The 60,948-nt window shown below is 40.5% G+C and overlaps 2 protein-coding genes across 2 annotated transcripts; both read left to right on the plus strand.

The window, feature by feature from the left end:
• The first annotated feature begins 2,221 nt into the window (after positions 1–2,221).
• Positions 2,222–10,628, plus strand: CNEP1R1 (CTD nuclear envelope phosphatase 1 regulatory subunit 1). Its single transcript, XM_065416459.1, has 6 exons — positions 2,222–2,342; positions 4,868–4,939; positions 6,994–7,067; positions 8,730–8,839; positions 8,945–8,999; positions 9,577–10,628. The coding sequence occupies exons 1-6, from the start codon at positions 2,318–2,320 to the stop codon at positions 9,616–9,618; spliced, it is 378 nt and encodes a 125-aa protein (XP_065272531.1). The 5' UTR covers positions 2,222–2,317; the 3' UTR covers positions 9,619–10,628.
• Positions 10,629–14,907: 4,279 nt separating this feature from the next.
• Positions 14,908–45,942, plus strand: HEATR3 (HEAT repeat containing 3). The gene is made up of 15 exons (XM_065416735.1): positions 14,908–15,042; positions 20,106–20,278; positions 21,476–21,563; positions 25,103–25,215; positions 27,681–27,790; positions 28,513–28,653; positions 30,118–30,401; positions 31,798–31,888; positions 35,361–35,518; positions 40,313–40,395; positions 40,728–40,864; positions 43,383–43,471; positions 44,342–44,485; positions 44,586–44,762; positions 45,768–45,942. Exons 1-15 carry the CDS (start codon positions 14,908–14,910, stop codon positions 45,888–45,890), a joined length of 2,046 nt encoding a protein of 681 aa, XP_065272807.1. The 3' UTR covers positions 45,891–45,942.
• The last annotated feature ends 15,006 nt before the right edge of the window (positions 45,943–60,948 follow it).

Genomic DNA, 60,948 nt, shown 5'->3' on the forward strand with positions numbered 1-60,948 from the left:
AAGAGACTCCCAGAACCTAGGAAAATATAAACTGTAAACATTGCTGTTGGCCACTGTCTTTTCTAAGCAGAAATCAACAAGCCATTTTCTGAGTGTAACGTTTAAAGAGCAACACAAGTAATCCAGATTAAACTCAGGCATCTTTCATGATAGTGTATAGGTAGCAGCCAAGCATTTTTATAATTTCTCCACTCTTCAGATGCTTGTCCTCTCTCTCAAGTATATGGCAGCATCTGCAGAGCATCATTCTATAGATCAGGGGTCGGCAACCTTTCAGAAGTGGTGTGCCGAGTCTTCATTTATTCATTCTAATTTAAGGTTTTGCGTGCCAGTAATACATTTTAACGTTTTTAGAAGGTCTTTTTCTATAAGTCTATAATATATATATATAACTAAACTATTGTTGTATGTAAAGTAAATAAGGTTTTTAAAATGTTTAAGAAGCTTCATTTAAAATTAAATTAAAATGCAGAGCCCCCCCAGACTGGTGGCCAGGACCCAGGCAGTGTGAGTGCCACTGAAAATCAGCTCATGTGCCGCCTTCGGCACGCGTGCCATAGGTTGCCTACCCCTGCTATAGATGCAGTTGTACATCCATAAACCATTTCAAGGCCTCCTCTGTGGTATCATCCAATTCACCTTTGAATCCACATTTGGGGCACTGCATTATGATTGGATGGGATGGATGTTCTCATCACAATTGCATGAAAGGGAGTCTTTGATTTTCCACTTGTGGGTCAAGTAGCTTCATCTTCCATGGTTTATTTGGATGCAGTTCAATGTGGTCCAAAGTCTGCCTGGCAGGTCAAAACCATGAGGTTGGCTTTTTGGGTCCGTAGTAGCATGTTTCTTTGGAATGGTAGATGTGGGTCCAGACACTTTGCTTGTCCTGACAATGATTAATATCTTTCACAAGCAGATGGAGACAGAAAAGGAATACATCTGTGTGAATTTACACCTTGTTGGCTTTGAAAAAATCAAATCCATTCATAAAAAACACAGGGAGTTTGGTTTTTGTTTTGTATTCCCTAGTCATTGCACGGGCCACTACTTTACATGGTTGTACAGACACATGTAAGTTGCTCTGATCCCTGCTGTGTGTTTGAAAGTGTCTTCTTTGTAAACTAAACATAATTTCTAATGATCCTGAAAACTAGGCTCTCACTGTGGAGTTTTGGCATTACTCAAAGGGGGCATTTCAACTTTGTTATTTTTACTACATATATTGAAGGCTGACATCAACTCATTAATCCTCGTGACTGATCAAACCTACTTGCAACACTAAAACAAGAATGAGGTTTGATGGTATAATAAAGTTACCAAAATAAGTCATATCGCTTTTTGGACTACATTTTTAAAGTGGAACCTATTAAACATACAAACAGTCAGTGTGCCAATATAACAGGTATTCACAGAATAATAGGGTTAGAAGGGACCACAAGGATTGTCTAGTCTAACCCCCAGTTTTAGTGACTGTGACTTGTCGTGTGGACCAAATTGCAGGACTGGAGCCAGTGTATGTCCCCACTGACAGAAAAGAGAGTAATAAAATACTCTAACGAAGAACTATGGGAGAATTTCTCACATTTATTGTCAACTGCAACCTCCAAACCAAGCAGTTATTTTTGCTGGCCTTTTATATTCCACATCTGAGAATTGTTTATACAGATTTAATTTTTTTGATTAACATATAATAAATATTATTTGGTTTAATATTTCTTTGCCCCCCCTGACACCTACACAACCCAATGCAGGAATTTAGAGTACTTAACATTAAGGAGATACATTTATTGAAATGGAAAATTACCCTGCACACATTTTTAGGGGAATAGTCTGAAAGAATTGCAGAACTATCCCTAGGACTATAAGTGGAAGAGACCAAGGACTCTTTTCATTGATTCCAAATGGGCTTTGGATCAGGCCGCTCCGCCTCGCTCTAGTTTTGCACGTGCAGACCGATGCCCTCGGGGCTGTGACACATACAAAGGAAAAGCAGCAGCAGCCGCAGTTTGCTCCGCCGGGCTCCCTCCCGCAGCTCTATAGCGCACCGCCCCGAGCCGAGCTCTCCCGCCTCTGCCCTTTGCCGGAATCTTTTCTCCTGCAGCCACGCCCCTTCCCTTCCCAGCCAATGGGGATGGGGTTTGCTAGGGAGGGGTGCGGCGTGGAAGGGATGCCCAATGGAGTGCGGCGTTGTTGTGGGGGGCGGGGGACTGCGGAAGGTGGGACTAGGAGCCGGCTCTCTGGGCTGCGATGCGACCGGGTTCGAGGCGCTGAGGAGGGGGCGGCCGTGCGTTCTGACCGCCCTCCCCCACCCGCCATGAACTCGCTGGAGCAGGCAGAAGGTAACTGGGGTCCCCGCCCCGCCCAGCCCAGTGACCCTTTCCCGGAGGCAGGCCGCGGGGGGAGTCTATCTGTGCGGTTCCCGCGCCCCAGAGCGGTCTCCTGTCTCTGCCCCACGACCTGGGAGCTCTGACCCCGGCCCCGTCAGCTGGAGGCGTCAAAGGGCGCTGCCCGGGAGCGCGGAGCTGGCCAATAGCAGCTGGGGGGCTGCGAGGCCACCCCCCCTGTCCCAGAGTGGGGAGGGACGTTCTCCGCGGTGTGGCCCAGTGACAGCGGGAGCCAGCGAAGGGTGTGCGGGGCGGGGAACGGGAGTGAGGGGCGCCCCTCACCTGGGGGTCACGGTTTTCTGTAGGGGCAGAGGTGCGCTGTGCAAACCTGCCACAGGACAAGGTCCCTGGCGCCCACAGCCTCACGCACTGGGGGGATGGCTCAAAGGCGAGGAGCCGTGAGTCGAGCAGTCCGGGGGGGTGGTTTAATGTTTTGTTTGCTCGCTTATTGATGGAGGAGGGGCATGTTGCTGCTCTGCAAGCGGCGCTTGGTATAACGATATAGAAAGTGGATTCGGTTGTAAAAGGGCAAAGTTCTACCTTTTAACTGAGCCAAGTTATTTGAACGAGAGTGCGTGCATCGGCTTTCTCCACCGGGGACAGACTAAAAGCTCTCCAGTAGTTTGCAAAACTTCCTTTTTGTCATCTTTCTTTGGTTGGGTTGTTTCGTGACGGAGCCTGGCTTTTACAGTGTGGTCTATTAAGTCTGTTATTTCTGCGTTGGTAAGAGATTTGTTGTACAAGTTGGAAACTTGTCATAGAATATTCACTAATTCCTTTTCTTTTTTAATGTAAGCTCTATAGTCAACACAGCTGTAATTCTTTAATTGCAAATTCTATATCTCAAATACATTGAGATGTATTAATCTAACCAAGGAATTCTTTTCTTCAGGAAACATACAGCTCACTGAGCTTCACATTCTTATTTGCTAAAACAGATCCTTGTTTTAGGTTTTGGTGCAGATTTGTAGTAAAGGATATTAAAAAGGAACTTAAAGCTGCTTTCTTTCTGCAAAAAAATCAATACAGGAGAATATTTTAATAATGCACCAGTACTTCAAGATTAGATTAGTAAATGTCATATATAGAACAAACAAGATGTAGATACATTAGCAGAAATATTAGAAATTGTAGGAATACTGAAGTGACTGTCAACGCTTATTGTAACACTGTAAATATCAGAATTATCTCTTTGGTTAGAACTGGTAAACACAAATGTTTAAAACACCAAACCCATCCTTTTTTTGAAAGAGGTCCTTAACAATTTGGGCTTCCAAGACTTATAAAATGTAGTTCAAGCCTTTATTTTTTTATATACACTTTATTTAAAACACTGAAAATCATATTTAATTTACAAATGTTTTCTATTGGTTAACAAAGTACTGGTAGTTATATTTTTTTCCAGTTGATAAACATTGAAATAATCTCTGCATATATCTTAGAGTAAGTACACACTTCAGTAACAGGCATACATTTTAATGAAGGTATTTTTGTTGTAGTTTTTGCATTGTTACCTTTATTAGAACTCTAATATAACATGAAATTCTTTCAAAGAACAGTTGTTGTTACTTGAAGCCAGTTTGCCTTTAAAGTATATACCTTTATTAATAAAAAATATCAAACTTCAAATGATAAATTAGTGGGACAGTTTTAGGCCCAAAACTTCTCTGGTTGAAAAGGAAATCTTCACAGACGTTAAAATGAATAGTTGACTTTTTTTTTTAATCTGAAAATATTTATAAAGTACTCTTCTCTTCATGTTAAATAGTTCCCCTGTAATGTTGCAAAGCCAAACAGTCTATTTCATGAGTCAGATTCTAAAGTTGGCTAAAACTTAAATAATTTATGACTGTATTTTCATTGTCCAAGATGAGTGGCATGTAAAAAAAATAAATTATTGAAACTGAAAGGACTGTAAAAATCTCAAATAATGCCAACTGAGGTAAGAATTTTTGTAGTGAGTTATGGTGATAGTATTCTAATCATAAACAAAATACCAAACTCTACCTATCATTAGCACAGACCATAGAGTATAACAAGGTTTTCCTGACACATTTTACATCTCAAAATATACCTTGTTTTAGAGTATTTTAATCTATTAATATTAATGGCTTGCAATTAGACTTACAAAGAGATACCATGTCAAGGTATTCTAATCTCTTCAGTATATATTTCTCTATATGGAAATGCCTGTCACTTAATTATTACTTTTTAGTGAGGGGCTTAACCAAGAAGTGGTGGTAAATTCTAAAGCTAATGTGCTGAGATGTAGTGCTAAGCATCTTTCCAATAACTATTGATTAATCTGAGATGCAAGCGATTTTTGATAATTACATCATCAATCCATTACAGCTTTCCTCTGCAAGTTATGAGTCTGAGCTGCACAGGGCATAAGTAACAGAACAGAATCTGAGGCATTAACTATTAAAGTTCAACTAATAGACCAAGACTTATTAGATCTCTGCCTGTCTTTTCCTCAGATCTCAAGGCTTTTGAAAGAAGACTTACCGAATATATTGCATGTTTGCAACCAGCTACAGGACGTTGGAGAAGTAAGCTTAATATTTTAAAGGAGAAGTTGGATTGACTCTTTAATACTTCAGTTGGCATTTACCCATGTATATTCCTATGGATTGTGTTTACAAAAACAAATCTATGCTTTAAAAATCTTATTGTATGTACTTTGTATGTGAGCCTAAAAATCTTTTAAATATGTGAAGATACCACACATACACAAATTTAACAAAAAACAGCAAAAGTAAAATAATGGATTTATGTTATTGCATCTATACCATGTGCACAAAATGCTTATAGCATTTGCACAATTGCTATTCAAAAGTAGATATTGGCAAGAACAACAAAGCTAGAAGTATAATCAGTATAATGATGATCTTATAGGCAGCCTCAGCAAAGAGGGCCAGGACTGAATTAGTCTTTTTAAAAGGAATTCTTCAGGACAAGTTTGAGGCATATTGAGGCTTTGTGATGAAGGTCATGTCTACACTACCACTTACATCAGCAAAACGTATGTTGCTCAGGAGTGCCCCCCCCCCCCGGTGAGTGACATAAGTGTCGCTGGCTTAAGTGGTAGTATGCATGTGCTATGTCAGCAGGAGAGCTCCCACCAACATAGCTGCCGCTTCTCATTGGAGGTGGTTTAATTATGTTCAGGAGGACTCTCTTCCGTCAGCATAGAGTGGCTACGTGAGAGATCTTATAGGAGCGCAGCTGCATAGGTACAGCTCTGCCACTGTAAGCTCTCTAGTGTAGGCATAGTCTAAGTCTGCACTACCTTTTTTCAGTCGTGTATGTATTTTGTGGCTGTATAAAGGGGTTTGGTTTCCAAATTGGGCTATTTTTCACCATGATAACTTAAAACAATTTGTTTTGATGGCTTTCTCCTATTCCTTAGTATATTTTCCAAGGTTTCCCCGCAAAATCAATGTATTAAGTTTACTGGTTCTATAGTTTATTTTTTTAATGAGTGTGTTCACTTTCCAATTGTTGGCAATCTCTTCCAAACTTGTTCAAATATCTAAATGCAGGCTAAAGTTTTACTGACTTAAAGCGCACTCATGAAGAAGTTTTAAATAAAAATTGGATGTGGCATCTAGTGACTTCATAGTTCTGTTATCTGCATAATAACTACTTTATTCCTGGAAACTGGTATTGATATAGGTAGATCTTTACTATCTTTCTGTGTGAAATTGGAGTAATAACTTTCATTTTATATGGCATATAAACTTATTTCATTCCCCTTCGAATGTGTCAATTCCAGCCCCTAACTGGTCCATTTTTATTTTATCAGTATTATCAGCACCCAAAATCAAGACATCACGAATCTGCTTTACAAGCAATGAGGTTTGAACCTTTAGAATGTGCACTGTTCACATCTTTGTGGCTTTTATCCACAACTATGAGTGGAGGGTTAGAAATAAAACTTTTTTAATAAAAGCTGAGATTCTCACATAATCACTTGCCTCCCAGAGCTGGAGCTTTAAGAAAAATACCTGATATTGCTACACTTGCAATGAAATTGAAAGAGTTGGCAAGGCTGCCTGCCTCCTTGCAGAGCAGCTTGCAGGACTGCCACCTTAGTGTTATTGGCTCTTGGAAGTTACATGCAGAATACTGTGTGGGTTTTTAGCATATTGCTCAAGAAAGTTATTCTGTACTACTTTCCCTCAATTTTCTGACTAATGTTTCTAAATCCGTGTCTCTAGTAGAAACTTCTCATACCCTCCACCCCCCAAACTACAGCATGTCTTTACTTATCAAAACACTATCTGGTACTACCTTTTTGTCCTCTAGGAGGCCGATAGAATCTTCGAAGGGTTGCATTGTTTTAAATGGTAAAACATTTTTTTACCTCCTTCCACTTTGACTGCATAAATAGAAAGGTGGGAGTCCAGATGAGAAACAAACATGATATGCAGGTAGACATCTTCAAATAAATCTTGCTCTTCTTTGGACATTCTTAATAATCAAGAATGAAGAGGGGAAATAAAATAGAATGTAATCTCTTTCAAAGCTTTTCATGAGAAATTAAATACTTTCTAATGAATATGAACCAGATGTGTTGCTTATGACTCTTATTTTTCATCAGTGATTCTTATAGTGGTATCAGTCTGCACAGCAACTGGTGCTTGGAACTGGTTAATAGATCCTGAGACACAGAAGGTAAGTTATACTCTAATGTTGAAATATTAAATGTCTCAATGTTTGTAATCTAGATAATAAAAACCAAGTGTATGTAGTGAGGAGTTGTGGACTGCCTTGAAGAGTGAAAAGCTAATAGCAGGGTTATTTTCCTGACTGACTCAAGACATTAGTGACTAAGAGCAAATTCAGTGGATTATTTACATCATAGGAATCACACTTTGATTTGTAGGGGGAACTAAGAATATTTGAGGCATTCTATAGCTGTGCTGAATAGGAGTGATTTCTATTCAGAAGAATAACTTTGTTCTATCTATAGTGCATAGTTTGCTGAGGCCACCTTCAACTAGACTGATCCATGATCAAGAAAATTGAACTTGTGAGAACACTAGCAAGTTAACTAGTCCTAAAAGTTTTTTCTTATGTACCTCTGCACTTTGGAAATATCTCCCCCTTTCTCCTTGAAATAACTTTTTGTAGCAGTGGGACAATTTAAAATTTGTTACCCTAGATATGCATACACCAGCTATGCATTTGTTTTTGTTTAATGTGAATATCTAAGCTGATCAAAGTGATTTTTTTCCTAAATTGTGTGGGTGGAGTAGCTTGAGGCTTGGTATTCTAAATTTCAGACTTAGGGTGACCAGATGTCCAGATTTTATAGGACATTCTGTGAAACTGAATCTGAAAGTATAGTTGTTCAATGAACTTTATATGGTGCAAGAGAACTTCTGAGTTTTGAGTGGAATATCGGAGATTCATTTTACCACCAAACTGAAGAAAACTGATAAAGGATTCTTAACTTATTTTCATTTTTACACCTTAGCAATAAACTGAGGTAGAGCTATTATATTCTATTCAGAAGTGGAAGGAAAAATATGAGATGAGTGATGAACAATTGATTATTTTTGTGTCACTAATAGGAAAGTACTTTTTTAATTTTAGACTGTTCCCATGGAACTTTAAAACAAAAACTTAGCTTAATTACAGAGACTCAAGCAGCACTACTACAATGAGAAATGTCGTTTTCAAATCAGAAGCTGAAGATTAAATATCCTTGGATCTCACAGTTTTAAAAACTCTCTTCAGATGTTAGCACTCTATTTTGTCCCCATTTTACAGGGGATAAGGTCATGGATAGCAGATCTAAAATTTTACTTAGGTTTTTTTTCTTAAACAGCATATATCACTTAATAGGGCAGCTGCTCTAATTGGGACTTCTCCCAGGAAAATCAGAGACTGTTTTCTCTGTTACCTTCCAAAATATCTGAAAGCAGAAGGGATATTCATTGGGAAGATGTTTGGCAGAAGCACTTTTTGTGAAGAGTAGCAGGGTTACAAAGGAGGAGTAAGTTCTGAGTAACAAGGGAATTTTTAAGAGATCTATTCCTTGGTAAGACAACTCCCACCTGTTCATGCTCTCTGTATGTGTATGTGTATATATATCTCCTCAATATATGTTTCACTCTATATGCATCCGAAGAAGTGGGTTGTAGCCCACGAAAGCTTATGCTCTAATAAATTTGTTAGTCTCTAAGGTGCCACAAGTACTCCTGTTCTTTTAGCTTAGATTAGTGGCCTAAACATCAGGTTTGAAATACTTAGTCTCCAACCTGATGATGTCCCTTCAATCATGGAATCTTTTAATAATTTTTCTTCAAGATAATTTTATTTCTCTCCTAGGTGTCCTTTTTCACATCACTGTGGAATCATCCATTCTTCACAATTAGCTGTATTACTCTAATAGGCTTGTTCTTTGCTGGCATACACAAAAGAGTGGTGGCACCATCAATGTATCCTTTGATAGTTTGTCAAGTGAAAATTGAGGTAATTCTTACTGTAACTGCAGCCCACATAAAATCTTTGTTTAGTACTTTTCTTTGACGAAATCCACACAGCATAGCAGCCCGATGTCGAACAGTCTTGGCAGAGTATAATATGTCCTGCGATGATGTAAGTGACTCTAGTCTCACTGACTACATGTACATGTTTAAAGGAGGAATAAATGCAAAAAAGATGAAATTACTCTCTCTTTCTGAATAGACATTGCATTCCCAGATGGCACAGGTATAAATAGCAATGTAGATGGTGGGACAAGGCTTAGGTGTATAGACTGGCTTACTTGCATGAACCGCCCGAGCAGTGCCTCCCACATAGCAGCATAGTATCCCGATATTGGAGCTTTCTCTGCTGCAGGGAAAGGCCCTAGCGGGGAGGAGCAGTAGTGAAAAGCTCTGGCAGTTCCCTGTTGCCAGAGCCTTTCACTGCAGCGTGTAGCTACACGTGTAGTGCCTGTACTCTACATGCTGTTAAAGGGTAGACAGCCTAAGAGTGCATATTTACATTTTTACAAATAATGTATGGTTAAAATGTGAACTACAAGTTACTTAATGGTTCCATGGATGCAAACCCTTAGTTCTCACCCCTGTTGTTGCAGACTAAAGAGAAATTAACACCGATAACATTCACCTTTGTAGTAAGGCTATGTTAAATTTCAGGGTTTGTTTGAACTTTAATTTTTCTTTTGCAGACTGGAAAATTAATTTTGAAACCTAGGCCCCATGTTCAATAATCGCGATCTTCCTTCAACTCTGTCCACTGCCATGGAAATCAAAAATGACCTTTTCTGAAGGTAGTGTGGCACAAAAAAGCCAAACAGGACTGGTTTTCAGTTGCCTAGGAGTGAGTCTTATTTACAGTTGACAGTGAAAGTGTGCAATATTACCGTCTGGCATATTTGTCTAAATTCTCTTTTGACTATCCTCATGTTATCAGTGCTTTTGCTACCTTTGATTACCTCTTTTTCAGTATTAGTGTCACTTTTGTTCTTCAAGTAGAGCAAAACATGCAGGTGAAGTATGTTAATTGGTTACTAAGTTAAACTTGGAAACCAAACCTCGTTTGTTTTTTATAATGTGTTTTTTGCAAACTACTGTAAATAGCAAATCAATGCCAATGTTAAGCAAAGAGTAATACATGCTGTGTGAATTCTTGTTCTCATGAACCAGTATTTAAAGGGATGCTTATTTGCCATTCCCAGAGCTTTTTATTAATTACAGTTGTCTTTTTCATTCCTGGTTACAATATTTTTGGAATCAGCAAACAAAAGAGACTTAAAAGAGAAATCTATGGTATGGGGAAAAAGGTCTTATTATGTTTAAGAATATTGCAAGTATGTTAAAGTATCACTTGTCTAACTACATGCAGTACTTCGGCCACTTTCACTGTGGTTATCCTTAGTTCAGTGCTTTCATCTAATTCACAGTACAACCTGTTTTTAATGATTTTAACTTTTTAAAAACTCTTAAATATACTTACGTCTTTCAGATTATAAAAGTTCTGTACTGTATCTGAATTCCATAATCACACTGTTTTAAGAGTGGATTTTATGCTGTGATAATCTGGCCATGAAACTAGTATTGCAAATATTTAACTTTGGATTCAAATAATTTGATAACGGAAATATATGATCAGTGCCACAAACAAATTAATAAAACTCTCTAAAGTGTTAAGAGAAACTAAGTGTGGCTGTTATGTATACACAGTACAATAGTTCTTGAAATATTTACAATAATCATAACAGTTTAATTTTAAGTGTTCAAGGTGCCTTTTTACCTGTTTCAGATTTTTTTAAATTTAATTGAGCATAAGTCAGCATAAAACACAAAGCTGTTCCCGGCACAGTAACCTCTCACTACAGACAAGACTAGCAAGGCTGCCTCTTAAAGTGAGCATAGTTTGACTTTCATGTATGTTAAATTTTCACTCAATTGAGGCAATAAAATCCTTTGCTCCTAAAGTCTCTTCCAGAGGTTTTGTACTTCTGTCCTTCCATTGTTTTTAACTGATGTAAATTTTATAGGTAAATATGTGCATTAAATAAATACTTTATATATAATAGTATGTTTGGGGTTTTTTTGTATTGTAAATTGACAAATGTGCAGATATAGGATGGGAAGTGACAAAAGCTAAACAGTTATGTACTTTAGTTATGAACAGCTGAAGACTCGTCACGGAAGTATGGCTTTTGTTTTTTTGTGTGAAATGTCATGTTTGTTGTTCTGGATATTGATGTCACCAAAATAGGGACAGCATGGAAAGCAGCAGCCCACAGTCCCTCTACAATAATCCACCAGTCTACCTCAACCCTGTTCCAGGCACCTTCTCATGCCTAGAACAGGTATTGTCTCTGTCTCCCTTCAGGGCTTGTCTACACTGGCAATTAACAGCGCTGCAACTTTCTTGGTCAGGGGTGTGAAAAAACAGCCCTCGGAGCACAGCAAGTTGCAGCTCTGTAAAGCGTCAGTGTAGACAGTGCCCCAGCGCTGGGAGCTGCGCCCCTCGTTGAGATGGTTTTTTTTTTTTAGCGCCGCTACCACACAAGCAACATTAAAGCGCTGCTGCTTTAGATGGAAACTGTGTTTAGTCCCTTCCAAACTGGTCTGGATTTGAACTAATGATCTACAGGTCATCCAGCTTCCTTGGAATGCCTAAATCAGTGGCTCTCAACCTTTTCAGAATGTTGTACCCCTTCAGGAGTCTGATTTGTCTTGTATACCCACAAGTTTCACCTCACTTAAAAACTACTTGCTTACCAAATCAGACGTAAAAATACAAAAGTGTCACAGCACACTATTACTGAAAAATTCTTTTTCTCATTTTTACCATATAATTATAAAATAAATCTGTTGGAATATAAATAGTGTACTTACATTTCAGTGTATAATATGTAGCGCAGTATAAACAAGTCATTGAGCGACATAAGTTATACTGATCTAAGCGCTATGTCGGCGGGAGAGCTTAGAGTGTCTCCTGCGCCACTGTAAGTGCTGTAGTGTAGACCATAGCCAAGCTTACACAGAGCTCTTCAGGTCTGGGAAATGTCACAGCTAAATACAGGTGGAACAGATTGTTTAGCATAAATAGCACATTTCAAGGGCCATTCAAGGTGAAGTGGCTTGTTAACACCGGTCCAGTCATGGGGAGGGAGTGCAGAAAGGTAGGGGGGAGCCAGTTTTGGGGGTTGTTAGTGTTGGGTTACAGATTGTTGTAAGAAGCCATAAATCCAGTGTCTCGGTTCAGTCCATGATTTTTAGCATCCAGCAAAGTTATGAATTTAGCTCCCAGGCTCATCTCTTGAAAGTGTTGTGAAGGTTTCCATTGAGGATGAGGACTTATGGGTCAGTTACAGAGTGATGGCTTTGTGAAGTGTTCATCCACAGGTGATTAAAGCTTTGTTTACACTACAGCTTATGTCTGTATAATTTATATCAGTTGGGGGGTGTATGAATAAATCACCCACCTTGAATGACTAAGGCTATGTCTACCCTGGCAATTGAATGACAAAACTTTTCTCTTTCAGAGGTGTTAACTCCCCCCTTCTCCCCCAAAGACAAAAGTTTTGCCACGACAAGCGCCAGTGTGAACAGTGCGTTGTCAGCAGGAGAGCAAACACAAATGCCGCTCTTTGCGGGTGGAAGTTTTTTGTTGGCAGAAGCTGTGTAGTGTAGACAAAGCTCTGAGTTACACTGACATAAGCAACGGTGTGGACAGCACTATGTTGGTGGGAGAGCTTCTCCCGCTGACATAGCTACAGCTGCTCGTGGGGACTACAGTAGTTAAGTCGATGGGAGGGCACTCGCCCATTGGCTTAGAGCAGCTACATCAGTGCAGCTGTAAAGTGCCCAAGGTGTTTTTTGGTCGTTTATCACTTTCCTGTGTGAGTTCATTCAAGAGTTTACTGATTGGTTTTGATGAGATACACCACTATGGGCCACTTCGCCTGGAATGGCCCTTGAAATGTGTTAACTACTTATGTTAAACAATCTGTTCCACCTTGTATTTAGTGGTGACACAGAAGGCACATCTACATTTAAAACTTTGTTGGCGCAGCTGCACCACTGTAGCGCTTTAATGGAGATACTCTAGGTTGATGGGAGAGAACTCTCTTGTTGGCATAGTTAATCCACCTCCCGGAGCAGCAGTAGCTATGTTGGCAGGAGACGCTCTCTTGTTGACAAAGCATTGTCTGTATGGGGGGTTAGTTATACCAAGCTATGTCGCTCAGGGGTGTGGATTTTTCACATGCCTGAGTCACAGTTATACCAATATAGGTCGGTAGTGTAAACCAGACCTGAGGAGGAGCTTTGTGTAAATTCGACAGCTTGTCTCTCACCAATAGAAGTTGTTCCAATAAAAGATGTTACCTCCCCCACCTTTTGTCTCTAATATCCTGGGACCAACCTGGCTACACCAACACTGCATATAACTATGACAGATAACTTTCAAAAGGCTGCAAAAAATAAAACCAGTGTGCCATATGTAAAAGGCAAGGATAATAGTTCTGGATAATTTAGGAAGAATCTGCCTAGGCTGTGTCAGAATCTGGATATTTTTATTTCCTATTGGGTGCTGCTCCACTCTGTGGTTCCAGTGTTGGATATAACACAAGGACAGTAATTCAAAAGTATTTATTAGATTATTAAAGTAATCTGCCTTTGCTGCTGTTGTACAGAATTTAAAAGAAAACCTGTACCCTCCTTTAAGTCCTGCCCTGGTCTCCATTACTCTATAACAGCCTGTAGTAAATATGCAGCTAAGTGTTAGGGACAGATTAAAAAAAGCATCCAAATAATTTGTATCTGATGTTGCAGCGGTTTATGTGCATATTTTGTAGCTGTATTATGTAGCAAACTGTCCATTGAATAAAATATCACATCTGTGCAGAAGTGTCCATCTACATTAATCACTTGTGCTATCCAGCTGTGAACAAATGAGATGCAGTTTACTCCAGTTGATAGGGTATAGTAGTAGACTCAGAAGATGTTTTATTATTTATTTGTATTTAGTGGAGAGCTTAGGAGCCTCTAGTCATTGAGTAGAACTTCATTGGGTTTGTAGGAACCTAGACCAAAGACTATTCCTATAGCTACGTCTACACTACCGCAGTAAGTTGATCTAAGTTACGCATCTCCAGCTACGTGAACAATGTATCTGGAGTCGACGTAGCTTATGTTGACTTACGGCGTCTACACTGCACTGGGTCCATGGGAGATGCTCTCCTGTCTACTTACCTTACTCCTCCCGTTCCCAATGGAGTACTGGAGTTGATTGGAGAGCGCTCTGAAGACCTGCTAAATCGACCCCTGGTGCATTGATCACCAGAGTGTCCATCCCGTGGTAGTGTACATGCAGCCTAAGGGTATTTGAGGCAGACAAAAGCTATGTCTACACTAGCACTTTTGTCAGTATAATTTATGTCACGTGGGGGTGAAATAAACACCCCTTTAAGTAACATAAATTACACCAACAGAAGCACTGGGGTGGACAGCGCTGTCCATCAGAGAAAAACCCTAGAAGCTGTGACTCCAGGAGTGGGAGCGTTAAGAAAAACACCCAGTATTGTGCACTTTGGGATCAAACTGAGTTGATACCACTGCTCGGCTCTTCTCACCTGTGAAAAATGTAGCCGGGGCAGCCGCGGAAGGAAGGAGTGGACGGCTTAGGTTCTTTCCATCCTGGTAAAGGAGCAGGCTGGGCTGGGCCTGGTCCGTCACAAAGCGATGTGCGCTGCCCGTGCAGCGGGGTATCCTGCTACCGGCCCGTGCAGGCTGCCAGCCGGGCTGGGGCGCCGAGAGAGCCTGCAGTTGCGCAGAGCCCAGGGCGCTATTGTACGCCGCGGCGTACGCTGCCGGGCCGGCGCCGCTCCCCCTAGCGGATCGGGAACCAGCCGCTCCTTCCTCTCCACGGCGCCTGCGCAGGGGTCAGGGCCGGCCGGATTGCGGCCGCACACGTGGGGGCTCTGCGCTCTCCTCCGGCCCGGCGGGGCAGCGTCGCCGCTCCTCATCCGCGGGCAGACACCATGGGCAAGAGCAAGGCCAAGAGGTTTCGGAGCGCCCCGTTCTCCCCAGCCGGCCCGCAGCGGGCGGCTGGCGGGGAGGGGCCGGCCGGGGAAGACGGCGATGGAGGCTCCTCTGCCGCTGAGCTCCTGGAGAAAGTAAGCGAAAGCAGCTCCTCCCCTTCCTCCCCGCAAGTCGGTGTGTGGGGGGCTGGAGCCCTGCTGCCCCCCCCCCACACTCGGCTAGTGCTCTACAAGCAGCTCTCCCAGCAAGGGGGGGGGGTCTCTCCTTTTGTGGGCCGGGACCCCCCGCCCACCTGTGTCAGGGAGGAGGAGAAGGCCTGTGTGTGTCTTCAGTAGCGTGCTTTGAGCCGTGCAGGCTCGGGCAGATTGATGGGTAGGTGGTTTTTGAGCCTAGTTTACCCTCCACTGAATCTGGGAGGGGAGCTGTGGTGTCTGTGCCGGAAGAGGCTGCACCTTGCACCTGGCTAAGGCTTGATCTGTGGTGGGCAGTAGGTAGCCTTGGTTCTAAAGCCTTGGCTGGCCAGTTTCCCACCTGGGATGTGTATGCTAGCACCATACAGGGAGATGGACTCTTCCCCCCCCCAGCATCTCTTCAGAGGGGAGGGGGCTACAATGTGGGCAGTAGCTTCTGTGAGAGAGAAATGCACAGATTGCTGTCAGACACCAAGTGGTGGGTTGTCATCTGTTTAGTAGAGAATCATACAAGTGTAGGGCTGGAAGGGCCCTTGAGAAGTCAAGTCCAGTCTGAGGCAGAACCAAGTAAATCTAGACCATCCCTGACCAGGTGTTTATTTAGCCTTTTCTTTAAAATCTTCGATGATGGTGATTCCACAACCTCCCTTGGAAGCCTATTCCAGAGTTTAACTACCTTTATAGTTCAAAAGTTTTTTCATAATATCTAACCTAAATGTCCCTTGCCGCAGATTTTAAGCCCATTATTTCTTGTCCTGCCTTTAGTGAACACAGAGAACAATTGATCACTGTTGTCTTTATAAAAGCCCTTAACATATTGGAAGACTGTTATTGGTCCACTCTGTCTTCTTTTCTCAAGACTAAACATGGCTATTTTTTTTAACCTTTCCTCATAGATCAGGTTTTCTAAATCTTTTATCATTTTTGGTGCTCTCCTCTGGAGTCTGTCCAGCCTGTCTGCGTCTTTTCTAAAGTGTGGCGCTCAGAATTGGACACACTACTCCAGCTGAGGCCTCATCTCTGCCAAGTAGAGCAAGTACCTTCTGTACCTTACATATGACGCTGCTGTGAATACACCCAAGAATATTATCCTTTTTCGAAACTGCATCATATTGTCAACTCATATTAACCTCCACATCCTTTTCAGCAGTACTATGACCTAGCCCAGTGGTGCACAAACTTTTATAGTCACCATCCCTCCTTAGCATTAATGGAATCTGTTCTCACCCCTCCCTCCATTACTGCACAGCCAAGGCTTCCTCAGCCATGGAGCTTGGTCTGAAGGTGGAACTGGGGAGAGGAAGGAGTTGGGGCTAGAGGTGGAACTGGTCTGGGAGGCAGAGAAGGAATGAGGGCAGAGCTGGGCAGGAGGTGGAACGGGGTGGAGTGGGACTGGGGGCAGATCTGGCCTGTTAATATTAATTGTGTTGCATATTTGGTCACTATTAACCTTTTTAGTGATGATTGAAGCAAAACCTTAGCTGCCTGGATGTCATCCGTTATTATTAGCTCTCCTTCCCCACTAAGTAGAGGACCTACATTTTGCTTCATCTTTCTCTTGCTCCTAATGTATTTAAAGAACCTCTTATAATGTTTTAAATCCCTTGCTAGGTGTAACTCATTTTGTGCTTTAGCCTTTCTGATTTTGTCCCTATGTGCTTGTGGTATTCTTTTTTTACTCCTCCTTAGCAATTTGTTCATGTTTCCACTCTTTGTAGAATTTCTTTTTAATTTTCAGGTCATTAAAGAGCTTGTGATACAGTCATATTGGCCTTTTACTAGTCTTCCTGTCTTTCCTTTGCAATGGGATAGTTTGCAGCTGTGCCTTTAATATTGTCTCCTGAATATTGTCAGCTCTCCTCAACTCCTTTTTCCCTTAGATTTTCTTCTCAGGGGACCTTACCTACTAGTTCTCTGAGTCTTTTTGAAATCCATTGTCCTTATTCTGCTACTTTCACTCCTTCCTTTTCTTAGAATCATGAAATCTGTCATTTCATGGTCACTTTCACCCGAATTGTTTTCCACCTTCAGTTTCATTACCAGTTCCTCCCTGTTGGTCAGAATCCATCAAAAATGGCAGTCCTGGTTACTTCCTCCACTTTCTGAAACAAAAAGTTGTCCCCAGTATATTCTAAGAACTTAATGGAAATTTTGTGTTTTGCCGAATTACTTTTCCAACAGATGTCTAGCTAATTAAAATAATTCATTATTACCAGGTTTTGTGTATTGGATATTTCTGTTGTTTATTGTAGAAATGCTTCATTCAACTCCTCCTCTTGATTTGGTGGTCTGGAGTAGCCGCTCCCATGACATCACCCCAATTTTTTATCCATTTTCTCTTTCCCCAGATACTTTCCACTGGTCTGTCTCTCACCCCCTGGAACTCAAGACAAGTCTATATATTCTTGATGTATAATGCAACACCTCCTCCTTCTTTACCCTGCTTGTCCTTCCTGAACAAGCTATATCCTTCTATACCAGTATTCCAATCATGAGATTTATCCCTCTAAGTCTCAGTGATGCCAACTAAGGCATAGTTTAGCTTGTGTACTCATAGATTAATATGAGAACGGAACAGTGGATAAGGAACTGGTTAAAGGGAAGACTACAGTGGGTCATACTGAAAGGTGAATTGTCAGGCTGGAGAGAGATTACTAGTGGAGTTCTTCAGGGATCAGTTTTAGGACCTATCTTATTTAACATTTTTATTAATAACCTTGCTACAAAAAGAGGGAGCGTGTTAATAAAATTTGCAGATGACACAAAGTTGGGAGGTATTGCCAGTACGGAGGAGGATTGGGATATCATACAAGAAGATCTTGACGTTGAAAGCTGGAGTAATAGAAATGAGATGAAATTTAATAGTGCAAAGGGACTAACAACAAGAATTTTTGCTATAAGCTGGGGCCTTATCAGTTGGAAGCGACAGAGGAGGAGAAAAACCTGGGTGTATTGGTTGATTATAGGATGACTATGAGCCGCCAGTGTGATGCAGCTGTGAAAAAGGCTAATGCAGTCCTAAGATGCATCAAGCATGGTTTTTCCAGTAGAGACAGAGAAGTGTTAGTACCATTATACAAGGCACTGGGGAGACCTCATCTGGAATACTGTGTGCAATTTGGGTCTTCCATTTTTAAGAAAGATTAATTCAAACTGGAACAGGTGCAGAGAAGGGCTACTAAGATGATTGGAGGAATGGAAAACCTACCTTATGATAGGAGACTCAAAGAGCTTGGCTTGTGTAGCTTAATCATAAGAAGGATGATAGCAGATATGATCGTGCTCTATAAATACACCAGAGGGATAAATACCACGGAGTGGGAGGAGTTATTTAGTGCTGATGTTGAGACAAGAACAAATGGATACAAACTGGCCATCAACAAGTTTAGGCTTGGAATTAGAGGAAGGTTTCTAACCATCAGAGGAGTGAGTTTTGGAACGGCCTCCCAAGGGGTAGTAGTGGGGGCAAAAAACATATAAAGCCTGAGCATGGTAAGTTTATGGAGGTGATTGTATGATAAGATTGCTGTCAATGGCATGTAGCTGATTTGTGACTGCTAGTAGCAGATGTCTCCAATGGCTGGTGATGGGGAGGGCTCTGAGTTACTACAATGAATTCTTGCCCAGGTGTCTGGCTGGCTGGTCTTGCTGATATGCTCAGGGTCTAACTGATCACCATATTTGGGGTTGGAAAGGAATTTTCCCACAGGTCAGATTCCAGAGACCCTGGGTTTTTTTCCGCTTTCCTCTGCAGCATGAAGCACAGGTCACTTGCAGATTGAAACAAGTGTAAAGGGTGGATTCTCTGTAACTTGAAATCTTTAAACCATGATTTGTGGACTTCAGTAACTCAGCCAGAGTTTATGGGTCTATTACAGGAGTGAGCAGGTGAGGTTCTGTGACCTGCAATGTTCAGGAGGTCAGATTGGATGATTATGATGGTCCGTTCTGGCCTTAAAGTTTGACACACAACCATACCTCCCTGCCTTCCACCACTGGCAAGCTTTCAGGTGCCTCCATCTCACCAGCCATCTGTTTTGCCACATATACCTCAGCTCTTCCCTTGAGTCTTGGTACCATTCTTGAGGAGGGAAAGAGGAGGCAACTGGACATCTGAAGTTTGACTCACTCTTTTTTCTCCCTGACTATTGCCTTTCGTAAAAAGGAAGGTCACGCAGAGTAAATGGCCAAACTTGCTCTCCTTTTGAAAGAAAAATAGTGTAGTTTAGTCTTTGACACGTAAGGCCCCCTGACCAACCCACTTCTCTGTGTTCTTCCTGTTTGCCACCAGAAGCCCTGTCCTGGGGAACTAGTATGTCACTGGAGAAGGCAGGGGCAGCAGTGGTGGCCTTTCTTTGGTGGGTGGCACAGCTGTGCTTCTTCTGCCTCTTTCCACTTGTCTGCTGCTCCTGCTCTTTGAAACAGCTGTTGTTGGCCCAGTGGGCCGTAAACCCTGTGAAAAAATGAGTCTACCTGAGCAGAGCTTTCGCCTGCAGACAGGGAGAGGAGATTGTCAAGGACTCGGCAATATTAAGAGAACATACATAACCCCCCCACCCCCCAAATAGATGTAGCCACTCACCCATCATAACCCTTCATTTTTCACTAGTGTCATTGAAGAGGTTTGCACTTAAAACTCACGTAGACATGTTATATGAGTGTGAGAAATCAAATCTGTTTTTCAATAATCAGACTTTTGGTAGTCCGTGATTACTTGAACTGATTGAACAAATCATTGCTTCTCTTGTATGCTCATTTTTCTTTTGATATGATTTTTGCCTTTCAGAGTTTAAAACTAGGTGAAGATCTTCTGATTTTTAAAAGTCTCTTATTTCTTTTAAAAATTGTTAAAAGTCTTCTTCCTTTACAGAAATAAGAAAACATGATAACGAGGGGGAAGACAATGCAGGGTGGTGGTGGTGGGGGGAATGACAAGATTGGTCTCTTGCTACAATGTAACCTTCTGGTGAACTTGCTTTCTAATCTCCCTTGTCCTATCTTCTCAGCTGCAGCATCCAAGTGCTGATGTAAGAGAGTTTGCCTGTGCCAGCATTTCCAAAATGTTGCAGCAGAAGCATGCAATCCCAGCCTTTCTGCAGAGAGATGTTGTCCGGTGTTTGGGTCCCATGTTGCTTGATCAAAGTTTAGCTGTTCGTGAGACAGCTGCGGGAGCTCTCCGGTAAGTGATTAATAATGTATTATAGAAGAAGGAGTTACTATTGGTACAGTAGAGAAGAGGAATTTCTGATAGAAGGAAACAAACTTAAATATTGTCATCTTTGGGGGTTTTTACTTTAACCCTATTATATATGTTATTGTAATCAGAAAAGTCTTGATGTACGAATGACTATGATCCTGATCTCACAATGAGATTCATATGGACAGATGCTCATTAACTTCAGTAAAGCACAACAAGGGTCTCATTGCAAGATCACAGCTTACCTTAGTAGTTGTTGCTACTCTGGTTCCTGCTTCTTGTGGCATGTTGTTTTCCATCTCTGTAATAGAAAGAAATACTAAGGGATAAAATTTTAAATGCTTGAAAATATGTTTCATGTGGAAATCTTTGTTTTGATAATGGTTTGGGAGCAGCGGGTTAGTGAGAAAATTCAAAATAGCTAGCTTTTATATTTGACAAAATTGTATGGGACTAACTGTACTGCACCCAGACCTACTGTTGGCTTTTTTTATTTGCACAAAAGCATAATGTTAGTGTTTCCTTTAGAAATGTGTTTAGTAATAGTTTCCTGTACATGTTTTGCACACACATGCTTTAAAGATTAGCTTCCAGGATATCAGAAGGAAGGGCCTGGGGATATGTTTCCCAAATGAAATCTTGCCATATTTTAGTAGGAATAAAATAGGCTCAGGGTATATCTATGCTGCGGGGGAAGACTCATGGCAAAGGCTGAAAGCCCAGGTCATCTGACTTGGGTTTGTGCTACAGGACTAAAAATAGCAGTGTAGACGTTTGGGCCTGGGCTCTGAGACCCTCTCTCTTCACCAGGTCACAGAGCCCAGGCTGCAGCCTGAGCCTGAACATCTACACTGCTATTATTAGCCCCATAGCGCAAGCCTGAGTCAGTTGACCTGGGCTCTGAGACTTGCTGCCGTGGCTTTGGCTCATTGCGATGCTATCTACATAGGTCTGGTTTTTTAAAACTGAGTTTAATATATTTTTAGATTAAGAAACGTAATAGACTAAAAGCAGGTGATTCATGCAGTATCACCTTAGTAATTAAACGTTACTTTAAAGAAAAAAGTGAAACCTGTCATAACCTCTAAATCTGTTACTGTAGAAATATTTAAATATATTTGAAATATTCAAGGCAGATAACTTTATAATATATGATCCAAGGCATTTAACTTGTTCCAGAAATCTCAGTGCTTGTGGAGGATTTGAAGTTTGTGATGACATGGTGACTAAAGATATCATGACACCCCTTGTAGCGCTTTTGAAAGAGGTATGTTAGTTGTTGTGTTTTTTTTTTTTTTTTAACTTCTATACAATTTTTAAATTTTCCAGGTCTTTCTCTTTTCAAAACTACTGTGAAGTGTTTGTAAAATTGTTCTGAAGGAGTCACTTGATATTTAAGCAGAAATTCTGGCAAGATTAACGTATCTCATAGTGTTAGAATTGTAAATGTTTTTTTTTTTCTATTTGTAGTAGATACAATCAAGCAGAATTAGGATATTAGCTGAAAATAAATTGCACGTGTGACAATCAGCAACCAGACACTCCAAGGGGAGAACAGGGGGTTTGAACTCTAAAGAATAAGCATTTGAATCAACTGATTGTATATAATGATGTTATACTAGACAAACATGCCAAATAAGGTCTTTTGTGAAAGGTTGTAAAGTTCTAAACTTAAAAATCATTATGAGGTATGTATACAGACTATGGTTATGAAATTATGTATTTGTGTATATGGAGAACTCATATGCTCATAAACTTCAACTCCACCTCCCAGCAGGACACTGAGCAATCAGACAGGGAGAGGCACCTCCCGAGCCAGGTGTTCACACAAAATCAGACTCAAGTAACCATTGCACAACCCAGGAAAAGACAATGATGGGCCATTAAAGTTAATGAAAGTCATTGAGACAAGTGGGTATTTTCCCACTTTGAATATCTGTAGTGATTGAAGAAAAAGAAAACCCTGCAAAGCCTTTTAAAATGGAAGTGTTTGGAAGTGAAAGGCAACTGAGGGACAGTCTCTAGATGGGAAGCAGTCTGTGGATGCTAATGCCCCCCAATATCTAGGGCGTATGCTGAACTGTTCAAAGGCAATAGGTAACTTGTATTAGAAAAGGGATTTTATTGAAGATGGAAGTGTAAAGCCCGAGGGCAGTTCTGCGCTACAAATTTACATTGGCACAGCTGCAGCGAGTCTGGTGAAGATGCTCTAAACTGATGGGAGAGAGCTCTCCTGTCAGCTTAATAACGCCACCTCCATGGGAGGCGATAGCTTTGTCAGTGGGAGAAGCTCTCCCACAGACATAGCACTGTCTACACAGGAGGATAAGGTCGGTATACCTACGTCGCTTGGGGTGTAGATTTTTCACACCCCTGAGTGACATAGTTGTACTGAAGGAAGTGTGTGGTGTAGACCAAGGGTGAGGCTGCATCTTTGTTTGTTTGCTGGGTAACTTGTGTATGTTTGCTTTCCTTTACTATTTCATACTTGAATCTGGGGTTTTTCTATTAAATCCACTTCTTTTGTATTTGTTTTTTACCCCCAAGCAGATCTGTTGTGCAAACTGTATGGAGTGTGTGCGCCAAAGTAAACTGATAACTAGGGGGCCTGTTTCATGCCTTCATGGGAATGGTCCAGGTGACTGGTATTTATGAACTCGGGGAGGATGGATTTGGGGAGACTCAGGACTCCAAGGGCTGTTGGAGTCACCCCTCAAGGAGTGACTAAGCTGGTGGAGGCCAGGGTGAGACTTTGTGCTTGTGGGCTAGCTACTGATATCAGGGTTCTGAGCCATGCAGCGTTTAAGGCACCCCAAGGTACAGGGAAGGTGGTTACAGAGCTCCTTACTCATCTGGATGATCTCCGACATGTCACAGTAGCATAGTTGGTACAGGAGTTGCACTTCAGTATCAGTGAACTAAGGTTCACACTCCAAACACTTGCTGAACAAACCCTAGTGGATTGAAAAGTGACGAAACAAAGTACAAGCTCACAGGTTATTTTCTTTTGTTTATTTCGGGTCAAGAGGAATAATGAAGGAAAGGGGAGAATGAGAAAATCAGAGTCCTTGTATGCAATGGATAAAAAGCAGCTTGGGAGCTTATGTTTGAAATCAGAGCCAAAGCAGCAGAGCATTAAGGCACCCCAAGGTCAGAGGGCAGGCAGTGACTGAGCCCCTTACTGGTTGGGTTGATCCCCAAAATGTCACAGCTCCCTAAGGAATTGCTACTAATCCCTTTTCACATAAATTATTATACAAATGGAACACTTTATTTCTATGAGAGTTTATCAAAATTATATGCAAATCTAGAGAGAGATCCCAAGCAAGGACCTGATTCTGCACTCTGATCTGCTAGCACAGACCCCTGTGCCCACACAGAGGTCCATTGAAGTTAATGGGACCCCACACAGGTATAGGGAGGGCGATTCATGCAAGCAAATCTGATTGCAGGATCTTTACAATTTTACATTACATGCTATGTCTACTGAGGTTCACAGTGAGTGCTGTAATCCAAATAAATGATTGAATTTACAGTTGGCAACGTTGTTATTGTACCAGTCACAGTAAGATAAAGTGTTTCTAATACCGCTAATTGTACTATATAGTCTCCATTTGGTCCAGTGGATAAGGCCCAAGACTGGGAGTCAAGACCTGTGTTCTATCTATCTGCTGACTTTACTGTGTTTTGGACAAGCTACTTAACCTCTGTGCCTAACTTTGCCCATTTATAAAATGTGGATAACTGTCAATCCCTGTGTAGGCTGCCCTTCTGAGACCCTTTTCCAGTCTATTGAGTGCATCCCTTTTAAGTGGAAGGTCTCCACTTCCCTTTGGGATGGGATTCCACGAACCTCCACTCTCCCATTGGGTCTCTGATTTATACCTGCTAGCTGTCAACCATATTACGTAGTAAGCCCATGGACTTGGCACCTGCAAGAGTTTTCCTCTGGGGGTTTGTGGACAGGAATAGTATGCAGTGACACAGGAACAGATTCTTGAAAACAAAGAATATTTGTTTTGCCAAAGGGTACTCAGCTCTTAGAGAAATGGATTTAAATTAACAGAGATCTACACGTACATTGTCTTACCTACACTTGGCATTCCCCTTGAGGCCCTGGGTAGACCTGACTTAGCTCTGGTGCCCCTCTCTTCTCTTTGGGCACCAAGTTACAGCATGGTTGCTGCAGACCCCTAATTTCCAGTAAGTCTCTGTGTCAGCCTGACAGCTTCCCTCAGCATAGGGGCAATCATTTAACAGAACAGTGTTTCTCCTAAATTCTGAGTCTTTCCAGTCTGGTTTCTTTAACAATCCTTTTTGGTCTAAATATGCATTCAGACAGGGTGATTACACAGAGGGGCATACGACATTTATAAAAAAACAACATATTTCCCAGTTCTCCACATTAGCCATGTTTGTAAAGTGCTGTGAGATATGCAGATGATATTCTGTAAAAGTGTTTAATTATTAGCGTTAATGGACATTCCAGTGTTTCTGAGAAGCATCTGGCATTGTTTTTTCTTGTGGCAGTCAGACAAAAGTTTAACAAGTTTATTTGTCTATAAGAAAATGCTTTTGAAAACGAGGGTATGTGTGACAAGACATCGTACAAGGTGATTTTGTAAAGGTGTGTAATTTCTTTTCTGTAGAAAGGAATAGTTGAATTCGTATATGACCCTGTTTGCCATGAAGAATTGCAGATGAACTGTAATTTCTGTCATTAAGTAGCTGTCCTGAGATCTCTGCTTTTAATTTTTTTCTATTGTCCAGTTCTTTTCCAATTCCTTTTTGCCTATTTGATTACAGTGCAGTGCTGGACTAGAGACCAACGAGGTCTCCCCCACGAAATGCAAAGAAACAAAGAAAAATTGTGTTGAAGACATAGCCAATGAGGCTGTTAATGTGCTGTGGAATGTATGGTAAGCTCCATTTTAATATTAACACAGATGCTTTTCTTATATATCTAGTTCTTTTGAAAAATGGTTTGACCTGATATGCCCCAGTGAAGATAAAAGCAATAATATCTGATCACTTCATTCCTGAAAGTAGTTTATATATTAACATGGTTATTCCTTTTCAGACTTGAAAAATTTATTTATATACCTTTCCCCCATAAATGGCAAATAACAAAAAACATATTTTGTAAGTGAAAGATCTTGAAGATCCACAAAGTTATTATTTTAAAATTATTATTAATCAAACAGGTAGGACTATGCTGAAATCTGACTTCCAAGAGCTACTCAGCCTAAATCGTGATTTTGGCTTTTGTGCAACTACTATATCATAGTCACTCTGAAGGTGAAGACTTTCTGCAGTTCATGGGAGACTGAAGACTACACCTTCCAAATTTCCTGTAGGACCATTCTGTAATGGAGAAGTAGGGGAACATTATATTCCAGCCAGGAGACTCCAGTGCTGTCCCAGCCTCAATGGGGAATGTAGGCCCCACTTGAGTCCCTGCTGCTGGAGCCTAATGTTTTGCTACAATTAAACTACTCTCTGTGGGCCTGATCACGCGCTCAGTGAAGCCAATAGGAATTTTATAATTGATTTTGTTGGGTTCAGGCCTCTTGAGTTCTGGAATGCTCCAAATCATGGATTATATAAATGGGAGTCCCCTAAAATTCATAGCAAAGCCACAGAATGGAAACCTAGGGTGCCCCATATACTGCTGGGCTCTGCATTCTCCACTGAAGGGGCAGAGTGGAGTTTCCTGTGCCCATTCTACCAGCACCTGCAGATCACTATGTGAAAGTGTAAAGAGTGCTGAATCTAGAGGGAGAGGACATTAAGGAGAATGCAGAATGTCTAGATAGGTATATGGAGTATTGAAATAGGGAAAGAATTAAGACCTATGGAACATAGAGGTTAGTAAACCTTTAGGGTGTCTGTAATGGAGAGAATGCTGCAGAAGAGTAACAGAATAGTGAAGAGAGTGCTGAGGTAGGAGCCTTAAAGTGACCTATGCAGATCTGTAGCATAAAGAAAGGGGACACTGACTAGGAACTAAGTTCAGCAAAATGTTAAAATCACAGGCAACTGAAGCAATGCACAACCTGATAACACAGATTTGTCCACCGTGTGCTTTCCCCAGGTACTGCAATCCCGAGGGGAAGATTAAAATGACGGATCATGCCACCCTTGCTAGAAATAGCTTACCCCTCTCTCCTGCTTTCTGACATTGTAAAGAGAAATGCCACTTGTTTCAGGCAGTCATCTCCTCTGTTGGGCCAAATCCTGACACCTCCTGTGTGGGGATGGGTGACCTTGTAGCAATGGAACACATCCAGTTATGCTATACATAAGAGCCATGATTTTCTAGCTATTAGGCGCCACCACTGTGCGGGGAAAGAGTGAGGATTTCTTTTCTTCCTCCTCCCTCTGCAGATGTTCCCAGTGCCCATTAGTGCTTGGATACAGGATGAGTGCTTAAGCATATTTAAGCATGTGAATAGTCCCGTTACTAATTTACATCGATTTGTGTAACTGACATGAAGAAAATTATAGGTTGCACAAAGAGAAACGGAAACAATATTAATAGAAACTCCAGTGCAAACATTGGGATGACACAATCTGACAAAGACTTGGGCTAAGAGTTCAAACTGAATTTCAACCTAGAATTGTTTTTTGTTGTTCATTTAGGCTCCATCATGTAAGCTGCTCCATGGGGGTGGAACCTTGAGACCATCTGAAGCCCTACTGTCTTCATTTGGGCTCCAGGCATCTACCAGCATGGAGTAGTAGCAGGGTTGGGGCCTTAGTATCTGACACTCACAGAACTATAAAATAACTGCATGCACAAGTCTCTGTGCTGCCACATAACCTTTTGTTGTGTAACCCTTGCCCTTGATAGAACTGGATTTCTTGTATTCGTCACTTGTCAGGTCTTATTTCAAATGTAAGTGACTTTGAGACAGGGACCATGTTTTGTAAAGCACTTACCATATTTTGGGAACTAGACAAATAATAATTCTCGCAAGTTTCCTGGCCATTGGTTGAGTTCTGTGGTGTTTCTGATCTGTAGAAGTCACGGTCCCGTCTTAATATTTTAGTTCTAAGTGAAATAGGTGAGGCAATTTAAATAAATACAAATAAGATCAGTAAGATAATTAAAGTAAATGGCACCTTTCAGATGGCTTTAGAAATGTAGTACAGACTCCTGAATGCCAACTATCTGTGCTGGAACAATGACTTCTTATTACTGACTGGAAAAGGAACCACCCTTTAAAGTGGAAAATGTGTCCTGGAGCTGTTAGTTTTTAAAAAAATGGATTAATAAAAATATAAATTCCAAAAATAAAATGTTTGAATAAATTGTTTGAGTTCTATTAGAGTGACTTTTGTTAAAAGTGAAAAATGTTTTATCATTCTTTGTTTTTCTTAGTGAGTGCAATGGTACGGCAGTATCTGTATTTAATAAAGAAGGGTGCTTGGATGTTGTGTTACAATATTTGAAGAAATTTTCCACAAACGTAGATCTGGCTATCTCAGTAGGTAAGTGGTGGATAGGGTAGTGATCATCATGTAGTCTGAGCTACGAATATATATCTAGCCTTGCAGTACACTGTTTTATAAGGTCATGCTAATGATCCTATAGAGTCACAACTGAAAATAAGAACTTCAGAAAGGCTCCGTCTAAAAATTACACTTTGGAGTTTGAAATCTTGTATGCTTGTTCTCACTCCAAAAGGGGAGTGATGTATTGTAGTGCTTGAGGGAGAGGGAAGGTTTTCTGGAGAAAAATAAACTAATTTAGCTTTTTTAGGGAAAGGGGATGAGTTTGTAATGGGGGCACCATCAATTGAAAAATCCCACTTCACTCTGAAAATGTTTGCTCTAACTAATATTGTTACAAGTACTTCACAGCACTTCCACTGTTTCTCTTGTACAGTCAGTCAGGGCTTTATCCACATAACTTCTGCATGTGAGTAACTCAGTTCAGTGGGGCTGCTCCCTCGGTAAAGTTATTCATGCCCAAAAGGGTTTGCAAGACTAAGCTCTCGCGTTACTTTCACCCGTTTGTGCGCATCTTTCATGCAACAAAAAAGGAGAAGAAAACCCTTCTTTAGTAGAAAAAAGATTGTCGGGGCGGTGTAGTACCGTAAACTACTTTTATCCCGCACTTGTGAAATTGATCAGTTTTCAGGACGATAGTGTATTATCCAGTTAGAGATCTGAAAACAATACATTTTTGTTTTTGTTTTTTGTCACTACAGCACATTGCTTGCAGACAGTGACGGAAGATAACCCAGAGCTGCTTTCTTCTTTCAATGCTTCTGCACACCAAGTATTGGAATCCATAATGTTGTCCCAAGACAATACCATGGAGCATATCCTTTTAAGGACATTGTTGGCAGGTATGATTCAACTGGACCCTAACTTTTATATTTGGAACATGCTGTATAGAAGGTAAAGTGGGATGGGAGCGGCAGAGCTTTTAGTTCTCCATCGTGCCAAAGTAATAGCAACAAATTATGTTGTTGCCAAAGTGCCAGCTTAGAAGCAAGAGCTGGGTAGATTGTTCTCAAATCTATTCCTGCCACTGTTGTACCTTTGTCATGGAGCCTGGGGTTTCATATGTCATCTGTCACAACCATATAGTGTAAGATAGCCAATATCTGAATCATGCCTAAAGGCAATGCTGTCTCTTGATTGTGACTTCAGTCCCAATTTGGTTCGGTGTTACTCATTCATTAGTTCTTACTACGGAAATAAAGCAATAGTAAATATTAAAGAAACTATGTTGCTCTTGACCTTACCTATGCTGGGCTTTGAAGCATTTGGAAATAGATTTTGAACTTTGTTTTAGCAAGAACAATGTTTAAACCATTTCTAACATGATTTATCTGGCCACTCTGTGTGAGGTCAACCTATTACACTGCAACAGAGATTTTTGAAAGCAGTTTTACAACAGTCTGGCCTGTCCAGGCTGGCCAATCAAGACTTGTCTGAAATTGGTTTAGCTGGAAGCGTGTTAAAACGGACTTTGAAAATCTGTTTTCAAACGTGGTTTTTAAAGCCCAATATAAAGTGCCTGGGCCACTGGGTGCTTTGCCTTCAGCTTCACCATCTTGTGTTACACCTTCCAGTTAAGATGCTTTCTGACACTGAAGTACAATTAACTAGAATTCTCCTGTCTAAAGCACTCAGTACCTGTGCTTGGAAAGGGAGGGTTTTATTTAATTTCTCTTTATTCTTTGACTGTTTATAGGTCTGACAAATAATAAAATCAAGCAATGTAGTGTGGAAGAAAATCTCTCCCTTCGTCCTTTTAAGACCATGAATAGCTCAAAATTAAACTCATTCAGTGTCCTGAAGATCTGCTATATCTATCAGGCAAAGTGTCACCAGGATTTCCCTTTGGAAATATTTTGTCCATCTTCACATAATGAGGTTTGCCCCAGCTTACGGTTTTGGGCCCTGAATGTTCGATATAGGTTGGCACTTGAAGAACTGAACAGAAAGTCACAAGTCTATAAGAAACTCCTGAAATTTCAATTCATAAAGGACTCATACCTTTCTGAAGGAGGCAGTTGTTTCTCAGTTAATGCAAGGGATTGGAAATCGGGGGACATGGGTTCTGTTTTCAGCCATGCCATGAAGCCTCTGATCATGGGGAAACTTTTTTGTGCCTTAGATTCTCCTTTTGTAACATGGGGATCTATATCTGTCCTTGAAAAGTACTTTGAGATTCTTGATGAAAGATGTGACATAGATACTGAGTACTATAGTTAGCACAAGCTCTGGTTTTGCAATGGCTACAAGAAGGCCATGCACCATGTAGCTTAAAGGTTTTAACATTCTAACTCTCCCATGTTTAGGCTCTGTCTGGAATATAAAGGACACCATTCCATCCAGTAGCCAGGCAAACACAATTAATGCTATCCTGAAGATTTTCTCAGAATCACTAGTGGTGGATGCTGGTGAAACAGTTATTCACATGAAGGAAGCTGAAACACAAAGGTTAAAACTCACTGCAGAGGCAGAAACTGAGGAGAATGTGGGTGATACAATAGACAACTCTGTATTGAATGAAGATGATGAAATGGAAGAACCACCTAAAGGAAAAGTCAAAAGAGAAAATGACATTTCAGATCTACTTCCAGTAAGTATGGCCGATTGTGGCTGACATAGCACTTAGTGGAGTGTTATGCTTCTGATTAGTTTTTGGTTAACTGTCAATCTCATTTTCCCTTAACTTATTCGCAGTAGGGTGAAACTTTCCCAAAAAATTCAGCCTCAGACTCCTGGCATAGAGAATTCCATCCTGATCTGTTAAAGTTTGGCAAAGTTATAAGAAACTGAAAATAGGGTCCTATAATGGAAGGTTCACCCTTAATTATAGGCAGAGCTACCAGCATGGTATCAGTGCCGCCTCCTTTTCTCTGCCAGGTTGCCGCCCAAACAGGAAGTCGCAGTGGCTGCTGGGGCTGGAGCGTGGCTTCCCCCCCTTCCTCTACCCACCCCCTTCTGGCATAGGACCATCATGCTAACCCCAATCATGCAGCCACAGCCTCCCCACAGATTGGGAGGCGAAGGGGGGGCTTGGCAGTTGTGCCTGTCCTGTGAAATTCCAACCCTTACCCATGATTTTGCTGGGATTCTTTTTTCTTTTTTTTTTTAACCCTGCAGTTTACAAAGGGCCTTACAACTAGACCAAATTTGGGCAGATTTTCATTGGGACCGCAAAAGGCATATGCCTGACACAAAGCCCAACCCTTGCCAAATTTCAGGTCCCTGCTCCAAAGCATGGGGGTGCTAAATCTTTTCAAATTAAAGGTGGTCAGAATTTAACAAGGGCAAAACAATAGCCTCATTCTCAGAAACCGCTGAGTCATTTTGGCTGAAATTTTTTAAAATACATTCAGCCTGAGGCAGACACCCAGCCTGTCAAATTTCAGCCCACATGGTTAAAGTTTATGAAGTGCACCTCTACCCTGATATAACGCGACCCGATATAAAACGAATTCGGATATAACGCAGTAAAGCAGTGCTCCGGGGGGGCAGGGGCAGGGCTGCGCACTCTGGCGGATCAAAGCAAGTTCGATATAACACGGTAAGATTTTTTGGCTCCCGAGGACAGCGTTATATCGGGGTAGAGTGTAACTGAATTAATGGGACGTGCCCGGCAACCTTAGTAGACAGTGGTACCAGTCGCACCTGTAATTCTTCTTTACAAATTATGAGAATTCGGACATATTGAAAAGGGGGAAAACAGAACAACTCTGAGTTTTTGGCAGGTTTTGATGAGATTAGACCTTTCAGGATAACAAGTGATCTGTGCCTATTAGTAGGTTCTGTTAGTCTGCAGAACGAAATACTAAACAATTTCTGGAGTTTGGCACACACCAGTATTAGTAGAACATTTGATATTCTCTATTCTGTTTGTGAATAGTTGTCACATAAAAAACTATTATTGTATTTTATCTGCTTTGGTTGACAGTCTAGATACTTTAAAACTAGAGTGCTATCCTCCAAAATTAAGTGTTTGTTTTCTCTAGTCTGATAAGTGGGAGCTGAAACAAGTGACAGCCTTACTGATGGCTCAGCAGACTGCCCTGGAAATCATTGTTAATATGTGCTGCAGTGAAGGTATGTAGGCAGCTTTTTCATTGTTACCAAGGCTTCCGTTTTTAGTAACATGGCAAATTTAGTTGGACTGTTCTGGGATCTTATCTAACTTGACCTGCTAGTCCTCCCATTCTTAAAAGTGAACAAACCATAGATTTGCATCCTTTAATGCCCCTTACTGTACATAAAGACTCTCAAGATATTAATTTCTAATCCTTTTTTCTATGTGTTTGACATTGCAGATTTGAGGTGTATCAGTTTCAAACTTCCCTCTTTGTTGGAATCCTTCAGCAAAATTATACACAATCTGAAGCCAAGTCTCCACTTAAGTTCCACCAGACTTAGCTATGTTGGTTAGGGGTGTGATATTTTTCTTTTTTTCATGACCTAGCGGTGCTGTCAGAAGCCCTAGTGTCTGTAGTTACATTGGCAAAAAAAAGTGCTTTTCTGGCATAGCTTATTTTGTTGGCTGAACACACACAAACTGTATCAGCTTTTGCTGGGATAACTGCATCTACGGTAGGAAGGTTTTGCCCGGCTTTCAATTGTAGGCAGGGCCAAAGACTCAATAGCTATTCTGTCTTCAGTTAGGGGCTGGGAGCACTGTAGCTGAGGTTTCAGCTTTTTGTGGTGTTGCTAGGGTGACCAGACAGCAAATGTGAAAAATCGGAACGGGGGTGGAAGGTAATAGGAGCCTATATAAGAAAAAGACCCCCAAATCAGGACTGTCCATATAAAATCGGGACATCTGGTCACCCTAGGTGTTGCTATCCAAGTCCACCATCAAAGAGGGAAATTTGAACCTGATACCGTTGATACTTCTAAATTAAAAAAAACAAAACAAAACAGAAGGGAAATGTTTTAAAGAGTAATGTAGCAAATGTTTTTTTTATGGAGCTGGAACAGCAACTCTTTTGCTTACTCACTAAATGATAAAGTAATAAATGGTTGGTTTTAAAAGAAATGGACAACGCCATTGAAATGTGCATTGTTTATCCTTTGGACCTTCTGTGTGAAGAATCTCTTAATTTCTCTTATGAGTGCAGCGATGCCAGAGAATCATGAGTTTGTTTTTAAATCATGGTTTATATATAATAACCTGGTTTTTATCTCCATTTTTGCTATAGGACTTGCTATAGCAGATGCAGTTGAGCATCCCAGTTGCTTTTTTTAGATTTGAAATAATGACAATAACTTTAGCTCTGTTTTTGTTAATCTGTGTACCAGATATTTCTCTTTTGCGGATATTAAGAACCTCCTCAGTCGTCTTGCAATTGTGTAAAAATGTCAGCTTGAGTTTCATGAAAGTAATTTCAAAAAGTAACTGTCTGATAGATCCCTTTTTTAAATAGTATGCCCTGACTTTCATTTTTATTTACTGGGGGAGAGGGGGGAATAAATAAAGGCTTTTCTGATCCCTTGTTTTGCTTATGAGAGTTTCCTGGGCAAGCCAGAGAACAACAACACTAAACCTGCCCAGGCCCACCTCTCTTCCCATCCCCTTCCTTTATGTGCATAGATCCACCTCTTCAATTTTAGCTTTGTTGCTGTTACTGATAAACACTCTCTTGGGGAAGAAGATGTGCATAAACTCCCCTAGAGCAATGCATGAAAGTGATGGAACTAACCACCAACAAAAGAGAAACTGATTAATACATGAACTTCTGTGCAAATATACCTAGTACATGGGGGGGGGAAATAGATTTTTTTCCATTAATTTTTTTGTTCTAGTGAACTTAATGGTTATTTGCAGGAATAGTAGGTACAACATTTTCAGCTGGAAATGTGGTTTTCAGGTTGATGATGGCTCTTTAAGAATAACTTACAAAAACCTCTTCTCTCTCCCCTGCCCTCTCCACCCCCCCTCCCCCGTCCTTTATGTCCCAGGGCATTCAGTGCTGTTAAAGGCTTTGATCCTACATTTGGATCTGTGTGGAGTGTGCAGGAAGGTGGCTGTTGAGCAGAATCCTGGACAGTCAGTAGGATTCCATGAGCACCTGGATCCACTTGCAGGATTGGAGCCTCAGTTTGTTACAGTAGATCGATCTTCTGCTGTGCAATCACATTCTTGTTATGGAGCTATCTTCTTCATCTTGCATTGGCTTTCTTATTCTCTTTTGTTTTGTACCATTTTTCCTTTAGTGTCTTTGCATCCTAGAATTATGGAATGCAACTTCAAAAGTGGGAGGAGAGGCAGCTTTTGTACTTTGCTTACAATAGGAATTATATGCGGACAATGTGGTTTGTGCGGGTAGTTCACAGGGCTCTACGTACATGAAGCTTCTTTTGAAAACAGCCTGCTTCCCTTTTAAAAGGGGAACAGTTTTTTGTTTGGTTTTTTTTGTTTTTTTTCAGTTTTGACTAGTCTCTTCAGCAGTTAGTCTGTCTCTTCTTTTCAATCCTGGTTTATTAGTCATTCTTCTGACAGTTAATAAAATAATCAAATAACTGAGGAGTCCTCAACATGAATATTAAAATGAGCAGCTGAAACTTGTAATCTCTGACACTGTTACTCCGGACTATAACGTAAATTTGATCCCCGGGCTGCCCACATTTAGGTGATAACTTCTTAAGTAAATCTTGCTGGTTCTGATGAAAACCATACTAACACCATGTATTCCTTTTGGTAATTTCTGCCATGTGAGAAATTCTGCACCTACTAAATGAATATCTCATCTAATGAACAGTAATTCATAAGATTGCCTCATTTAATTAGAAAAACTCTTGTGGGTAGCTGCATATCCTGCTGTTTGTTTACTCACTATAAACTACAACCCCCTTGCGTTACTACAGTCCATGATTAGACAGAAATAAGGTCTGTAGGAATTAAGAGGAATCCAGAGATGGGTGTTCATTTAATTTTCAGTTTGCTTAGGGACGAAGATATTTTGATTTCCGAACTTCAGCCGGTGTACTGAATTCACAGACTTACTCTGCTCACCAGGGGACCCAAGGGAATTAGCTGAACTGGCATGAGACAGACTCCACACCCCAGGTCCTGCCTTCCGCTCAATGGGGGCATAATGCAGGGAGCAGGAGTCGTCAGGTGGGGCTGCAAATGTGGGTTTGACTGGGGATCATCTGTAATGAGGAAACATCTAAATATACTGTAATATATGTATAATTTTTATATTACATATGTATATATGTAAATATATTTCTTGCCCTCTACAGATGCAGTCTCGGAATGAATAAAAATATACCAAACTCAGCAGTATGTTCCATCCTGTAGTACTTGATAAATTGAATAAGCTTAACCTAAACATGAGCCTTTTATTAAAATAATTCATATGATACTGTGTATGTGTCATGCCCAAGGCTGTAGGCTTGAAATGTACTAGAGCACTAGTTCCTAGAGACTGTCTTGTAATATTTTTCTGGAGTTAAACTGGGCATCAGACACTGGTTTGCATACTAGATAATTCAGGAGTTGGGGGTGCCTAGTTTGTGTGTGACTTCAGATTTCATTCTTAAATCTGTGTTCTATTCTCAGATCCCTCTGATGACGAATGGGAAGAACTCTCCAGCAGTGATGAGAGTGATCTGTTTATGGAGAACTCCTACGATGAGGGAAGTGGGCCGCCCATGTCACCCCTTTGCCTCTCTGCCGAGGTTCACGCAGCACTCATGAACAACCTCATTCCAAAGAAGGTAGAACCGCTGTATATCATCTGATCACAACTCAAATTCAGTCTTCGCACTGTGTCTGATTTAGACCTTAGTTTAAACCAACAAATTATTTGAATCCAACTTCAGTACAGGAAGATTGATTTTTAATCAACCTTTAGCGTTTTTAAAAAATCCTAGATATACAGCATCATTCATACAAGTTGACTTAACTTAAATAATTCTGTGGTGTAAATGGGACTAGACAATTCCACTGGTATGTCAGGAATGAAGTCAGATATTGGGCTTTTCTGAAACTGTACAGGATTTTCCAAGTTGGATATGTTAAGGGTGACCTGCATAGAGAAAATGGAAATTTAACAAGCCGTGGGAATAAATGCCAATTTTCACTCCTAGCAAGGTTGGGGGAGAATGCCAGAGAGCAAACTTAAATAAACACAAACTTCTTCCCCCCCATCCTCCCCTTAAATTGTTAATTTCGGTAGTCCACTTGCCAATTCTGAGTTTGCTGTTGAGTCCCCAGAACTCATCTTAATAGGATTTCACAGGCATCAGAAAATATGAAATGTTCATTTTTTAAAGTGACTATAGTAAAGTTTTTCTTAAACACTGTACACCAGTCCCTGTGTCTACACACTTGGAGGCTCTCTCTGTTGCATCAGTGCTTAGATTGATTCTGTAGCTTGAGCCGTTCTGGAACCTCAACAACTAGCCTTTAACTAGTGAGAAGATTTCTATAGGAGGTGTAAGAAGGGCAAAATAAATCATCTGTGCTGACTACCCTTCACAACCTAGATAGAGACAAGGTGGGTGTTTTATTGAACCATCTTCTGTAGGTGAAAGAGACCAGCTTTTGAGCTCCAGCTGAAGCTGGAGGTCACCTGAAGAAGAGTTCTGTGGAACTTGAAAGCTTGTCTATTGCACCAACAGAAGTTGGTCCAGTAAAATATATTACCTCACCCATCTTGTGTGTGTCATATCCTACATAGCTACAACTTATCTACAGCACTGAAAACTTCATAGCCTAGTCATATCATATAACATTCTTTCTAGTGTACTAATACCTCAAGAGGATGTTAAACAGTGGCTGTTAAAGATAGACATTGTAAAATCAGCAGTTCCAGATAACTAGCATCCAAAAGTTTTAAAGAAGGTGGCTGAGGAACTTGCAGGACCATTAATGTTGATTTTAGGTCTTGGAATGCTGGGGAAGTTCCAGAAGACTGGAAGAAAGCTAATGTTGTGATTTAAGAACATAAGTACGGCCATACTGGGTCAGACCAATGGTCCATCTAGCCCAGTGTCCTGTCTTCCAACAGTGACCAATGCCAGGTGCTTCAGAGGAAACTAACAGAACAGGTCATCATCAAGTGATACATTCCCAGCTTCTGACAAACAGAGGTTAGGGACACTTCAGGGAATGGTTTTGCATCCCTGCCCATTCTGGCTAACAGCCATTGATGCACCTATCCTCCATGAACTTATCTAGTTCTTTTTGAACCCTGTTACAGTCTTGGCCTTCACAACATCCTCTGGCAAGGAGTTCCACAGGTTGACTGTGTAGCAGTACTTCCTTTTGTTCGTTTTAAACCTGCTGCCTATTTTTGTTTGGTGACCTCTAGTTCTTGTGTTATGATAGAGAGTAAATAACACTTCCTTATTTACTTTCTCCACTCCAGTCATGCTTTTGTAGACCTCTATCATATCCCCCCTTAGTTGTCTCTTTTCCAAGCTGAAAAGTCCCAGTCTTATTAATCTCTCCTCATATGGAAGCTGTTCCATACCCCTAATAATTTTTGTTGCCCTTTTCTGTACCTTTTCCAATTCCAATATATCATTGTTGAGATGGGGCAACCAGATCTGCTTGCAGTATTGAAGATGTGCCAATATTTTAAAAGGGTAAATGGGACATCCTAGGTAATTATTGGCCACTCAGTCTGACATTGATTCTGGGCAAGATAATGGAGTGGCTGATATGGGTCAATTAATAAAGAATTAAAGGAGGGCGATATAATTCATGCAAATCAACATGGGTTTATGGCAAATAGATCTTGTCATACTAACTTGATACCTATTTTGGATGAGATTGCCAGTTTGGTTGATAAAGGTAACTGTGTTGCTGTAATAGACTTTGTAAGGCATTTGATTTGGTACCACATAATTTTATATTATTCTAATTTTAAAACAAAATGTTAACATAGTACATATTAAATGCAATGAAAGCTGGCTAACTGATAGGTCTCAAAATGTAATGGTAAATGGGGAATCATTATTGAGTGGGTATGTTTCTAGTGGGGTCGTGCAGGGATTGGTTCTTGGTCCTAAGCTATTTTACATTTTTATTAATAACCTGGAAGAAAACATAAAATCACTGAAAGTTTTCAGGTGACAGAAAAATTGGGGGAGTGGTTAATAATGAAGATGACAGATCACTGATAGAGAGCAATCTGGAGTGCAAGCAAGTAATTAGCATTTTAGTACGGCTAAATGTAAATGTATACATCTAGTAACAAAGAATGTAAGCCATACTTACAGGATGGGGGACTCTCTGTTGGGAAGCAATGACTCTGAAAAAAGATTTGGAGGTTGTGGTGGATAATCAGCTGAACATGAGCTCCCAATGTGATCTTGTGGCCAAAAGGCTAGTGCAGTCCTTGGATGCATATACGGGAATCTCAAGTAGAAGTAAAGAGGTTATTTTACTGCTGTATTTGGCATTGGTGTGATTGCTACTGGCATACTATGTCCACAATTCCAGAAGGATGTTGATAAATTGGAGAGGATTAAGAGAAGAGTAACAAGAATGATTAAAGGTTTTGAAAACATGCCTTGTAATGATAGACTCAAAGAGCTCAATCTATTTAGCTTAACAAAGACGAGGTTAAGGGATGACTAGATCACAGTTTATAAGTACCTACGTGGGGATCAAATATTTGATCATGGGCTCTTCAGCCTAGCAGAGAAAGGCATAACACATTCCAATGACTGGAAGTTGAAGCTAGACAAATTCAGACTGGAAATAAGGAATACATTTTTAAGTGTAGGTTATCAATCAGTGGAACAATTTACCAAGGGTCTTGGTGGATTCTCCATCCGTAGCAATTTAAAAATCATGATTGGATGTTTTTCTAAAAAATATGGTCTAGGAATTATTTTAGGGAAGTTCAATGGCCTGTTAACAGGAAGTCAGATGATGATCACGGTGATCCTTTCTGGCCTTGGAAGCTATGAATCTAGTTATTTTTGTTCCTACCCTTCCCTGCCCCAATCTCAGCACAGGTTTCTGTGGTTAGCACAATTTTTGCTTTTGCTCTCTAGGCCACTGTAACAGAAGCAGAGCCATGACTCTTACTGTTTATTTTAAAATATATGTATATATACTTGGATCCTTCTCAAAAATACACCATATTTTGTTAACAGGTTAAGAGCTTTGGGTTGTTAAAACTTATTTCTAATTCATCTTTATAACTGATGCATCCCAGGAAAATAACTTTAATCCTCTAGTACATAAAAGGACACCAACTTAAAAAATCATGTTTCTGGAAAAATATTTCACCTGCTACTTTTACAAGTAACAACTCAGATAACTGTAACTGGCAACATGAGAAAAATATTTGTTTTAGTTTGCTTTATTTGACAATGTTTGGGGTTTTTTTGCTTAGTCACTCCTGACTTTACACAGAAAAAGCTAGTGAGTTTCCCCTGTGTGTGTAGGTTTTTCATGCAGTGACAAGGAAGAGGAAAACATTTTTTAAGATAAGAAAATAGGACTGTAAAATAACAAAAATTCAAAGGGGAACTTCAAGTTAGGTGTAAAATCTGAGGCAAGTTTGAGTACATTTAGAAAGAAAATTGACTTTTTTCACATTGAAGGTGTTCCTTTCTAATGAAAAGATCAAACTTCCAAACATTTTGTTCAGTGATAGTATGTACTATAAAGTCATATTGGGGACTCTGCCATTAGTGGTTGATGATATCATAAAAATGCGTCATCTAGCTGTGCAGGTGAAGTAGTTTGATTTCTTTCAAACGAGGATCCGGAATGGCACTGGATGATCTGAATAACATCTGATTATTTTTTTTTAAAGCCTTTCCTGTCATTCTTTGATAGTCTAATTTGCTCCCTACTTGCAAACAAGTTCTTTGTGTGAACAACAGGAAGATCTTTGGAGGTTCCCTGGTTAATCTTTCTATCTTTTCAGCTGCGGGAATCTTACCTAAACTTTTTAACCTTAAAAACTTGGTATGAGGGATTGGCAAAAGTTCAGGGTTGTTTATTTGTAAAGTGCCTAGCTTATTCTTAATTGTGGGTTGCGAAGGTAACATGCCTCATCTTGGTGGTGTAGTAGTAGTAGTAGTAGTATGGCAGTGTGATAGAATTGAGAACAAAGGGGGTGTCTACGTAAGATTAACTGTATTCAAGGCCCTGTGTACTCTGTGGCAAACTGAACCTAAAATCTCTGCTGAGGTCCCTGGATTCTGCAGCGTTGTGGAAATTATGCAGCATATTCATTTTCAATTGTTTAAAGAGGTTTTAAATTAAATATGGAAACAAGTACTTTATAATTTAATATAAAAAAATCTTATGCTAAACCCAGGGTATAACTATTGTAGAAGTTGTCAGGAGAGAAGCTGGAGATTCCGGCAGTTGAGTGAATCATGGTTGGAACTTTTGACATCTGGGGACGCACTGGAGGCAGTTTGGGATTGGGGGATAAATATATAGGTTAATGTTTCTGCTGAATGATCAACAAAGAAATAGCTAACATTAAACTGTCCTTGACCCCCAAAAAACCTGTTGCCAAACTTTTTTTCCAGATTCTTGAAAAAACCGCTTTTCCGAACACTGTTGCTGTAGACATCTGTACACACAGTCCATCTTGGAAGCCGTTAATTAGAAAGTAGGAATTTCTTTGACTTTTTAAAATTTTCAGTGCATTTGTAATTAAATTATTAATGTAACACCAGATCTTCAATTTCAAGATTTTTTGGATCATAAACATTGATACTTCAATGTGTGTGGGGTCACCCTAGAGAACTGGACCTTACAAGTCTGGTACATTGTTTTAGTAACAAGATACAAATATTTACATGCAGATACTTTGTGATCCCCCAGGTAAATTATACCCCACCTCAACATTGCATAATTAAATTAAAATTCCTTGTTTATATTGGTCATTTTTTTATTAATAGAGCCTCAAAAGGCATATTTCTGTTATTTACTTTGTTCCAGAATGAACACGGTGCAGTGCAGAGCTCTAACGTGTCTCCACAGCATTCTGTTAGTATCCGATGTGGATTGTCTTGGAGGAGCTTCAACACTTCAGTCACTTGCACAGCACCTCTCCCAGCTAGTTTTTTCTCAACCAGGTAAGTTTAAGGCCATAATATTAAAGAAACTTAACTCAGAAGGGTTTGATTGCTTCTATATATATCATTTAGTTTAATACAATTTTATTACTAATCCCCTCCGCACTGCCTTCCAAATGCAAGAAAAAATGATGTTGGGAATATGCTGCCAAGCTATGTAAACCTCACGTAATCTCCTTATCCAGGAAAGCTCCGATCGAATAAAGTTTTTGGAGTGCATAGTATGTTTTACATCAGTATATGCAAGCACTAAAATATAAAGTGACTTAACCAGTGCGGGAGCCCCATCCTAACGTGAGACCACAACATCTATATTTGGTCATACCTGTGATGGTGGCAGTTTTTTCCATTGATCACATAAGGCAAGCTATTGTCAGGAAGAGCAGGACATCTCCCGCGTATGTATAAACAAATCTGAATGTGAGAGAATTCACTTATCTGAAATGACATGTCACCAACATTATAATTCAGGTTAGGCATCACAGGAAGCTATTCCCAAAGTGATTTCCAAAGCTGAAACAAACTCTAGGATTTGCATACTTATCAAAATAGGAAATATAACAGGCCTCTCTTTCTCTGGGGCATAAGTTGTGTGTATTTTTTGTGTACCGCTCTTTAAAATGTATATCTCTAATAAATTTAATCATTTGCCCCAAACGTTTTACATTTACGACTAAACATCAAAGCTGCTTATCAAATTTCCTGGTGTGATGATGATTTGATTTGAATGAAGATGATAAACCTGTTGGACAATTTTCTTTTAAAACAGTACTGTTGTGGAGTAACAAACTTATTCCTATGTCTCTAAAAAGCTTGTGTGTTAATTCCACTGAGAGCTATTGTGAAGATTTCCCAGTTTCTAATGCTGCTTTCAGATTGAGAGGTGACCAGTTGATGAACAAGCATGCTGGAAATTAATAGTTTAAGGGCCCATCTACACTACAAGAACAACATTAGCCCATGATTCTCTGCTGTGGATAGGAGTGTCTGATGACAGATGCTCCTAGCTGTAGCAGATAATCATGCTAACACACGGTTATTGTAGACAGGCCTAAAAACACTGTAGTGAATTATGTGGACTACTGGTATAAGTAGCTGTTCAAAGCTCTAGTCTCCTATCTGTAAGGTGCCACTGCAGGTTTTTACTCCTGCAAAAGCCTGTAAATAGCAACAAAAGAACATTAGGGGAGAATGAAAAGTGTTAAAATGCATGCAAGAAGAATATGCATGCAAGAAGTTGGTTTTTCCCGGACATGTCCGGCTTTTTGGTAATCAAACCCCCGTCCAGGGGGAATTGCCAAAAAGCCGAACATGTCCGGGAAAAATACTGGCCGGGCACTTCCCCTCCCGGGCTCCAGCTGCTCTGCTCCTCCCCTGACTCTTCGGCTCTGTTCAAGAGCTGAGCTGCCCGAGCGCTCCGGCTTCGGGCAGCCCCCTTGCCTCCGGACCCCGAGCCGCCGGCTGGGCACTTCCCCTCCCGGGCTCCAGCTGCTCTGCTCCGGGGGTGCAGGGTCCGGAGGCATGGGGACTGCCTGAAGCCCGAGCGCTACCGGCTTCACGGTTTGCCGGGCAGCCTCCAGACCCTGCGCCCCCGGCTGGGCACTTCCCCTCCCAGGCTCCAGCTGCGCTGGGGAAGCGCCGGCCGGGGGCGCAGGGTCTGGAGGCTGCCCGGCAAACCGTGAAGCCGGTAGCGCTCGGGCAGCCCTTTTCGCGTGGCTGGGAGGGAGGAGGGGGAGTTAGGGCGGGGACTTTGGGGAATGGGCGGGGAAGGGGCGGAGTTGGGGCGGGGTGGGGGTGGGAAAGGGGTGGGGCCAGGGCCTGTGGAGTGTCCTCTTTTTTTTATTTTTTTAAATATGGTAACCCTAGAAGTTGGTATTGGGGAGCAGTTGAGTATTCAAAATTTTGTGGGCACAGTTTGAGTCCTAGGTTTCCCAGGGTTTGCTGCATGCCAGGGGGAAACTAACAGGTGAACACGTTCTTGGCGTTAATGTGGAGATGCTAATATTCTGGGTGCATGTTGGAGCTCAGAGTCCCAGGAAAAAGACTGGATGTCTTACAAATGTTCTTAAGAGATCTAGGAAGTGAGTTTTAAAATACTTGCTTAACTCCTTTGCAGTGCTCCTCTTAGTGCTCCAGTGGTGCTTATGGTCTGAAATATTGGTGTGGGACACTTTGTGCTAAATTTTCAGTTTGGCCTTAATTAGGCCTCACTTTTTGCATGCATAATTTTACACCTATATTTGATGTCCCTTAGAAGTCCTAGTCCTGGATTGTGTCTGAAAACTAGGACTTCAGACATCTGTGGCATAAGTTGCAGATACAAATATGAACATGAAATTGTTGGCAATTTCCACCCACAAAGCTAGAGGCCCAGTCTCTGAAAATCTAGGTTTTAACATGGAGCAGCACCAATAGATGTGGAATGGAAGGAAATTTTTCTCTGCTCTCAGTGCAGAAAGTCCTTAAAATGATTTGAAGTTTGTTCTGACTCTTTGGTTTTGTGTTTATATTTGAGCAGAATTTCCTACACACACTGAATTCCTGGAAGCCGTAACTAGTGCTATGAGGGCTCTCTTGCAAACAATGGCATCAAAGAATATATCTCAGGTGAGAGGTTTTTCTAACAAACGTTGGGCATTCTGGTAGATACAGGTTCAGTAAATTTACATCAGATTGTACTTGAATGGTTTTGAAACAAACCCATCTTTAAAGAGTGCTAAATTCTTGTAACTTGATGTTTAATGTTTTAAGCGTTGTAACAGTGCTTATTAACGCTGCTAGAAATACAGGTTTAACAAAATTCATCCTAATTTTTCTCATAGATAAATAAGGTTGCTGAAAAAAAATATGCTCCTGCAACAGGGGTGGGCAAACTTTTTGGCCTGAGGACCACATCTGGGAATGGAAATTGTATGGTGGGCTATGAATGCTCACGAAATTGGGAGTAGGGGTGTGAGAGAGGGTGAGGGCTCCGGCTGGGGGTGAGGGCTCTGGGATGGGGCCAGAAATGAGTTCAGGGTGTGGGAGGGGGCTCTGGGCTGGGGTAGGGGGTTGGAGTGCGGGGTGGGGGATAAGGGCTCCGGCTGGAGGTGCGGGTTCTGGTGTGGGGCCATGGATGAGGGGGTTGGGGTACAGGAGGGGGCTCTGGGCTGGGATTGAGGGGTTCGGAGGGCAGGCGGGGATCAGGGCTGGGGCAGGGGGTTGGGGCACAGTGGGGGTGGCTCAGGGGTGCAGGCTCCGGGTGGCGTTTACCTCAAGCAGCTCCTGGAAGCAGCAGCATGACCCCTCTCTGGCTCCATGCTGATTCCATCTTCAGTCTTAACTTTTTTCATAATATACAGATGCTGCTTATCTGCTATAGGTTTGTCTGTCTTATATAGAAGCAAATGACCTAAAGATTCTTCTTTGAAATAGTGTTTCTCTGGAAATTTAAATTTGTCTGACATTTACTTTTCTTCCTTTTTTTTTTTTAAACAGTGTATTTCTCCTGAGCAGCTGATGACTTTATGTGAAGCTGGTGTTCATAGCAGTAATATCAGTGTTAGAGTAAATGTAGTTAGCATCCTGGGAATTGCTGGCAGCGTGCTGGCAAAAATAGAAGATACAGCTGAAACACTAAAGGTAAAAAATACATGGGTAGCAACCCCTAAACTGCTTTAGCGGCTATTACTTGCCATTGTTTTATAATGCCATGTTTTTAAAAATAAGTATCTCTTTTCAGATGATTGGAAAATTTCTTCTTGAGGTTGCTATGAAGGATTCTTCTCTTGTGGTAGCTGGAGAAGCTCTGGATGCTCTCTTTGATGTTTTTGCAGATGGGACAGAGGCTGAAAAAGCAGCAGTTCAGATTAAATTGCTCCCTGCACTGAAAGAATTCCAGCCAGTCTTCAAAATAAGGGTAGGCATCTCACAAACTAGTAACCAGACCAAGGCCTCAAAACACAGTTTGTTAACGCTTGAGATTAGTTTTGCTGCTTGTACTACCAGGAAATTATGTGAAATATGCCCACATGATTTTAAACAATTCAGTGCACAGAAGAAAGCAAAAAAACAAACCTCACTTACTCTTAGTATACTTTAGATGGAAAGAAAAGTTCCTTTCTTGACAGTCAATTTAACCATGTGCATAAAGAATTAATCCCATATTTACTACGAGGCACCTTTGGTGTCTAAGTTATTGTCCATCTTTTTCTGAACTCCTGGTATGTTGATTCTGCCAATTCCTCCATGGGTAGAGAGGGCCAAACATGGTTAACCTCTAGAGAGGAGAGAGGAAATCCTCTTCTGAAACTAATTTGACTTCTTGTTTTAATTTGCATGGGTGTCCAAATGTGCATATACTTATCCTGTTGCTGCTTAGTTAAGATAGGTCTTAACCAGAATCCTGTACTGTTAAGTGAAATTATACAAGTGAAACTTCCGATCCCTCAAATTAATTTTTTTTTTTTTCTTTAAAAGGGGGATAAATTTCCAAAGCATTGTGTTGCTTTAGCCAGGTGACACCCAGTAGGCTAAAAGCTCCAATATACTTTTAAAATAGATACCTTTTTATTTCTATAGTTTGTTGCTGGATGGCCTAATATCTATTAGCCCATCATTCTAGGGCACAACAAATTCACTCTAGCAGAAGCGCTGTCATACTCCACCAATTGACCCTTCATTAAATGTGAGTGCTTTGCACTTCATTATATTTCTGAGTGCAGTGCTAGGTCTTTTCCCTAAAATATCTACAGAGGATAAATACATGTTACAGATTTAACTGTGTAATTATTGAAAGGCAGGAGCATCATATCCTAGCAGAGGGTATCTGAGGAGTGCTTGGCTGTTCTAATCTGAAAAGCTGCCTTCTCAATTTTATTTATATAATGTGTGTGTGTGTGTGTATATTTTTTTTTTATTGCAGATGCGGAAAGAAGGAAAAGGACAGTACAGTACAGATCAGTTGTGTGTTCTTGACAATGTAAAAATGAATTTGAGAAGATTCATTGCCTATCAAGAGACATTAGGGGGAAAAAAGACTACTTGAAACGAACTTTAAATTAAGGTTTTCTTTATTGATTGTCAAATATATACGTTTTGAATTCTAGAATTTTGGGGAGAGGGAGTTCTGTTTTTATGTTAACATTGCATTTCATCATGCATATTTTATACTCTCTGGGAGGATGCAATATTAAAGCTGGATTCAGCATATGAAAGTATTGCATTACTTTGAAATTTCATGTTCATGCTGGTAAGAAATGGTGTTGCAATCTTGGGATATGTAAATACAGTTTACTCTCATTGTGTGGAAACCTTCATATACCCTGGCACAAAATTATACCACAAGAAATTAGTTAAAAAAATAAAATCACAGTTACCTAAAAAGTTGAGAAAACTCATAAGAAACCTAGAATTTTTTTTAGAGGATCTAAGTAGTGTCTGAATGCCTAAGAAAGTTAAGGTATACTGTCAGCTGTGTTCAGAATTGAAAGGGCAGCTTTGGCAAGTTTCCTGAGCAAAGTATGATAGGTACATAGATTATGATCAGCATTTGGATTTTTTGTCCTTCGAGGCTTATCAAAGAAGAAGCTATGTCAAATTCACTTTCATCCAGTATAATAAATTCCTACATGACAGGTAATTATTGTGGAAGTTAGTTTAGAAGAAACCTGCAAAAGATATTCGTCCTGATTTTTACTTCATTTTGTGGGTGTTCAACTTTTTGAAAATCAGTTCAATAGGCTTTACTTCCTTTCTGTAAATCCTACATTAAGGTAAAAGTTTGGATTTGGGGAAGTAATACACCTAATAACAAATACAACTATTTTTATATTGAAATGTGATCTAAAAGTTTTTTTTTAAAAAATTGTTTAAATGATATCTACTCAAATGTGTTGGTTAGGGATTTTAAACTGAGACCCGTGAAATGCCTGTAAAATACATTACCTATTTTTGAAGCAGTGTCACTGATTATGGATGCATAAAGACAAAGATGGACTTTTATATATGAAACAATTTTTATTAATTTTTTAAAATGTATTCGTTTAATTCATGAAAACAAAAGTATCTCAAATACACAATGTAGAAAAATAAGTTTAGGGGATGTGTGTGTGTGTGTGTGTGTGTGTGTGTGGCTTTGGAGAACTGGGAGTACAGACATTACATCTAAAAACCAATCAGTTTTATTCATTATGTGAGGTGGAGCCTTATTCAAATAAAGACAAATAAAATTGGGAAGAATTGAACACTTTAAAGATGTCAAATTTTGTATAAACTTTTGGGAGGGGCAGGGGGGGTATTTTTAGAGCTTACCTGTTAAGCCTTGTTGCATGATTGAAATGGAATATTTGAAGTGTTTAGTGTTCTGATGCTATTGTGCCAGTGCCACAGAGGTTTTAGTAGCTAACACTAAATTGGATTCTTCTAAATACTCAATATTTTAACTGTTATGATCAGATTTTTACCCCTATCAGCCCAGGAGTTTTTACCAGATTCCAGGAATGGATGTATTTTGCTTTATTGTTCAGTGTCCTAGTCCCAGTGAGGAGAAGAAAAAATATATTACTTTATTCCTCTGGAAGAGGAGATTTTACTCACGGCTTCTATGTGTGGTTTTCCTTTTTGGACAATGTCGAGTTTATCCATTGTGAATATACAAATCATTCCTAAGTGCGAACTAGCAGACTTTTTAATAAAATATTTTTTGCAGTAAAAGTTAGAGAAATTAGTGTTGAAAAATTAACTTGGTGGTTATTCTTCAAGAATGCTCTAGTTCAAACAGGAATTAATTCAGGGAAGACCTATGACCTGTGTTATGCAGGAGGTCATTCTGCATCCTACAACTCTGATACCTCTGTGCTAGTCCCCTCCTGTCTGCAGTTTCTGCAGGCAGTGAGAAGCTGTAGCACAGCCCATGCTATCCATACCCCTTTTCTGGCCTTCTGCCAGATCTTCTGCTTCTGCAAGAGCAGTCAAGTGGCTGTTCACTTGGCTCCTGATCTTTCTTTCCATTTTGTCCAGCAGTAGCATGCAATCTTTCTTTCTTGTCTCTCTTCTGATTCAGATACTGAGCTGTGCAAATATGGAGCTAAATCCAAGCAGTGTTCTATTTGTGAGGCAGCTTTTACAGGCTCTTTGGAGAACTAATTATGCCCTGCCTGTTCTCACCCAGTTGACACTTGCACTGAATTGGGTAGGCATGTTGAGTGTTGTCCCCCCATCCACTCAAGAACCCATGACTTCCCGGGCCAATGGGGGCGGCGGGAAGCAGCGTGGGCGAGGGATGTGCTGGCTGCGCCCCCATTGGTCCGGGACGGCGAACCGCGGCGAGTGGGGGCCGCGATCGGCCGAACCTGCCGCGTCAGCAGGTAAATAAACTGGCCCGGCCCGCTAGGGTTCTTACCCTGGCAAGCTGCGTGCCAAACATTGCCGACCTCTGGTGTAGACCTTCCCTAAGTCGACCTAAGTTGCGCAACTCCAGCTACATGAATAACGTAGCTGAAGTCAACGTACCTTAGGTCGACTTATTGCGGTGTCTACACCACACTGGGTCAATGGGAGACTCTCCTGTCGACTTACCTTATGCTTCTTTTTCCGATGGAGTACCAGAGTCGACGGGAGAGTGATCGGTGGTCGATTTAGCAGGTCTTCACTAGACTCGCTAAATTGACCCCCCGGGGAATTGATCGCCACGCATAGATCCCCTGGTAAGTGGAGACAAGCCCTTAGGTGGGAGTGAATTCCTCAGGAACTCAGAAACTCCTAGATTGTTTGTAACATGATAGTATCCAGAAGTAACCATGGGTTAGGTGGTGTTGCTGCAGCATCAGGATTCCAGGCATATTCCGCTAACAGCAGGCCTCTGTGGCCAGCTGTTAAAATTAATTAATTAAAAATTGCATTCCATGTACAGTAACATGTAGATCAGCTCAATGTTGTTGTTTTCAGATTTTACAAAACACTCCCTCCTTGTCCTGGCATCAAAGTCTGGTATTCAGGTCGGAAGGGCAGTTTTATAATATTGGTTACTCATTGACCCACCTTCAAATTTAGCACTCTTTGCTAATCTCCCAAAGGTGGGGCTCTGGGAAGGCAATTCTTTAAAAGATTACTACTAAGTGATGATCTTGTGTCTATTGCTCCCACTGATCCCCACCTCCTCCTTTCTCTGTTAGAACATAACTTACATACTAGTTGGAAAGGAGCTGAGGCAGTTGGAAGCCATTCCCCTTTATAAAGTCCCAGAGGTTTCCATGCAGGTAGGGTTTCATGTTCCAACAATAACTGTTAGCAAACTATTCTGGGCTCGCGACCAGAGAGAAGCGCATCCCAAAGGTGAACATCAGTTACTTGCTGTGTAACTTCCTCTTCAGACTGCTAAAGATGGTTTCTATCATTTAATAGCATTAGTCACAAATAAAAAGAAGTAAAATATATCTGGTTCTATTTGATTTAATTTTACAGTAATAGGTGAAGGAGGTGCTGGATGAATGTCTAATGTCACTGATGTTAGAAATACTGTAAAGATAAGAAAAATCTAAGAAGGCCAAGTGTTCACTTGGTGAGCTTTAAAGACCGCCTTTTCAGAGCTAGTCTTACTGTTAAATATCCAGACTGAAAATCCACTGATTAATTGGATTTGTGATAAAATAAGGAAATTATCTAATGTTTCCAGTTTATCTGAGTGGAAAAAGGAAACTCTAATGAATCTAAAATTGTTAGTTAGGGTACCTATCCTCTCAGTTTAACTTGTTTATATTTATTTCTTCTCTGAGCATGGCGTTTAGTCAGTGAGCAGTCTTCCAGTATTGTACATGACTGCGTTATCAGGACTAAATGTTAAAACAATTTTGCAGTTACATCCATACGTCAGTTAATTTCAGATTGATAATTTAATCAGTTTGGCTTGGATAATATCTGACGGAAAAATATCTAGACTTGTTGTTCCCTTGTTTTGATTAGTCTGTGTCACAGTTCATGGCAGAATTGCGTTGAAAAGTTTTAAGCCTTTTACTATATGGCGTTAATTAATGTGCATGCAATTTCTGTTCCTCATCCCATAAGGCTGTGTTCAGCTATACTGTCATAACAAATTAGTATTAAATGGGTTATTTACGGCCTTTTTAACCCTTCCTTTGCCTCAGAGTTAAGCTTTAAGCACTTGAAAAATATTTTTTTTAAACTTTGTAGGTAGGAGTTGGGGGTCTGTGTCCCTGAGATTGTTTGTTTTCTGTATATCTTGCTTCTAACCTCTTTTATCTCTGCATTTACCCACCCACTTCTTTCTCTCTGATTCACATAATTGTCACTGATTGGTATTTACTTTTCAGATACTTCTTCACTTAGCTGATAGAGGAACACCAACTGAAGTAAAGCTCTATCTACCTTTACTAGCTAAAGGACAGATAGTGAGATTGCAATAGAGCACTACTGCTCCAGCATACTACAATTCCTGGATTGGGACCAAATATCTTAAACTTCAGCCATACTCTTTTTGAGATTCCCCGGGCAGGCCCTGTTCATGATATAGGCCTTTCTACTAACCATGTTTTGTAATAATAAAATTCAGTCCTTTATTTCCTTTTAAAAGTTTATAGTGGAAACTTTAAACCAGCTTGTGACGGGTTGGATCACAGAAACCCCCTTGGGAGCTGCCACCCGATGTGCAAAGACTACCCCTGCTTCTGTTTTCCCTGCCAGCTCAGGACTCTAGCACCCTGTCTTGCTGAGCCAGACACTCCAATCTGCTGCAACAAAGACCCAGGGTCTGAATCACTTGTCCCAAAGCTGCAAGTTTACCTGGGAACAGCTCACAGGAGTGTGCTTGTCTTTAGCACTCAGGTGCCCAACTCCCAATGGGGTCTAAACCCAGATAAATCCGTTTTACCCTGCATAAAGCTTATGCAGGGCAAACTCATAAATTGTTCGCCCTCTATAACACTGATAGAGAGATATGCACAGTTGTTTGCTCCCCCAGGTATTAATACATACTCTGAGTAAATTACTAAATAAAAAGTGATTTTATTAAATACAGACAGTAGGATTTAAGTGTTTCCAAGTAGTAACAGACAGAACAAAGTAAGTCACCAAGCAAAATAAAATAAAATGCGCAAATCTATGTCTAATCAAACTAAATACAGATAATTTCCTCACCAGTTCCAGAGCACTCCCTTTTACAGGCTAATCTCCTTTTAGCCTGGGTCCAGCAATCACTCACACCCCCTGTAGTTACTGTCCTTTGTTTCAGTCTCCTTCAAGTATCCTGGGGGGGGGGGGGGTGGAGAGGCTCCTTCTTTAGCCAGCTGAAGACAAAATGGAGGGGTCTCCCACAGGTTTAAATAGACTCTCTCTTGTGGGTGGAGACCCCCCTCCTCCCTCCTATGCAAAGTCCAGCTCCAAGATGGAGTTTTGGAGTCACCTGGGCAAGTCACATGCCCCTGCACGACTCAGTCTTTACAGGCCGACACCATTGTCCACATGGTATCTTGCATGTCTCCAGGAAGACTCCTTATGTGGATTGGAGCATTCCAAGATGCATTGTTCTCCAAGTGTTTCCTGATCAGGTACTTAACCTGGCGAATTCCTTCCTAAAGAAGCTGACCAAATGCCTCCCAAAGCTTACTTAGAAACCAAGCAAGCATACAGCCCATATTCTTAACCTCAAGTAGAAAATGATATATATATATATATATATATATATATATATATATGTACAAATAGGATGAATAGATATAGTAGACCATAACCTTTACGGAGATATGTTACCTGGCACAGGCAGCACAAAACATATTCCAGTTATGTCATACATACATTTATAAGCACCCCCTCCCCATAAAGCCTTATGGGGTACACTGTCACACAGCTTTCATGCTGTGCTTTTTTGGTCTTCTATTGAAGACCATTTTTAAAGAGCAGTGTACAATTTTTTAATCTTTGTACCTGCAACACATCTACTGAATCACATCTGCATCTTTTTGAAACAAAAAATACTGCAGGTATACATAGCTTCTTAAAATGAGGCTTCCTATCCCCCTCCTTAGGTATATTTCCCTCTGCAATTTGTCTCGAAATAGGTATTATTATTAGTTTTACTTATCAAATGTATTCCTGTGTATCTATGGCTGAACCATGTTTTTAAATTCTTAAGAGCCCCCATCACCCCTATGAAAGTGTGCTCCTTTCTAAGGTGAGCTTGTGTTCATTTGGGGTTAAAGCAACAGCAAGGCATGTGGGTTTTCTGAGCCTGGAGTTTGGATTTTAAGTTGTGGCACCCCTGTTCTCACTTTGGCCTCAGCAGTTGTTTAGAGAGACCTGCTCTAGCAATGCAAATATTTCCTAGAAGTGCCCACGATTCAGATGTTAAGGATGTTGAACTCTATCTTATGTCTCAGAAGTTTGATCATAAATGGTGTTTGAATCAGGAGTAATATCACTCTGAATGTTACTGTCATGGGTGTCTAGTTCAACACAGAATTGGTCAGTAACAGTAAACTTAAGATGTTTTTTTTTAATAGTCTGTGTGGCCCCCATGTACTGGTAATTAATAGATCTTCTAATTTGTGTGGAAACATCCGTATCTGTCCATTTTATGTGTGGAATAGTAGCATGGTTTTGAGGTATGAAGACACAAGAAAAGGTATCCTAATTTAGATATGACAGAACAAGAAACACTGTTCCAGAACATGACAAGGAGCTACTATGAAAACAACTACTGTTACCACTAGAAAAAGAAATAAATGTACTACTTCCACAATAGTGTGTTCTGCAGTGTAGTCTGCTCCCTCCAGCCTTTACCTTCCTCAGTCTTTCCCTCCTGCTCTAATATCTGGTACAATTTCCCCTTTGTCCTTGTAGGACTGATGAGCTGCTAGAATTTTTCCTTCCGAAAAGCACTCTTGCTGAGTGAACACGATCCTCCATGATCCCTTGAACTGCACATTCTAAGCCAAGTTGCAAATGACTACTACTTGTAAACTTTGAGCCCCAATACAAGCTAAAAGAGCTACCTGGTGAGTTACATTGGCAACCCTACAATGGCCTGAGTCTGCAGATTTTTAGCATGTCACAATCATTAGGCAACCAATACAAAAGAGAGGGTCATATTTTCCCTGTACTATTAAAATAATTATTTGTACAATCAGACCACTGTATGACATTTGCATCCATATCTCTGTGGGCCACGGCCCAAATCTATGATAAAGGCACAAATGAGGAAGACAAATTGCTGAGGCAGCAGCTTTTGCATTTGATTTCTGCTGGTCTTTCATCTTCAAACTCTAGCCCTTCTTCTCATTCCCCTGTGGAGGATCCTGCTGCCCTTTTCCAAATCTTCCTTGTAAAGATTATCTATGCTTTTAAATGGATGTCCTATACATCCCCTCTACTGTCACCTTTAGATCCTTCATGTGTTCCCATCACCACTTGCGAACTACCTGAACAGCATGCCCCTTCCTTCCACTGCAAGTTAAGATTTTTATAATCAGTAACCCTGAGACTTATTTTTGATGCTGCACTGGACCAAAGATGTTTTATTTAATCAAATACTAAATTTGTGTTGTGTTTTTGTTATAATATTAGAGGGTTGAATGTTAGAAAGTGTGGGTACCCTCTTTTGATTGACTTTTCTTTTTAAATTCTACTGGCAACATAGCAGAAAGAAAACAAAATAACCTATATGAAAGATACTATATGCTTTATTATTCATTGCCTTGTCTGTTAGCATGATCTGTGTACCAAGACGGTAACTGGCTAATGTATAGAAGGCAATAGAAAACTCACAATTGGATTTGTGGGATCCAGCAAATTAAAGGACCCATGGAGAAAGATTAGGGTGTTTTATATTTAGATAGTGCCCTTCTTTCCAATTCAGTTACTGCTGGGATGGAAGGCAGGTTAAAGAGCTGGCTGAATAGTTTGAAAATATATACAAATTTTGTGAAGTTTTTGAAATAAAATACTTTGCCAAGTGAGTGAATGGGGTAGAGGAGAAAGTGAATCTAATCCAATGGAACTGATTGCAATTAAATTCCTTTCCTTCCTACTGCTCATCAGAGAGTAGGCAAAACATGCTTTGTGATGCCCCATTAGTGGGGGGAAAGGAGGGAATGAGAAGGTTCCATGGCAGTTGGAAGTAGGAGGGGTCTGAAGGAAGTGTAATTGACTGAGGAAAGATCCTATGAGGGAGGGAGAAAACAATGGGAAGTAGCATAGATTGTGTAAATGTGGAAAATTGAGGAAAGGATGGACTTGTGTTTAAGGCGCAGGAGTTTGGGTTCCACTCCCAATTTGGACAGTCTTCCTGTGTGACCTTGGGCAAGTCATTCAGCACCCTCTGTACCTCACTCTCTATCTATAACACCTAGCATATAGAGTGTGTGTGTTGTAAAGTATCTTGAAGTGCTCCTCATGTAATAATTGAAGTTGTGAGGTGAGGAAAGGAAGAGGCTTGGAGAAAGAGAGCACAGAGTGAAACTCTCAGAAATCCCCCTGAATAGATAAGTGAGGTCCTGCTTCTCTCTGAACAGACATGCGTGTGAGCACATAGACCTAGTACCTGCAGAATACTGTTAGCCAGAAGTTCAGTAGTGGGACCTGTTTGCAAGATTCTTTTAAACTGCAAAGCAGAACTATGTTAATGACTTTGCCTGCAGAGCTCCCCATATGTTCCGTCGGTCAGAAATGATTTAACATTTCAGGAAGGTGACCTTTCATAGTAATCACCTCATAAATACTGAGATTAATACTGTACTTAAATTTTTAAATACAGTTAGCACTTTCCACAACACTCCCTCGAAGCAATGCTTGAAGTGGGCCATGCTATCCTTACTCCCCTTTAGCACCTTACTCCAGAATCTGACCCTGAACAGTTAGAATGCTTAGCAGAACAAAATCAACATAGCTTTTTTTTTTATATAGGTCATTAATAAAAAGCCATACATGCCACCTTAAAATACAAATCTTCCAAGCTATAACTAAATCCACAAAGAGAACAAAATTATGGCAATGAGCTACACTGGTGGACTGTGCGTTATGTGAAGAAGTACTTCCTTAAATTTGTTGTAAACCTGCTGCCTATTAATTTCATTGAAAGACTCCTAGTTTTTGTGTTATTTGAAGAGGTAAATAACATTTCCCTATTCACTGTCTCCATACCATCCATGATTTTATAGATATGTCATATCCCCCGTTAGTTGTCTCTTTCCTAAGCAGAACATTCCCTGTCTTTAATCTTTCCTCAGATGGAAGCTGTTCTATGCCCCATATCAGGTTTGTAGCCTTTCTCTACACGTTTTTCCAATTCTAATATATCTCTTTTGAGATGGGGTGACGAGAACTGCACACGATATTCAAGGTGTGGGCATACCATGGATTTCTATAGTGGCATGATATTTTCTGTTTTATTATCTATCCCTTTCCGAATGGTTCCTAACATTCTTTTAGGGTGTGTTTTTTTTGTTTTGGTTTGGGTTTTTTTGACTGCTGCTACATGTTGAGTAGATGTTTTCAGAGAACTATCCGTGATGACTCCAAGATCTCTTTCTTGCATGGTAACAGCTAATTTAGACCTCATCATATTGTATGTATAGTGGGGATTATTTTTTCCATTGTTCATTACTTTGCATTTATCAACATTGAATTTCATCTGCCGTTTTGTTACCCAGTAACCCAGTTTAATTAGATCCCTTAGTAAGTCAACTTCAGACTTAACTGTCTTAAGTAATTTTGTATCATCTGCAAACGTTGCCACTTCACTGTTCACCCCTTTTTCCAGATCATTAATGATTATGTTGAACAGCACAGGTCCCAGTAAAAATCTTTTGGGGACCCTGCTATTTATCTCTTTCCATTGTGAAAACTGACCATTTAATTCCTGCTCTTTGTGTCCTGTCTTGTAACCAGTTATTGATCCATGAGTGGACCTTCCCTCTTATCCCATGACAGCTTAGTTTGCTTAAGAGCCTTTGGTGATGGACCTTGTCAAAAGCTTTCTGAAAGTCTAAGTGCACTGTATCAACTGGATCATCCTTGTCGACATGCTTGTTGACCCTCTCAAATAATTCAAATAGATCGATGAGGCATGGTTTCTCTTTACAAAATCTGTGTTGAACCTTCCCTAATGTATTGTATTTATCTAAGTGTCTGATAACTTTGTTCTTTACTATAATCTCAACCAACTTGCCTAATACTGAAGTCATGTTTACCAGCCTGTAGTTGCCAGGATCACCTCTGGAGCCTTTTAAAAAAAAATTGGTATTGTATTAGCTACCCTCCAGTCATCTGGAACAGAGGCTGATTTAAGCTATAGGATACATACTACAGATAGTAGTTCTGCAATTTCATGTCTGCGTTCCTTCAGAACTCTTGGGTGAATACCATCTGGTCCCGGTGACTTATTACTGTTGAGTTTATCAATTTGTTCCAAAACCACCTCCATGATGCTTCAATCTGGGACAGTTTCTCAGATTTGTCAACTAAAAAGAAGGCTCAAGTGTGGGAATTTCTCTCATATCCTCTACAGTGAAGACCGATGCAAAGGTTTCATTTAGTTTCTCTGCAATGGCTTTGTCTTCCTTGAGTGCTCATTTAGCACCTTGCTCGTCCAGTGGCCCCACTCATATTTGGCAGGCTTCTTGCTTCTGAAATACTTAAATACATTTTTGCCGCTAGTTTTTGTGTCTTGCTAGTTGCTTTTCAAATTCTTTTTTGGCCTGCCTAATTATACTTGGCTGCGTTTATGCTCCTTTCCATTTGCCTCAGTAGGGTTTGACTTCCAATTTTTAAAGGATGCCTTTTTGCCTCTAACTGCTTCTTTTTTTTTCTTGTTTAGCCATGGTGATATTTTTTGGGTGGTCCTACTGTTATTTTGGTTTGAGATATATGTTTAGTTTAAGCCTCTCTTACGGTGTTTTAAATAGTTTCCATGCAGCTTGCAGGCATTTCACTCTTGTGGCTGTTCCTTTTAATTTCCATTTAACTAGCTTCTTCATTTTTGTGTTGGTCCCATTTTAGAAATTAAATGATACTTTGGTGTGTTTCTTCGGTATTCTTCTCTCTCTCCCCCTCTCCCCCCCCCCGGATGTTAAATGTAATTACATTATCGTCGCTATAACCAAGCATTTCAGCTATATTCAGCTCTTGGACCAGATCCTGTGTTCTACTTAGGAGTAAATCAAGAATTGCCTCTCCCCTTGTGAGTTCCAGGTCTAGCTGATCCAAGAAGCAGTGATTTATGATGTCTAAAAACTATCTCTGCATTTGATCCTGAGGTGATTTGTACCCTGTCAATATGGGGGTAGTTGAAATTTCCCATTATTACTGAGTTTTTCCATTTTTTCCAAAGCCTTCTGCATTCTACAGATACAATCACAATTTTGTAACCAGGTCATGATACACTCATTTGACCTAGTTACAACAAAATTGTGTCCACACAGCAGCTTTTATCATAATACAACCAAGTGTCAACTGTACTGGGTTTTCCACATCTCCCATGCTACTGAGTACTATTTGTATTAGTGCATTGGGGAAAACCTGGACAACTATCCCATAGTGCCTCAGCTGCTGCTGCCATCAGAGAAGATTATGGGTGTTCATTCCATGATGTTTTCTCTCGCCCCCATTTCCCCTATTCAGATTCTGGGACTGATTATATAATCCCCATAATCCTCCTTTCTCACAGATACCGGGTTTACACTTCAGGTTGCTGAGTCTTTCCACTTTGGGAGTTTCCTGCTTAAAAGCAAAGCAGGTCAGAAATGCTTATAGAAGACAGAGAAATCAGTGACAAGGGAGCTGCACTTCAAGAGGTTTTTGTCCAATTATACTACAGAAGCAAACCACAGAAAAGTGAGTTTCTGGGCTGAGCAGACCCAGCTTTACCCAGTAGTGGCCAAGAAACCTGAGAATGACAAAGTTCACCTTCAACTCTGGTAACGAGCATCAAACCACTCCTGTGAAATACTATCCCTGCTACTATGAGTTGCATTAGTAGATGAGAAGCTGCACAGCAGCACTGACTATTGCTCCCTGGCAGAGCTGTTAGGTGTTGGGAATGTGATGGTCTCTTCATGGAACCCAGAACTGTAAGCCACTGTGTTAGCCCTCTGCCTCAGCAAGAGTGTAGTCTGCCCAGTTCCCCAGCAAACTCAAGACTCTACCATGTAAAGTCTTCTTTGTCTTGCAAGTAACAATACATGAACCCCAATTCCTGAGTTCCCCAGAGACGTCTGTCTCTAGTGTCCAGTCCCTCTCACTGGCCACTCACAGAATTTGTTAAGTTTGCAGCCTCTAAAGAGACAGAGCACACATACCATCCTGTTAGTTTAGCTGAGGATTCACACTTATTTATATATAACAGTACTGAGATGGTTTACAGTAAAAACTAATCACAAATTTATTCATAAAGATATTTAAGTGATACTAAGCAAGAGAAAAACAGGCAGGTATGATTACAAACAAAACAAGATACACTTTCTAGTGACTAAAACTTAATTTTAGCATGTTACAATCTTTAAGCAGTTTTCTCACATCAAATTACCAGCAGCTCTAGCCCTTCAAGATCCAACTTTCACAGTTCCCGTTGTTCGCTAAGTGATGGACAATTAGAATGCCTTTTGGTTCCCCTTATGTTTCCCAATGTCCATTGTGTCTGCCTCAAGGGCCAGGAAGACTTTCTGGGGGTGCAGACTCTGTCCCCCAGTGTTTTCACTAAACTGTCCTCCATCGCTTGTTTATTTGATTGCTTTGTTTATCTTATACGTAATTATACTTTCATTGGCTTCTGCCTGCAATCAAGCTGGTCAGACAGGTAAATTCACATTCCTTTGTCTAGGGCAGGCTTAATTTATGCACTACTTCCAAAACACATTCTATAAATATATTTCCAGCACACATACAGAATTATTTACAAATAATCCATACATACATCACTCAAAGATATTCCTGACCAGCATGTCACCAGATACGTATGATACCTTAAAAGATATGTTTTAGATACATATTGTGACAACAGTGTGTTGGAGATAGATAGTGGTTGTGTTAGGCCGGATATGAGTTACAGTATAATGGGGTCTTATGGAAGCTCATAGTGAGTGCAATAGAGTTAAATGAAAAAAAGCCATTTTTGATTCGCATGAGTTCATCATGCACTCAGGATGAAATTGAAGGGATACCTGGTGAAACCTAACCATTTCAAACAAGTTTTGTTAATTCCTTCTCACCAGTAGTACCCAGCACCTTCCTTTAACTGAGAGGGTGGGGTCCTGGACTGTAATCCATTCTGATTTATATAGGACTTGGCAGAATGACCCTACTACCCCTCCTAGATCTTTTACCATCTGGCATTGGTTAGGCAAGTAGTGAGCACAGACTTCTGCTTTTATGCTAAACTCTGTTTTTATTGTTACCCCTCCCTGTTAATCTGTTCCATCCGCCTATTGTGCCCTCAGACCTCGGCTGTAAAATCTCTGTAAAACGCCTAGCAAAATGGGGCTCTGACCTTTATTGAAATAATATAAATAGCAAGTAATATAAATAACTAGCCAAGTGTACAGTTTGGAGAGTTCATGGGTTTTTTTAAATAAAGCGAATAAGGGAGTTTAAGATATCACCTGCCTGACCACCCCAATTGGATGCTGAGCTGTTGATTTCATAGAAGAGAGAGGTCATTGGGGAGAATGTGGTAGTGCCTGTGTAATTTAATTTGGGGAGTGTATTCCATGCATACAGGTCAGGATGGAAGACAATGTACACTTTTACACATCAGCGAAGAGGCTGCTCATTCCTAATGGAGTGACCTAGTGAGATAAGAGACTGGAAAAGTAAGGAGGAGCTAATTTGTAAAGGATCTGCAAGATAAGGATTAGGAGTTGGTTTAAAAGAGGGAATGGCACAACTGAATTGATGAGCTAGGGAGATAATTTTTGAAAGCAGCCTTTTAAATTGATTTAAAGTGGGGGTAAGGTTACAGCAGTCCAGGCGGGAGATGAAGAGGATGCAGATAAGAACTTTGGTAATCTGGATACAGACAAAGCCAGATCTTAGAGATGTTTTGAAGGAAAAAGTGGAATGATTTGGATATGGCCTGCAGTGAGGATCCAGAGAGGGCAGAGAATATTGTGGTCTAACATCTTATATCAATTCATATGTCACACAGATTAGCTATATTTCTGATGCCTACTCTGATACCATATTCATTTGCTTGTCAGTTTATGCCTGTCGCCAACCCCAGTCTGTCTTTTAGATTGTAAATCCTGCAGCCAGGGGATTGTTTTTTTATCTGTGTTTGTACAACGCTCCGCATAATGCAACTTTGATCCCATCTGAGACATTTGGGCGCTCCCACAATATGTGTTCTTGATGACTTCTTCACACAACGCATGGTCCATCTGTAGCTTATTGCGATGGGATAGTGTGAAGGCCAAAGTATACTGGCTTCAAAAAAGAATTAGATAAGTTCATGAAGGATAGGTTCATCCATGGTTATTAGCCAAGATGGTCAGGGATGCTACCCCATGCTCTGGGTGTTCCTAAACCTCTGACTTCCAATAGCTGGGCCTGGATGACAGAGGAGGACGGATCACCCAATATGTTTCCTTGTTCTGTTCATTCCCTCTGAAGCATCTGACATTGGCCACTGTCGGAAGACAGGATACTGGGCTAGATGGACCATTGGTCTGACCCAGTATGGCCGTATGTGTTTAATAATCAGGGATCCTAGAAATCTGCTTAGCATGGAAAAACATGGATTTTGCATTTTTACATAGAATCTTTAGTTTTTACATTTTTGGGAAAAAATAAACACATATACAGTGGAACCCCAATTATCTGATCTAATTGGGACCGGGGTCAGATCAGATAATCAAACATTTGGATAATCCAGGAGAAATGGTGGGGCTCGGGCTGTCAGCTTAAAAATTGTAAATATATCAATAAAGCATTGTGTTTAACTGATACTATATATATTGTGGCTAGGGGAACTAAAGTTCAGTGTTTCATTTTAATCACAGAAAATGTGGATTTTTGGTATTTTTTGTAGGAGAATTTTGTTTGGTTTTTTATCATGGAAAATTAGGATCCCAGTTAATAAATAGGCCAACTACCCAAAAGAA

Source organism: Emys orbicularis, chromosome 14 (assembly GCF_028017835.1).
Source record: "Emys orbicularis isolate rEmyOrb1 chromosome 14, rEmyOrb1.hap1, whole genome shotgun sequence".
Lineage (NCBI taxonomy): Eukaryota > Metazoa > Chordata > Testudines > Emydidae > Emys > Emys orbicularis.

Bases quoted from the DNA above. Each gene is read 5' to 3' on its own strand.
- CNEP1R1 (XM_065416459.1), top strand. From the start codon at position 2,318: ATGAACTCGCTGGAGCAGGCAGAAG. The intron at 2,343-4,867 runs GTAACTGGGGTC...TCTTTTCCTCAG, and splicing joins CTCGCTGGAGCAGGCAGAAG to ATCTCAAGGCTTTTGAAAGA. The intron at 9,000-9,576 runs GTAAGTGACTCT...TTTCTTTTGCAG, and splicing joins ATAATATGTCCTGCGATGAT to ACTGGAAAATTAATTTTGAA.
- HEATR3 (XM_065416735.1), top strand. From the start codon at position 14,908: ATGGGCAAGAGCAAGGCCAAGAGGTTTCGGAGCGCCCCGTTCTCCCCA. The intron at 30,402-31,797 runs GTAAGTATGGCC...TGTTTTCTCTAG, and splicing joins ACATTTCAGATCTACTTCCA to TCTGATAAGTGGGAGCTGAA. The intron at 44,763-45,767 runs GTAGGCATCTCA...TTTTTATTGCAG, and splicing joins AGCCAGTCTTCAAAATAAGG to ATGCGGAAAGAAGGAAAAGG.